Source organism: Trifolium pratense, linkage group LG7 (assembly GCF_020283565.1).
Source record: "Trifolium pratense cultivar HEN17-A07 linkage group LG7, ARS_RC_1.1, whole genome shotgun sequence".
Taxonomy (NCBI): Eukaryota; Viridiplantae; Streptophyta; class Magnoliopsida; order Fabales; family Fabaceae; genus Trifolium; species Trifolium pratense.
In genome coordinates this window covers 5,316,707-5,387,955 of record NC_060065.1, presented here as the reverse complement: position 1 = coordinate 5,387,955, position 71,249 = coordinate 5,316,707, and the positions used below count along the sequence as shown (strand labels likewise).

Genomic DNA, 71,249 nt, shown 5'->3' with positions numbered 1-71,249 from the left:
AATTGGTGTATGGCCTGCCTAAGTTTAAGACTAAGAAGTCCATATGTGAGATATGTGTGAAGAGTAAGCACAGTAGAAAACCTTTTGTAGCTGAAATGCCCAAGAGAGCTAGTGGTGTATTGCAAGTGATTCATAGTGACATCTGTGGTCCATTTGAAGCTGCATCATTAGGGGGAAGCAAGTATTTCATCACATTTGTTGATGAATACAGCAGAATGATCTGGTTATACACTTTGAAGCTAAAGAGTGAAGCTTTAGAAGTATTCAAGAAGTTTAAAGTCTTAATTGAAAAGGAAAGTGAGAAAGCAATTAAGATTCTGAGAACAGATGGTGGTGGAGAGTACACCTCAAGAGAGTTTGAGAACTTCTGTACTAATCAAGGCATTACACATGAAGTTACTGCTCCATACACACCACAGCACAATGGACTAGCTGAAAGAAGAAACAGAACATTGTTAGATATGGCAAGAAGCATGATCAAGCAGAAGAATTTGCCACACAAGTTCTGGGGTGAAGCAGTACTTACTGCAGCCTACATTCTGAACAAATGTCCAACTAAGAAACTGAAAGTTGTGCCAGAGGAAGCTTGGTGTGGGAAGAAGCCAAGTGTGAAACACCTCAAGGTTTTTGGCTCATTATGCTATAAACATGTACCAGATGCTAGAAGAACCAAACTTGAGGATAAAAGTGAAATAATGATACTCATAGGATATCATCCAACTGGTGCCTACAAGCTATACAATCCAGTTACTCAGAAGGTTCACATTAGCAGAGATGTAATTGTGAATGAAGAAGAGAAATGGAAATGGGAGAAGGAACCAGTGTACAATAGTGAATTGCAGTCAACTTTCATCTATCCAAGTTCAAGTGATGAATCTGATGGAGGTGATGAAGGTGAACCTGCTGCTGAAACTATTCAGAATCAAGGTACTGATAGTGATGGTAATATGAATTTATCAAGTGATGATGATGATAGAATTCATATGATTGCAAGGACTCAAAGAACCAAACGTGTACCAGCTAGATTGAATGATTGTGAAGTTACTCAAGACAATGCAGTGAATGATGAGGGTGATCTCATTCACTTTGAATTACTAGCTGATTCCGAACCATTGAACTACAGAGATGCTTTGAAAAGTAATGTGTGGAAGAGGGCAATGGAAGAAGAGCTGAAGTCAATTGAGAAAAATCAGACTTGGAAGCTAGTTGACTTGCCAGACAAGAAAAAGAAAATTGATGTGAAATGGGTGTTCAAAGTGAAATTGAACCCTGATGGCACAATTTCAAAGCATAAAGCAAGGTTAGTTGCTAGAGGATTCTTACAGAAACATGGAATTGACTACAATGAAGTGTTTGCACCAGTTGCTAGAATAGAGACTGTGAGGTTGGTTGTAGCATTGGCCTGTAAGAACAAATGGAGCCTGTACCATCTGGATGTGAAATCAGCATTTCTGAATGGTCCACTTGATGAGGAAGTGTATGTGTCACAGCCTCCAGGTTTTGAAATAAAAGGAAAAGAATCAATGGTGTATAAGCTGTATAAGGCACTATATGGCTTGAAACAGGCTCCTAGAGCATGGAACAAAAGGATTGATGACTTTCTGATTCGGATAGGGTTTAAAAAGTGTGCTGCTGAGTTTGGTGTATATGTACATTGCCCTAAAGATGAAGATATAGTCATAATCTGCTTGTATGTTGATGACTTGCTCATAACTGGAAGTAGAATTGCAGAAATTGCAAAAGTGAAAGATAAGCTCAAAAGTGAATTTGAAATGTCTGATCTTGGTGAACTTTCATTCTTTCTAGGAATGGAATTTATGAGAAGAGGAGATGGTATAGTAATGCACCAGCAGAAGTATATTGGTGAATTGCTTGAAAAATTTGAAATGGAGAGCTGCAATCCATTATCAAATCCATCAGAAACAAATACAAAAATTGATGAGTGCTCAGATGAAGAGAAGGTTGATCCAACTGTGTTCAGACAAATAGTTGGCTCATTAAGGTATGTGTGCAACAGTAGGCCTGATATATGCTATGCTGTGAGTGTTATCAGCAGATTTATGCATGATCCAAGGAAGTCACACATGATAGCTGCTAAGAGAATCCTCAGATATCTCAAAGGTACTTTGGAAATTGGCTTGCTATTCCCTATTGGTACAAACAGTGCAGGGAGTACTTTGATAGGGTATTCTGATAGTGATTGGTGTGGAGACATAACTGATAGGAGGAGCACATCAGGGTATGTTTTCAAGTTCAACAATGCTGCAATCTCTTGGTGTACAAAGAAACAAGCTGTGACTGCTCTCTCATCTTGTGAAGCTGAGTATATAGCAGGCACCTTTGCAGCATGTCAAGCAATTTGGTTGAATTCAGTGATGATAGAAATCAAGTGTGAACCAGTGAAGCCTCTAATCCTAAGGATTGATAACAAGTCTGCTATAAGTCTTGCTAAAAATCCAATTTCACATGGCAGGAGCAAGCACATTGCTACCAGATTTCATTCATTAGGGAACAAGTGACAAATGGAATGATTGAAGTGCAGTATTGTCCAACTGAAGTACAGCTTGCAGATGGTTTTACAAAGGCTGTGAAGCTTGACAGGTTTGAGTTTTTGAGGAGGAGCTTAGGACTGGTTGTTTGCAATTCAAGCATGAATTAAGGAGGAGTGTTAAGAAAGTGGTTAATTCATCTTGAAGTTTGTTTTGTTTGATCCTAGGTAGTTAGTTGGTTAGTCTAACTACCAAAAGTTGTTAGGAATTAGTTTAGGCCTAAGGGATGAGCTGGCTTGTTGCATAAGCCACCCTATATAAAGTGCAACTAGTGCATTATATTGTAATTCAATTTTTTGGCCCATTAAGGATGAATAAAATTTCTATTTTTCTCTAAGCTTTCATATTCAGTTGTTAATCAATTCATCAAGAAACTTGTTCATCTTGTATATAGCAGTTTCTGCAAAACTGCTAGTTTGCCCACAGTCAAGCCTGCGTGCCTGCTGAGCTTGCCTGCAACCATCCTCTGAAGCGCAACAGAGTCAGAGGCAACACAACCTCTGAACCTTGCATCCTCTGAACCAGCCAAACTCTTGCTTCTGCTGCGCCAACATGGACCGTGTGGTTGTGTAACTTGTGTTGGTTTTTAAGAGAGAAAAATCAAGTGTATGAAAGAACATGTGCAAGATTTAAATCCAACGGTTCTCATGGTTTATAGCCCCAACCCACCTGTGAGAGATATGGTTGGGTTGCCCACTCTAGAATCCGCATGTGTCAGAATCCAACTAATAATTATCTTTTCAAAAATGTTCTTACATTATCAAACGCTCTTCTGTCCGTCTATTTTATTCTTTGGTGCCATACTGCCATTGCAAGTGGAATATTGTGGGGTCTATTGAGACTTATTTTAGAGTTTTTATGAGTTATATTATATGGATATTTAATAAATGAGTAGTTGTATTGTTTAAATAATTGCAAAGTGTCAAATAATATAAAAAAATTTAGATGATCGATTTAAACATGGGTGTTATATGGATATTGATGCTCTTACCTTATGCCAGCAATTTGCATGAAATAGTCTTCATGAGCATGTCTCAGTTGGTGCTCAAAATTTTGCCATGCGGTATCAAGCGACTACAAGAAAGACATAGAAAATGATGTATGCATGATTCGTTTATTGGAGCAACCGGATAAAAGCGAACTGAGAGATTGATTATTTGAGAACAAATATGGTACAACAGAACCTTACCTGACCGAAACCATATTTTAATATCCTATAATCTGATGGTGTCACAAAAAATAAAATAGATCCCTGAAAGAAGTATAAAAAGGATTAGTAAAAATAAAAAGTTAAAGAAAATCATGGCATATATAGAACCTCACTTAATAGATAAGACTTTGTATCGATCTTTTGTAATATCATCCGCAGAGCTAGGAAAAAAAATTTAGGTGAGACGCTAAAAAATTATAATATATAAATTAAATACAAAAAATATTTTATATATAAAAATTGGAGTTGTAATAAGTACAAAGTTGATCAATAAAAAATTAAACTCCGTACTTTAAAATAATATTTACATGTACCAAATGAGTTGAAGTTTTCGGTATTTAATTGTGAAACAATACTTGCATAAAAATGTTCATAAAAAATTATCTGTTTTATTATATTCCACATGTATATTAAAAAGAGATCAATGATTATTTTTACTAATTCATAAAAAAAAATATTGTGCTTTATCATTTATGAGAAAGGGGAGGGGAGGGGAGGGGAGGGGAGAGGGATGTACCACTTATTTGAAACATATACGCTTGTAATGATAAATTTATTAGTAAAATTCATTTAAAGATTTAAACATTATGACTCTTATTATCCTATGAATCTCTCTACGAGAGTAAGAAAATATACTCTAATTTATGATATCAATTTCCTTTAATATTCTTGATTCTTTTATGCAATTATTTTCGTCTTTCTGCCATCTATCTTTTTCTTGTATTTTTGTTGATATAAATATATTTTTTTTGGAGAAAGTGAACCGTGGATGTGCTTTTTTCTAATTACATTTATGGTTCACTTTCTCAAAAAAGGACACCTACAAGAATACAACAACAACAAAAAATAGACGGTAGAAAGATAAAAACAATTGCATAAAAGAATCAAGAACATTAAAGGAAATTTATATCATAAATTAGGTATGTTTTCTTACTCTCTTACAGAATTTCATAAGTCGTTAGGTTTGGTTTAGTGGTGAAAGATTTAAGTAGTATGCTAGAGGTTTTGTGTTCAATCCTCAGCTCCATTGTAAACAAAAATAAAATAAAATTTCATAGTATAATAAAGTCATAATATTTAAATCTTTAAATGACTCTTACTAACAAATTTACCATCACAAGCGTATATATTCCGTTTTCAAAATTCTAATTCTAGAGCATTAAAAAATTGGTAATTAACTTACACAAAAAACCCTTAAACGGAAACGGCGACCATCGCGTGCATCTTTGAAATTTCTCAAGTTGTTTGTCATAGCTGCAATGAAGAGAAAGCGAAATGCAGGCAAGAAGTAGTGAGGAAAGAGTAAAATGAGAAATATATGATTTACAATTCTTTTGATGGGTTTGAGGGTTGGACAGATTAATTAACAAAAGGGAAATTTCATAGACACTCTCCATGAATTCATACACCCATTATTTTAAAAACAATATAATATTGAATCAACAAAATATCTTTTTTACTTTTTAAAATTGTTATTTCATTTTATTTATTTATCTTATTAATTACTGTATTTATTATTAATAGTGGTACCAAACACCCTAATTAAGGTCGCCGAACCTTTGCCTTCAGTCGTCCGCCATCAACAACCACAAAAAACCCTTAAACGGAAAAGGCAACCACAAATGGTCAGTCATTTGGCTGTACAAATACTCCATCCAGTCATTTTTATAAGAAACAAAAGTGAAAAAAAATTAGTCCTTCTTATAAAAAACTTTGACCAATGTTTAAGTGTATTAAATATTTAATTTAATTTGTATCCTTATTTATTATGAGAAAATCTTAAAATTAAGTTTGTGGAATTAAGAGTGATTAAATAGGGGTATTCAAGGAATACATCTAAATTTACAGGAATATTAAATAAAGATAACTATTTATAATTTTTTTTTTTAAATTGTTTCTTATAAAAAGTACCGGAGAAAATAGTTCCTTCATTTACTTAATTGGAGAGAAAACAACATCTCCTTTGCAATTCTCATTTCAACACCTTTCACTCTTTTTTTTTCTTCTTTCTATTAGCTTGAAATTGTATTGAAATTTACAATTTAAATAAAGTAGTTTGAGTTTGTGCTTCATTGGTGAAAATATAATAATTTTAAATTATAAAAACTGCATTTTTTTTATTAGGGACCCATTTTTAAAGTGTTTAAGACAACTCTAGATCTTCAAAGTGTTTAAGACAACTCTAGATATACTCATTTAAATGTAAGTATTGATAACAAAAAGACCGGACAACTAATTAGAAAAAGTAATACTGTACTAAAGAGTGTACTGTACTTTCTCTGTCTCAAAATATAAAGGAAAATTGGTCAAATAAAGTTGATGTATTTGGTCCAATTTTTTAACCAAATACTACTTCGTCCCAAAATATAAGCAAAAGGAGATCAACAAAAGTGAATGTATCTGGACTAAATTTTAAACCAAATACATCAACTTTCATTGACCAATTTTTGCTTATATTTTGGGACGGAGGAAGTACATCAACTTTGTTTGACCAATTTTCCCTTATAATTTAGGACGGATGGAGTATTTAGAAAATTGATTTTAAAATCATATAGGAATATTGCTTTGGAAAGTGGTAAATTCAACTTTAATATTTTTCAAAAACATTGTTTTTAGTACCAAATTAACTACTATTTTTTTTAACATCAAAAAATAAGAAAAAAGTATAAGAGATACTTAATTCACTGTAGTAAAATCAGTACAGCTGGTACGTACTCGATCCAAATACACAACCAAAATACAGTTAGAGAAATTAGAAATCAATGATAGTTAAACCGGAAATCTACCCCAAAATACTACCTAAAAATACAATCAAAATGCTCCGCACCCCACTCATATAAATAAGCATGGTGAGTTTTGCTTATTCGCCAACAACCATTTCCACAATGCGTGCGATTTCGATCCTCGCAGCAATTTTGCTTATTGTCATCTCTACTGCTATAGTCATTAACTGTTGGATTGACTTTCTCATTTGGAACCGCTCGATGCACTTGTGTATTTATAAAACGAGTTTATGCCTCAACTCTTGTTCAACGCATAGTCAATTTTTCATTGTAGTAGCTGTTATGCATAATGTATTACATATTATTTTAGTTTAAAATTTATACATAGCATTCAATATTAAATGGATAAATATTTTTTATATATTATTTTTATTAACCCTCCAATTTCTAAAGAAATGGATCTAATAATTTAGGGTTTGACCATATAATAAATAAAATTTTGACGTAAAATAAAATTGGGAGTATCAAAGCTTGATTCCCGATCCTATCATATTATGGGTCTGTTTGACCCGATTTTTTTTTTACGTTTTAACCTATTTTAAGATTAAGCCAATATATAAGAACTTTAAAGTTAAAGTTGTTTAGCAATTTTATATTTTTTCTAACTTAATTATAGTTATGTTTAAATAATTTGCTTTCTTTTCTAATAACGTTTGTTTAATTTTTTTTATTGAAAACATGAAAAAAAATAAAATAAGTGAATGAAATATTTTATACAGAATCTTTTATAAAAGACGACTAATTTTGAGAATTTATTTTTAATAAATTTATAAGAGTAATTATAAGAAAGTGAATTCAATAGTAATACATAAAATATAAAATTATAATTATCTAGTAAAATGTTTTACCACTACTCTTAGTATGATTTTTTTTTTTTTTACTAAACTCTTAGTATGATTTTAATGTTATATTCTCGTGTTCTATATTTTAATTATAATTCGTCAAAAACAAAATTAATTATGATAATAGTATGTTAGAATAGCATTGTACAAAAATAATTACAATAACACTATAAAAGTATATTTGAATTTAGTCGTAACCAAAAAAATCTTTTTTAATTTCCCTATCAACCGAATTATGTTAATTGGGACGTAAAATAAATCTTTTAATTTATCTAACTATACCAACTTTTATTTTTAATATCTGAAAACAAGTTTTTAATCCCTCTAAATAGACCAAAGTTTGAAAGAAAAAATTAGAGAGGTTAAAAAGGAAAGTTAAATATTTAGAGGGATAAAAAGCATAGTTAAATCAAGTAATTCAATTCAATTGGTTAATGTAAAAAATTCCTCATAAGATGAATCATTTGAAGAATTAAAGTTAGAATTTTGAGAATAAGTTTTTATATAATTTTACTTATTGTACGGTCAAACCCTAAATTATCAGATCTATTTCTTTAAAAATTGGTGGATTTAATAAAAAAAAAATATCCATTTAATATTGAATGCTCTGTAAATATTTTAAACTATGTAATACATTATGCACAACATAACAACGTACTATAATGAAAAATTGACTATGCCCCACTGAACAAAGAGTTGAGACATAATTGCATAACTTCGTTTTATTTTTGGTTGATGCATAAACTTCGTTTTATAAATACACAAATGCAGTATCCAAAAAAAAATATACAAATGCATCATGCAGTTGCAAATGAGAAAGTCAATCCAACGGTCAATGACTATAACAGCAAACAAAATTGCTGTCGAGGATCCATATTGTCCCACAATGTCCTCAACTACTATGTGTATGTTTGGTTTCAATTCTGGAGCATTTAGAATTGATTCTGGACGTGTAGAATTGATTCTGACTTGTTTGGTTTCTCAAAAGTAGAATTGATTCTGCCTCCAGAATTGATTCTACTTGAAGCTAGAAATCGTAGCTTCTGATTCTAGAATTGATTTTTACACTCAAATTTTTTGTTCAACTCACTTTGTCATGAATATATCCAAACATAAACCACTTCAGCTTAAAATCAATTTTGGCCAGAATCAATTTTACAGAATCAATTCTGTCAAAATGAATTCTCTCCGCCGCAGAACCAAACACACGCTATTACTCTTAACTTCTTTAACTAGCGTCATTACTCATTAGGGGACATTTACGGTGGCCTTAAAAGAATTGAAGAAAGAGAGAAGGGATAAAAAGTTATATATAGTTACCCCTTGTATAACGTTCAAAAACTCGGTGTGTATCTTTTTTTCTTAAACGATAAGCATATCCTTCCAAGTGACGCATCTGTTATTATAGAATAATAAATACAATAATAATGTCAGATTATAAAATGACAGGTGTAGTGGAATAAGTTGATTTGAATTGACTTATTTTTGAGCTTATGTGATATAATTTATGCAAATAAATAAAAGTAGTGTAGTTTTAAAAAAATTACAAAAAGGTGTAAGTTTTGGTACTTGCAACCTACAACTTGTAATTTTTTAAAAGCAAACTCGACGACTATGACTTTTCTAATAAATGACACGATTGACCATTTTATTTGATCATTAACATATTTAATTGGTATTTATAAAAATTATAAAAATTTGATATTTTAAAAATGTTAATAGAAACAAATCTAACAAGATCTTAGAACATCTCCAATGCATCGTCCCTTATTTTAAATCCTTAAATTTTTTGAGTGGATCCCTCATGACACATCATTTATAACAACACAAATTTATTTCACTCCAACGTAATGGTTCTTAAAAAATGAATCTCCACGTGTCATATTTTAATACTTTAATATTTACATTTAAAGCATTTAAGCCAATTATCTTCTTTTAATATTATTCTATTTGGGATAACGACAAAATAAAATAATATTTTTTTAATTAGACTTTTAGTGAAGGACTTTGTCTTAATTTCACTAGAAGTCAATTTTTTTTTCTTAATTAGCTTTAAAAACATGGTAAACCATTTTTGTAATTTTTTTAAACTACTATACACTGCTTTAGTAATAAATTAAATGGTAAAATATTTTTTCAGTCTCTACCGAAAGCTCAACTTATAGTGAAGGACTTTGTCTTAATTTTACTAGAAGTCAATTTTTTTCTTAATTAGCTTTAAAAACATGGTAAACCATTTTTGTAATTTTTTTAAACTACGATACACTACTTTAGTAATAAATTAAATGGTAAAATATTTTTTCGATTCCTACTTTTATAGTAAGTATTGTTTTTCGTCCCTATAAAATAAAATCACTTGTTTTCATCTCTACAATTTTATTTTTTTTAGTCCCTAATGAGCAAAATTTTTACATGTTAATGCCAATATTTTGACATTTTATGTTCAAAATGATCTATATTATGTTTATATAGCATTTAAACCTATACAAGTTTACAATATATTAAAATGTCAAAATTATGTCCATTAGGGACTTAAAATAAATTGTAGGGATGAAAACAATTGATTTTATTTTACATGGACGAAAACTGAAACTCGTTATAAAAGCAGGGACTGAAAACATAATTGATCCTAAATTAAAAAAAGACAAAATTACACCGCATGTTTTTTATCTTATTTTTTTTGTAACACTTTAGTCCTTTATTTTTTATAAATAAAAAAGATAAGGGACCAAAGTGTTAAAAAAAATAGACTAAAATGTTACAAATAAAAAAAGATAAATTAAAGGGCAAAATGTTAAAAAAATAAATAAAAGACTTGCAATATAATTTTTCCATTTAAAAACTGCACACAATTTTTTCTCTCAATATATATATACATACTCGTATGGATGTACACAAAATATTTTCTCGTAAGTAATGATAATAATATATGAGGAACGATATTTTGAAACACTTTTGTTATACAATACATACATAGGAGAGAAAAACCAAAGGAAAAAGAAGACGGAGAGGTAAAAATATTATCAAGCTGCCCTGTGTATGTATTGGTTTAAGAAAAAGTGTGTCAAAATATCATTTATCATAATATATATACAGTTAGGCTTATTTTATTATGATTAATTTAATATAAAAAAAATACTGCTCACTCTTAATTGTCCAAGACCAAAGATTGTAGCGGACAATATGATGTTCACCACGGGGAGGAAGAAAACAAATAAGTGGATATGTTCCAGAGCTTCAACAGATATTAAAGGAACCATGAACTGAAAAAGCAACAAGACCACATATCGAGAGATAAAAAAGGAAATTTACTAGTCAGTGAGTATATTATATATAGAGTTGGAAATGAAAGAAAATATATGAAATGTTCCATACCTTGCGAGAGCGGAAAGTGGTCATAGGATGGGCGGGGGCTTCTGCTTCGAGATTGGGGCGATCCTCGAGACTACAAGGAAGCATGTAGTCGAACATAGCGGGCGGAATGCATATTTTGGTAAGGAATTTTCGAAAACAAAGCAGAATAATTTGAATAAAAGCCAGGCTCACCGTCTCTGCGGATGACACAGCACGTACACAAACATTTTAGTTTAATTGAATTTAATGATTTTTTAAACAATAAATAAAAGAAAGACAGACAGACCGTCTCTAATCTTTTTTGCAGCTTGTTTGCTAATCGGCTTTCGGACGTGTTGTTTCTTGCCGCTGCTGCGGAATAACGTTGTAAAAAACAGACAAATATTAAACGCGGGTGTAGGAAATGAAGGCAAAGCCGGCGGAAATGACTGCCATTACCCAGGTCGGAGTGAACTCGAGCGTGTTCTCAAATTTATCACCCATTCTCTCTCTCTCTCTCTCTCTCACTCTCTCAAAGTCTTGGTAACAAGAGAAGAATGGTTCATATCATATATAGCCAAGGACCTCTTCGAGGCTTGGTGCAATTTTTTTCTAAAATAAATAAATAAATATTTTATAAATAATTTTAGGTCATTTTGTATATATATTCGTACAAATATTAATGTAAATATTAGTTTAGAGTTTATTATTGATGACTGTAAATCTCTCATACATATATTAGTTTAAGTATTAGTGCAAATATTAGTTTCTAGTCTATTATTCATGATTTCAAGACTTTCATTAAATGTAAAGTATTATTTTAAGCAATAAATAGTTTAATTTTATAACAATTAACTTTAACTTTGTTTGGCAAAAAAATGTGAATAATTAATTGAGTTTGTAGTATTGGGTAAAATTACCAATTCAACTGAAATATAAATATGAAATGACATAATTAATATTTAATTTTTTGAAGTAAGATAATACGAGTAAAATTGAAATAAAAATTAATAAGTTATAAACTATATGATAGTATAATTTTGTGTTCTATATATTTTGGTCCAAGGTAGGATCTTGTGTGGACTCTAACAATAGTGATATGCATGATTTAACAATTATAATCTTTTTCTTATTCGAATAGAAATTTTGTGGGTTTTTTTTTTATGTTTGTTTTTTTAAAAGAAATTTTATAGTTCGTTGATTTGTTGTTCTGTTTTGGAGATACATGTTGTATTAGTAAATCTCTTATATTGTTTATTATTCAACTGAATTATCAATGAATTTTTATTCGAGTAGTGCCTAAAATTTTTAACCCCCACCAATTATTTGTGTCTGGGTCCGCCTTGTATATAGGCATCATACTTCGTGGTCTTTTTTTTATGATTATTTGCTTTTATACAACTTTTTTTTCGTGGTCTTTTTTTATGATTATTTGCTTTCATACAACTTTTTTTTCGTGGTCTTTTTATATGTTAAAGGAAATAATTTCACAACGTGTTTATCCCCCTAATTACTCTCAATTAAGCGCCAAAACCAGCACAAAAGTCATTCCTTTTCCTTCTATACTTTTGTAGTAATGCTATAGTATTATAGTATTAATGTCATATTGTCATTGCTCTATGTAATCATATACTATACTTTTTGGTTGTATAAACTTGACCAAAAATTGTGAGAACTTGTGTGTTGGGGTCTGTTGCGAATAACATGAACTAGAAGAAAATGATGAAGAACATGACGGATGAAGAACATGACGAATATCGCATATAAATTTCAAAGCGTGTATATCATATTAATTTTTAGATATGATTCATTCCCACAAGTTTATACAAATTAGATGTAAATGGGTTAACTAGCGAATCCACTTCAGGATATTTTGAAAATTTTGATATGGATTGCACACTCATATTAAGCATATCGATCAACGATAGTTTATAGAATAAAGTTTTTTCAATGACTCTCGTGCACTGAAAAAATGAATATATGATTTAGAAATATTTTAGACAGAATTCTGACTCATGAAAATATGATTTTTGTTGTTTGTTTTTGTCTCCTAAATGTCTCTATTTATAAAGAAACTTGTGTCAAATAATAAAAAAAATTAAACTAACCATTGCAATCTTCTAAATATATAATAGAAATACTCAAAAAACAAAAAAAAACCTAGCTATTTCATAAACTAAAATAAAGAGACATATGTATTTTGAAATTGAAGTGCATGAATTATGGTAACATTGCAAATTCAATCATCAAAGTTGAATGTGCTTGCATCATGATCATCGTATGAAACGAAAAGGTAGCTCACATGTGCGCTTTATTAAGTTTTACGTACGTGAGAATGATGTGTTTATGAAGAATGAGAATATGAGATGATGAATAATGGGCTTCAAAAAATGTTTTAAGAACCGGACCGGACCGGACCGGCCGGTTCAACCGGTTCAACCGAGAACCGGACACAGTAGCGGTCCGGGCTAGTGCTGAGAACCGGTAGTCTGCAGAACCGGTAAAAAACCGCTTGAAACCGGTACGAACCGTCCGGAACCGTTCGAACCGGTGAACCGGGGGCGGTTTGAAAAAACCGGCCGGTTCGGAATCTTTTGAAAATTAAAAAAAAAAAAAATTCAATTTTTTTTTTCGTTTTCTTTAATTAATATTTGTCTGAAGGAAACAAAGGAGTAGTAAGGAATTAATCCATAGCCTATATTGAAAAACCTATATTAAATACAATTTAATGCCTAGCCTATAATTTGAGTTTATTGGAAAACCTATTAAATACAATTGATACAATTTAATATAATTGATATACTTTTCTGATATGCATTGACCAACATTGTTTACATGTCTACCTTATTGATATGCATTAATATGCATTCATTGATATATTGATATTTGCCTTAATTGTATAATATTGTTTACGTTGGAATTTGGTAAACAACCGCTAGTTTAAGTATTTAAACTCGCGAGATCAACTAGTAAATCTCAGGACAATTTTGTGTTTATTCGTTTCAAGAAAGCTGTTTGAAGGTTCGTTTGAATAAGGAAACGAACACTTAGGAATTAAAATATTTTAAAGCATACAAGAGAAACTAATTCGAATCGCCTCGAAGTAGCAGTTTCTCAAGCAAGTACCTGGATTCAGACTTAGAAAAAATTACTGGAAAACAAATTGCATTGCATTGAATGAAAAACAATTACAAATAAAGATGGTTCACAAAACATACATTTCTCCTTCGAATTCCGTTCGTTCGATCGCTGAGTACTTAGAATTTTTAGAGAGAATGTTTGTATAAATTTTGTGACCCTTGTTCCGAATGAAAAACTACTATAAATACTACTACTAAGTGGTAACTGTTTCTTGATCATCTGGACGCTCCTTCATTTGCCACGTCGACCACGTTCTCCACTTTCATCTTTCATTCCTTCAGCGCGCGCCAAGACCTTTTGGGCCGTTCGTTGTTCCTTCTTTGGGCTTGGCCCAACTCTCCATCGGTTCAATTTCGCGCTTTCGATAGCTTCCTGGCAGAACCAAAATTGGGCGCATTATCCATATCTTTCGAAGCGCTTTTTTGGCTTCGACCTAGCTGGCTTTCGACGCCACTTTTGAAAGTTTCATTTTGACAATATCACCTCCAAATAAATGCTGGACCCACCAATTATATTTAATTGATAAATACCAAATTTATATCCAACAAATTGCCCCCCAAAAATGCCATTTTCGACTGTGTCTATCGAAAGAGGAAGTGGCGTTTTTGAAAGTATTAATGGATATCTTTCTTTTCCATTTATCTCTCCTATCGTTTAGGCTGCCATTCAAAACTTTGGATTGGCTCCAAAACTTTTTTTTTTCTTTCCACCTGTCAAGGGGTTTGGACACTTGTCAACATAGGAAGTTGAAAAAATTTGCTATTTTCCTCAATCTGTGTGCCTCTATAAATAGCCAGATTCTTCCTTTATTGCGTTTTTCTCCAATTTTCGCTCTGTCAACTGTTCATCTTCTTCTTCATCTTCTGCGATTCTTTCTTGAATTCTTGCTTTCAAAAGACTTCTTGTTCTCACCTTTCTGTTTATCACCAAGTTATTACTTTTCTTTTCACTTGAATTCTCCTCAACTATCTCAAACAACCTGTGATTCCCAAATTTAACCCTAATCCGTTCTTTTACACCATCTTTACATCTTCATCAATGGCGTCAGGTTCAAATGTTGGAAAAATCCTTCCTTCCGCCGGTAAGTGGACCGCCGCCACTCTTTCTTCTTACGATACGGATGTGGTTCCAGAACCGTCGTTGCGTCTGGACTTGCAAAAGTTTTGGGAAAATCAATTGATCTTTCCTTATTCTGTTGATAATCTTGTGCATGCGTTTGGGGGATCCAAACCAAGTGATAAAAGTCGGAATTCCAAGGTTTTGTCTATTTTTCCCGTTTATAAACCTTGTGCTCCTAGGGTTTTCATCAGTGAACCCTATAATTTTAGCTATATCAAGGCGCCTAACAGAGTGTTTCGATCGGCTCCTTCTTTGAATGACCAATACCTTGGCTGGTTAGACAGGGTACAACGTGATAAGGCTGATATTTGGCAAGCCTGTGGTATTTATGACCTTATTCAGCTCTCTCGGACAGGCCTTAAATACCAGCAAGAGATGATTATTGCTGCTTTACACTTCTTTGAGTCTTCTACCAACACCTTCCACTTCGAATGTGGCATGATGACTCCTACACTGCTGGATGTTGCTGCCATTACTGGCTTATCGCCTCTTGGCGACACTTATGATCCTTGCAAAGCTTCCGACACCATCAAATTTGATTTTCGAAACAAGTCTTACTCCAAATACATCGTGGAAAATCGAAAGACTAGCGATGAAGTAAGTGACGAGGAACACGTTGCTTTCCTAACCTTATGGCTATCGCAGTATGTCTTCTGCACTCAATCTCTCCAAGTAGCCAAAAAATTCATCCCTATGGCTATTCAACTACATGAATGTCAGCAATTCAACTTCGCTCGACTTATTCTTGGATGTCTTTATGAATCCATGAGGGATGCTTGTGAACACCTTAAGAGAACAGGCGATGGATCTACCTTTTTAGGTGCTGGCCCCTTTTGGCTGCTGCAATTATGGCTAACTGCCACTTTTCACGCTGAACTTGACCTTTTCTTACCTGAGCCATACTATGAGGAATCGAGAACACGTCAAATCGAAGGCACAAGGCTGGCGAGGATGGTGCCTAGGGAAAGAGGCCTTGGTTATGATGTAGCCTTCCAACAGTATTTTAATGCTTTTCTCAGCCTGAAGAAGTTCAAGCCTAGCTTTGCTCCTTTTGTGGATAGGCCACTTGGTCCTCCTTGGTTTACTCACAGATTTCCTTCTCCACCAGAATTTGAGATGGTAACCAACAATATTTGGAATGCTTACTTGATGCCTACAGTCTTGTCTTGTCGAATTGGCTTGACCTCTGGAGATTTTGGGTTAGTTGGCTACTTCCCAAACCTGGTGTCTCGCCAATTTGGCTTAACTCAAATACTCCCTAAGAGCATATACTTGGAAGAGAGGGAGGTTTGTTTAGGCAAGCATGGCATGACAGAACCACAGTTCGATTCATTCTTGAACCACTTCAATCAGCCTTCTTATGAGCTTACCCCATTCGACTTCGCTCCCTCACATGCCTGCACTAGGGAATTTTTTACCTGGTGGTCTCGACACTATGAAGGACGCCTGGTTGACAAGACTGCCTTACTCACTGCTATCTCTAATGGGTTCGACTCATCTATTTTGAACAAGATTAAGTCGAAATTGAACGCCAGAGGTATTCTTTTAGTTTTACTTTTACTTGCATCATTTTTACCTTGCGTGCTTTTCTCTTATGCGCACCTCTTCGATGCAGGGAGTAAGTCGAAGGCAGGTTCCAGCGACTCTAGCAAGCCTCTTCCTCCACCATCTAAGGTTGAACTACAGGTAGGCTTTTATCTTCTTGTGGCTTCTCACACTTCTGTAAGATTTCTATGTTAACTTTGATATGCCCTTCCTAGATTGCTTCACGCAAGAGGCCTCATTCAACTGAAACTCCTTCTGTTTCGAAAAAACAAAAGCCTGTTCCAGCCACTTGTTCGAGTGCTCCAGATAAGGTACTTATCTAGCAAAAGATTTTTCTCTTCTTTTCCTTACCTGCGAACTTACGGAGTTGTGGCTTGCAGGATATTCCTGTTCTCTCGACCATCCCCGAACAGACTACCGTTGTTACTACTCAAGATCTTTTTCCCAGTGCTGAACCCATTACTGATGAGAAAAAGAAAAAGAAGAAGAAGAAGAAAGAACACCAACCCACCCAAGAAAGTACTCCTGAGCGCAAGTCCTCTGAGATTGAGGCACAACATGATACTCTGGCATCACCTGAAGACCCTCCTTTGGAACCATCGGAGAGGAAGATAAAGAAGAAAAAGAAGCAGAAAAAATCTCCTGCTGCAGCTACTGTTGTCGAGGCTTCTGCTACTGCAAAAGAAACAACTTCACAACCTGAAGCTTCTGCTACCCCTCAAACCCAAGTAAGCCATTCTTACTTCTTGTTACTTCTCCAGCTTTTGACTGTGTTACTCATTCTTTCATGGTTTTATTTGTTTCAGCCACAAAACTCTGCTCAAGTTATTCCTCAGGATGAGCCTGCTCCTAGCAAAGCGGCTGAGGGGGTGGTCGAAGGACCAAGCGATGCCCATCCTGAAGATGTTGCAGAAAAAATCCCATCTCCTCAGCCTGTCGAAACGGCCATTCTTATTGAAACCTCATCACCGCCCAAGGCTCCTGGCTCGCCTCACCGCGCTTTCGAAGATGACAACCTTAAGCCTGACAATGAAGAAGACCAACTCGATCAAAGCTTACCACAACAGAATCCTTCGACAAATCCTGCCCAAGTATTGGCTGATAATGATCCTCCAACCAACTTTCAAGCTGACCCCATTGCTAATACTGAACAAAGGCCAACAGTTGATGGCGAGCACTCCACTACCAATCACCCACAACCAAGTGGGTCAAACCATGAGTCTAGTTCACCCAGTGCTGGCACTTTCGACTCTGAAGATGGGAACTCCTATATTGGTGATTCACTTGGTGAAGAGGGAACTTCCGTGTCGAAGCCATTTCCTACTGTTGTCCTGCCGGCTGAACTTGCCAAAAAGTTAAAAGATTTAACTCCAGTAGATGCACTTAACAAGCTTTTATCAAGCTATGGCACCTCTAGCTCCGCTGTTGAGGACACAGAGGGTAAGGAAGATGTACTTGAGCAAGAACAGTTTGAGCATGAAATCAGGTTCAGGAGAGAAATTCTTAATGGGGATATGCTGGGCTTGCTTGAGCGTGACTCTTCTATATATTACAACATCAAAGCCCTTTTTCGCAAGCTGCAGAACCCAAGGACTGACGAAGCCATGTTCCTTCTAGTGACTCAGGCTGAAACCTTTTTAGAACAATTCGTTAGTCAATCTCAGCTCCTAACCAGGACTAGCAGCCTTTTGACATCTCTGCTTGCCACCCAACAACACCATTTCGAGCAAGCTAATAGTTGCAATGCAGAGGTCACAACTATCAAGGCTGCCTCTGATGAAGCTCTTGAGCAACTTGTGGCTTGTGAGAACAATATTGCTCAATGGCAATCTGAAATCGAAGCGCTAAAGGAAAAGGTTCGACAGGAAGAGGCTAAGATGGAAAAGCTAGCTGCAGTAGCTATTGAAGCACAAAAGGTTAAGCTTGATGAGCTAGCACGTGAAGGTATCCAACACTACAGTGATGGTCTAGCTGTCCAGAAGCGAGTTGAGCACCTTGCTAGTGATAAGGAAATGCTACAACGTAAACTGGCGTCCATTCGAACTCAGTATTACCAATTTCAAGCGGCCAATCGAAAGCCTCCTTCAACATCCCAACAACAACCTTGACTTTATAAATTTTCCTTTTAGTCTCAAGTTTTTTTTTTTTTTCTTTTGGATGTCGTAATTGTAAATCTTTTAACACTAGCAACTGTCAAACAATTTCGTACATGCCTTTTGAATGCATGCCCGTTTTGGCTTTTTAATGCTGCATGTTCATATATTGGCTGAGTATTTTATTCCTTTGTTGTTGTTTGCTTTCCTTCTTTTGGGCCACTCTCCCAAGCCTTATTAATGGCACTTTGTAAGGAATGAAGCGAACATGTTTCCAAAGCAGTCAACATAATTAACTACATGGCTTTGAGCATTAATGCAATGGCATTTCCTATGCAAACTGAACGTGGTTAGTTGTAACTGCCTAGCTATTAACGCGTATTAACCCTTCTATAAATACCCACGCCTTGCAACTCTTTTGTTCAGCACTTTGCACCAATTAACGCATCAACACCTCTCCACAAAGAATGGATAACAAGAAAAATCTTCCTTCCTCTACCCCGGGCTCAAGCACACCACGTCCTCTTGGAAGGGGACGAATCAAGATTCCAGCTTCCAAACCTCCACGCACTAGAATCCTTCGCCCCAGGCCGGCACCAGCCAAGGTAGTAGAAACCATCATTCTCTCTTCCGATTCTTCAAGCTCTAGTTCAGATGATGAAGATGAGGATTACCTTGAGTTCCTCAGCACCCTAGAGCCTGACGAAGAATACCCAGGAACTCCGTCTCCTTCTTCTGAGGATGAAGACTCTCAGGTCTCAGAACTTTCCAATGCTGATTCAAAGGATGAGGGAGCTCGGGCTCAGGGTAAACCTTAAATGGTTACCCTTCAACATTCAACCGATTCTTGTACTTTCTTGAACATTCTTGAATGATTGGTTGTATTGTTGATTTTGTATGAATAAAAATTGATTCTTGGCATTTTCTTTTACCATCTTGCAAATTTTATCCTTGCGTTATTCATTTTTTATGGTTATTTCTTGCAACATTGGCTTGTATTTCTTTAAATATTTGCCATTCATATTGACTGAACGTTTCTCAGGGGTTAACTCTTCAATCTCATAAGCTCCATTTGACAAAACTTGAGAAATCTTAAATGGTCCTTCCCAATTGGGTGACCATTTTCCAAAGACTCGATCTCGTCTGTCCATGGGGAGGATGACTTTCCAAACTAAGTCTCCTACGTCAAAGAGTTTGGATTTAACCCTTTTGTTATATGCTCTAGCAATTCGTTCTTTTTGTCGAATCAAAGCATCTAATGCCTGCAACCTTTCCTCATCCACGTCTGTTAACTCATCTAACATTATGTTCTCATAGTGATCAGGAGGTAGTTCCCATTGCCTTTGTACTCGCATCGACTGCATCATTATTTCAACAGGTAACACGGCATCGTGACCATATGTTAGTCGAAAAGGTGTCGAACCTGTTGACTCTTTAGGAGAATTCCTACATGCCCATAGGACTTGGTCCAGGGTCTTATGCCAATTCTTTGGCTTTTGGGCAACGTGCTTTTTAATTAAACTAATTATAACCTTGTTGGCTGCTTCAACTTGGCCATTTGCTTGAGCATAGTAAGGCGTCGAAGTCATTAGCTTAAAACCCAATTGTTCAGCAAAATCTTGCATCTTTCGACCAACAAACACCGTTCCTTGGTCTGTAGTGATCGTCTCAGGAAGCCCAAACCTATAAATAATATGGTCTTGGATAAAATTGATCACTGTCTCCTGATCCACATTTGTTAGGGCAACAGCCTCTATCCATTTGGTAAAATAATCAATCCCAACTAGTATATAACGTTGGTTCTTGGATGACGCAGGCCTTATCTCACCAATTAAATCTAAAGCCCAACCTCTAAAAGGCCAAGGTTTGATAATCGAATGCAACTCATTGGCAGGAACGCGTTGTATCCCTGCGTGTTTTTGACACTCTTGACAGCCTTTCGCATATTCTATGCAGTCCTTAAGCATGGAAGGCCAATACAAGCCTTGTCGAAACAAAAGCCATTTCATTTTATGGCCTGCTTGATGGGCACCACAGGCTCCACTATGGGCGTTTGAAATTGCTACATACGCTTCGTTTTCATTTAGGCATTTCAACAAAACCCCTTCAGGAGTCTTCTTAAATAGTTCATTTCCCATGATTGTGTAATTCAAGGCTCTATACTTAACCTTCCTATCGGCTGTACCTGTTGGATTTTCTATGTATTTAACAATGGGTTGTCTCCAATCCGTGTTAGCCAAATTGTCAATCACGAAGACTTCAGTCATTGCTTCATCAAAGTGTGCATCAGCCCTTTCGGACTCCCTTTCGACCTTTAGTTCATTTGCCCCCAGCTGATGGGGTATTACCTCACATGAGATTAGTTTTTCTTTAATTTCAACTATCTCATCTAATTTTTTCCCCGTTACCTTATAACCAGAAGCAATTTGGGCTAAGTCATTTGCTTCTTGGTTTTCGATTCGAGGCACGTGTTGAATGTCACATGAATCAAATCGTTTTAGTAGCGAGAAGGCAATGACAAAGTATTTCATCAAATGTTCTTGAATGCATTTATATTCCTTTGTCAATTGTCTTATTACTAACTCAGAATCTCCTCTGATTTTAACATGTTTTGCCCCCAAGTCCAAAATAATCTTTAGACCTACAATTAAAGCCTCGCACTCGGCTTCATTATTGGAGCAAGTTCCATTAATCTTGTACTTAAACTTTGTTGGAATCTTTGAAGGAGAAATGATTAAGATTCCAATTCCTGTACCATGTTTGTGCTTCGAGCCATCAAAGTACAATATCCAAGGTTCATGTTCTACGTATGTTATTGGGGTCTCAGCCACCGAGTGGTCAACAAGAAAGTCAGCCACTACTTGACCTTTTACAGCCCTCAGGGGTTGGTACGTCAATGAATATTCAGTTAGAGCTAAAGCCCATTTCCCAATTCGACTATGCAAAATTGGTTTTAATAACATATGCTTAATGATGTCAAAATGGGAATAAACATAAACATGAACTGGTTTGATATATTGCTTAAGTTTGGTACAAGAGAAATACAAACATAGACAAAGCTTTTCAATTGGACTATATCTAGTCTCAGCATCATTCAAGATTCTACTTAGATAGTAAATAGCCTTTTCTACGCCATTTTCATCCTCTTGTGCGAGCATGCTTCCGATAGTCGAATCTGACGCTGCGATGTACAACTTCATTGCTTTGTTTCGAATAGGAGGCATTAAAGTTGGAGGCTTTGACAAGTATGCCTTGATATCATCAAACGCCTTTTGTTGTTCCGTTCCCCATTCAAATACATCACCTTTCTTGAGCCTCAGCAGCGGAGAAAAGGGGTGAGCTCTGCCACTTAGGTTTGATATAAACCTTCTCAAGAAATTGACCTTTCCTAGCAAAGATTGAAGCTGTTTCTTTGTTCCTGGAGGTTCTGTCTCCATGATAGCTTTTGTCTTATTTTGATTAATTTCTATGCCCTTCTTATGCACAACAAAGCCAAGGAAATCTCCTGCATGTACACAGAAAGCACATTTCAGTGGATTCATTTTTAATCCACATTTTCTCATTCTTTCGAACGATTTTTTAAGATGTTCGATATGTTCATCCTGGGAAGAGGATTTCACAACAATATCATCAATGTAAACCTGCATAAATATTTCGATAAAATCATGAAAAATTAAGTTCATGGCTCTTTGGTATGTTGCTCCAGCATTTTTTAATCCAAAAGGCATCACTACCCACTCATAGGTGCCTAAAGCACCAGGGCAACGAAATGCGGTTTTTGGCACATCATCTTCGTCAATAAAGATTTGATTGTAACCTGAATAGCCATCTAACATACTCAAATATTCATGCCCTGCTGCTGAGTCAACTAACATTTCGGCTACAGGCATGGAATATTCATCCTTAGGTGTAGCATTATTCAAATCTCTAAAGTCTATGCAAACCCTAAGTGATCCGTTTTTCTTAATAACAGGAACAATGTTAGCTAACCATTCCACATACCTGGTTGTTCGAATGAACTTGCATTTGAGCAACCTTTCAATTTCTGCTTTGATCTTTGTCATGATTTCCGGTGCAAACCTGCTTGGAAGCTGCTTTACAGGTTTCTTATCTGGTCGAAGGGGTAGCCTATGCTCCACAAGATTTCTGCTTAACCCAGGCATTTCGTTATAGTCCCATGCAAAGCAGTCTCTGTATTTCTTAAGCAACTCGACCATTTTTTCTCTTAAGGTTGGGTCTATATTGGCACTAATGTAAGTTGGCCTTTTAACAGAGCCATCTCCAATATCAACCTCCTGCAAAGGGTCTTGGGCTTGCATTCTCTGAATCGAACTATGTGGATCTTTCTCAAAACCCAAAGGCTCATCATCATAGATGCAATCTAACCTTTGCTTTTTCCCATCATTTACTTCACTAGCCTCCAAGGCCAGTTCGTCCCTTAAGTCATCGTTGGCTTCGACAGCCATATTTTCTTGAACATTAATGGCCTCAAGAGCCATTTTGATTCTATTCTCGGCTGCGTAAGCCGTAATTCGATCCCATGCTGGGGACTCAATCATCAAACTCATCATGGTTGACCCATCCAGACACTGGTGGGTATGCATCCTCACACAAGGGTTTCTCTATGTCTTCCCTTTCCCAACAAAAGCCATGGGTTGGATGCAACTTAACTGAGTGGTATACATTTTTTGATACCACTTCATTTGGATCGAAGGCAGCATCTTGCTCACCACAAGGAGCAATCGAGGCCAGGTTTTTGTCGAAGTTCTGTAAAGTCACAGTGCCTGTCTCTGAAACATATGCACTCTGATCTGCTTCTACGTTCTCGACTAAACCATCTTCTCTCCAGATGATTAATCTTTGGTGCATGGTTGAGGGAACAGCTCCAACACCATGTATCCATTCTCTACCTAATAACAGATTGTAATTAGGTTTGGCAGCTATGACCATAAACAAGGTCTTTCGAACTGTACTACCAACACAAACTTCCAACTGCACTGCCCCCAGGGAATGACCAGTTTTTCCTTCATAGTTGGCCAACACCACATTGTGGGAATGAAGGTCTGTGTCATAGAGACCTAATTTCTTCAACATGAAGTGAGGCATAATATTCACCACGGCTCCTCCATCCACTAAGACTTTATTGATTCCCACATTATTGACTTTTGCCCTAATGAACAAAGCCTTCAAGTGGTTCTGCATTCCCAGATCTGGCTTTTCGAAGACAGCTTTTTGCTCTTCAACACAACCATTTTGCATAACATAATAACACATTGGCTTATGATCAGCCAAATTAAGGGCTTCGAAGTCCTCTTCCAGCTCATTGACTTCAGTAGGTATATCATATTCCAGTGGCAGAATCGACACCACATTGACCATGACATCAAAATCAGACCCCTCATCCAGGAGATCATCATCCTCCATGTCATCCTCATCTTCTGCCCCTCCTTGGGCATTTTCAGCTATTGGCTCTTCCAATATTATGGAAAGCCTCTCCTTTACTGGCCTCTTGGCCATTTCAACCTTTTCAACCTTCTGGGTTGCAACAGCCTTGCCCCCAGCCTCTTTTGCTGTCAACTTTTGTTTCCTCTGGAACCTTCGCCACTGAGTGCGGGTCATAGGATTTTTTCCCTTATAGTTATTCCTATAAGAGTATTTGTTGACTTCAGTGGCAGCATTCACTGTTTCCTTCCCAGCTACCACTTTTGAACCCTTGGGTTCAGCTACAATGTTCACGTTAACATTGCTAGAGCTTCCATTTTCCATCATCCTTCGATTGAAAGTGACGTACTGTCCATTCACCCATTGGTTAACAGGTGCTCTCCCAGATGGTTTGAAAGTGTTTTGGGGGCCTAGCCTTTGCTGGATCGAAAGGCCTTTGGTAATAGGCTTTCCCCAGTTGGCTCCTTTGTAAGGCCAAGCTTTTTGATTTGGCCTAGATTTTGGCCATTTTCTCTTGTTTTCAGCATAAGGTACAACACTTTGAAGGCCTGCAGTAGCCTCTTTGTCGCACACAGCACTGCATCTAGGGCAAAGCATCACTTCAGCATTCTTCAGCTTGCACCTATTTAGGAAGTCCACCAATTCTTCCTCAGCATTGGGGTACACCTCACGTACCCTCTTTTCATACTCCTCTTCAGGCACAGCCTTGATTGGAGCAGTAGCATCTATCACTTCGACCATGTTGCAGTCATAGACTTCGACATAGGTAGCGTCTGCAGGTGGCAAAGGGTCTGAATCTACCTTCATTGGAGGCTTAGCCTTATCAGCATACTTCAGCCTTCCTTCATTCAGCGCTTTTTGCACCAAATCCCTGAAAACAACACATTGATAAGTTTTATGTCCCAAATAATTATGAAACTTACAATAACCTCTTTTCTTTCTTTGTTCTATTGGTGGTATTTTCATATCTTTTGGCACAATAATTTGGCCGTCAGTCACCAATAAATCAAAAATCTCATCACATTTAGTGATGTCGAAAGTATAAGTCTTCGTAATAAACTTATCATTTTTTGGTTCGATAGGATTTTTTCCATTCGACGGCCTCAACAATTTGCAAGTGTAAGGAGGCCCAGGCTTTAATTCAGCCACATTAATATCACTATCGTCGAAATCTAAGTATTCATCACTCATTTCATAATCAATTTCATTATCATAGGAATCAACAAAACCTATTTCTTTCTTTTTCTGAAACTTAGAATTTCTAACTTTTTCAGCTTTTAACCTTTCGATTTGTCTCACTCTGTCAGCCAACTGTGACATGTCTCGAAGGTATTGGGTATCCAATTTCTTTCGAATTGAATAATCTAACCCACCAGCAGCCATTTCCACTAGCTCGTGTTCAGGCACTTGAGTAAAGCACCTGGATTTCAGCAAACGAAACCTATTTAGATAGTCATGAATTGACTCTTGGTTTTTTCTTTTTACACTGGCTAACTCTTTCAGACTTATCTTGGTTTGGCCCATATAAAATTGCTCATGGAAAATCCTTTCCAATTGGGCCCAACTATTGATCGAATTGGGAGGCAAAGTTGTAAACCAAGTAAATGCATTCTTGGTAAGCGAATTAGGAAAATACTTCATTCGCAAATTTTCATTATTCGCCAAATTCCCAGACTCAGCTAGATACCTAGCAATATGTTCTACGGTTGACTCATTAGTGTCCCCAGCAAACTTAGTGTATTTTGGGACTTTCCAACCTCTTGGTAACTCGGTTTGCAGCACATATTCAGTGAAAGCAGAGACAAAGTTTGGCCTTCGACAACCCGTGTTTAGGCCGTTTTGGGCCAAAATTGTTTCGACCATGTTAGCCAAATTGTGTTGGCCAAGCAAATTATTGTTTTGCACCTCTCGCACTACCTCGTCAGGATCCTGGTTCCTCCTAACCATTACCACTGGGGGGTTCTGATGTACCACTTGTGGATTTGGGTTCATAACAGGAGGGTTTTGATTTATTACTTGAGGCATTTGATTAACCTCGTGAGGATAATAGGTTTCTTCTTGTACAACTGGCGTAGGTGTTGGGTTAGGAACTGTTTCAGTAGCCACATAGGTTGGCCTTTGCTGCACTGGGGTCGAAGACATTGCAGGTAATATTACTTGTGGAGTAATGGGATTTACTCTAGGAGGTGGTGGAGGTGTCCCAAAAAAATCTGCAATTCGACTCATTTGAAATGCCAACATTTGATAACTCTCATTGGTATTCTGAATTAATGGATTAAACACAGTACCCATTTGTTGTGTTAAGAGATTAACCATTTCGTGGTTGCTCTCATCCATTTGCTGTCTTAAAGACAATACAGATGCAGTTGTTAAGGGTGTGGGAGTTACCCTTGACGAAGTATACCTATCAGGTTCGAAACTTGGCATTCCTAAGCCAAGTGTGGGGGGAGGCCCATACATAAAGCCCTGACCTGATGGCGGTTTCGAACGTCCAAAACCAGCAGTCACGGACGGAATTGCCATAGTTGGTACTGGCAAGGTTGGAATAACATCATGCACAGTCGAAATGGTTGGACTGGAGAATATTGGAACATTCACCAACTCAGATGTTACCAAACTTTGTGGAGGCGGATCGACTCCACCACTCGAACTTGCTTCACTACTCATCGCACTAGAACTTGGAGTTTTACTAGGATTAGATCTCTGAGTAGTTTTAACCATAACCTAACTTATCATGAGTTATATGCAAGTAACAAGTTTTTTATTCCACAATATAAAAATAAACACAACTTTAACAAACACAAAACCGGTCCCACTGGGCGTGCCAATTTGTTTACGTTGGAATTTGGTAAACAACCGCTAGTTTAAGTATTTAAACTCGCGAGATCAACTAGTAAATCTCAGGACAATTTTGTGTTTATTCGTTTCAAGAAAGCTGTTTGAAGGTTCGTTTGAATAAGGAAACGAACACTTAGGAATTAAAATATTTTAAAGCATACAAGAGAAACTAATTCGAATCGCCTCGAAGTAGCAGTTTCTCAAGCAAGTACCTGGATTCAGACTTAGAAAAAATTACTGGAAAACAAATTGCATTGCATTGAATGAAAAACAATTACAAATAAAGATGGTTCACAAAACATACATTTCTCCTTCGAATTCCGTTCGTTCGATCGCTGAGTACTTAGAATTTTTAGAGAGAATGTTTGTATAAATTTTGTGACCCTTGTTCCGAATGAAAAACTACTATAAATACTACTACTAAGTGGTAACTGTTTCTTGATCATCTGGACGCTCCTTCATTTGCCACGTCGACCACGTTCTCCACTTTCATCTTTCATTCCTTCAGCGCGCGCCAAGACCTTTTGGGCCGTTCGTTGTTCCTTCTTTGGGCTTGGCCCAACTCTCCATCGGTTCAATTTCGCGCTTTCGATAGCTTCCTGGCAGAACCAAAATTGGGCGCATTATCCATATCTTTCGAAGCGCTTTTTTGGCTTCGACCTAGCTGGCTTTCGACGCCACTTTTGAAAGTTTCATTTTGACAATATCACCTCCAAATAAATGCTGGACCCACCAATTATATTTAATTGATAAATACCAAATTTATATCCAACAAATATATTCTTAATTTTTAACAAACAATTTTAAGTTTATATGATTATGTAAAGTTTATATGATTTTGTCCAATTTAAAGTTTAACAATTTATATGAATTATGAATTTTGAATTTATGTATAATTATTTGGTATAAATTATGCATTTTGGATTTATGATTTCTTTATTTTAAGTTTCTAAATTTTCTATTTTGTTAATGTTACTTTATTAATTTGTTTATTAGTTGTGAAATAAGAAAGTTATATAAACGGTTTAATAACGATTGAACCGGTCCGACCGGTTGACCCTTGAACCAGTAGCCACACCGGTTCGACCTCCGGTCCGATTCTTAAAACATTGCTTCAAACCCTAATCTCTTATCATATAATAAATAATATAAATCTTAAATCTATTAAAAGAATATACTATGGAAATGACCATCTTACCCCTCCTTTACCTTTCTCTTATTTTGGCACCTCATTATATTAGGGTCAATTTTGTCTTTTTAAACCAAATTTTAATAAAATAATATTATTATAATCACTATACTCTATTACACATTACTTTTACATTTTATTTATACTATTTATATAGGACTTATATTTTTGCTTATGTATTAATAATGCTGTCTATTTTTTGATAATTTCTACGAGACCTATATATTTATGCCCATATATTAATACGATGATTATGAGACCTATATTTTTACTCATATATGCATAAAAAGTTGTCTATTTTTTGATAATTTCTTTAAGACTTTATATTTATATTCATAGTACATTTATAAAGTATAGTGTGATAAATACTAAGTGAAAGATGTTGAATTGAGAGTTATGACTTATGAAAGTACTGATAATTAGATTTGTACGATTTATCAATTATACGCTTACTTTCAATAACTCCACTTCAAATTTTCCATAAAATTTAATGAAGAGAGGAGGAGTGTATACGCTAAATTTATTTGAAAAGATAATATAATGGTGGATTAAATGAGGGTAAAATTAGAAAAATAAAACAACAATCCACTATTTTTGTTGGAGAGTTTTATACTAAAATGACACTTAAAAATGAACGGAGGTAGTATTATATATACATGACAAGTTTCATCAATAGTTTTTTTAAAACAACTATTATACACATAATAAAATGTTGGTGATAAAAATTAAAGTGAACTATTATATACGGGGAAACAAGTTGCTACTAATGAAAATTTTAAATAACTACTATACACAAGTTTCTGCTAATGAAAAATTTAAATAACTACAATAAACGAGGAACAAGTTTTTGTTGACGAAAATTTTAAATAACTAATATATCAATCTTTTAATTATAAAAAAAAAACTTTTTCATCAAATTTTTCAACTTTAATACTTAGTAATATATATAATTCAAATAAACGCGCAATAAAAAAATACAGGATATATATTTATCAACAATGCCTAAAATAACTGCAAAATACTAATATTCCTTAAAAAAAATAGTAATACTAATATATACTCTTGCCTCTTCAATAATATAATACTAATATACAAATTGTTTGAGCGGTATACGCGTTCTAATGTCTCAAATTCCCAAACGACAACCCTAAGTTCCTTCTCGCCTCTCAGATCTCACAATAGAATATTATACCCTTCTATGCAACAACATTATTCCATGTAATTTTGTTTTCATTCTAGGCATTAGAATACTAGTCAATGCAAAAGCATATGTTTCAATCAAATTTTCACCTCTTCTCAAATGATATGAATTTGTATTTGTTTCAGCTTGTTGTCTTTGATCAGATGAAACGTGAGTCTGTGTTGGAATTTTCAATAGAAGGATATATGAATGCAAAAATTCAGCTCGGTGTAGGTGGAGTTTTTGTATTTAGGCTATGTTTTCTCCTCTGTTTTGAGGATTGTTTTTTTAGTAGTCCTCCTCTTGTAACTTGCTATGGGAATTATTTGTATCTCCCATCTCCTCCTTTGTTGTACTTGAGTCTTGGATTCAATATCAGTAAAGTTAATGTGTTTCAAATATATATATAATTTTTTTTTGGCATACTCAGTGGCAACGGTTTTTAATTGTTCTCAAAAGATATTAATGGCAGCGGTTGTTTTTCAGTACTCCCTCCGGTCCTTATTATAAGGAACACTTTGACAAAATCACACAGACCAAGGAAGGTAAATTTTCTCATTAATGATTCTAACATTTTATGTTATATTCCAAAACTAACCTTTGACTAGCATGAGAAATAAGTCTCTCTAATTAATGCACTAGCATTATAATGAATTATTTGATTGTATTTAATAAGGGTACAAATGGAATTGTGTCAAAGTGTTTCTTATAAAAAGGACCAAATAAAAATTTCAAAGTGTTTCTTATAAAAAGGACCGGAGGGAGTATATAAATAAGCAACACGTAGGCAAGTGTTCCCTAAAGTCTCATGAAAAAACCGCTGCCTATAGGGCCTGGTTAAAAAGCGTTGCAAATTTCAAAGTATAAGCAGCGGGTTTGTGTTACCGTGGCCTAAAACTGAAAAAAACCGTTGCAAAGGAAACGGCCACGCCGTATAAAGTGCACTTTCAAAACCGTTGCCTATTGTTTTGGCCACGGTTTTTCGACTTATAGCAATGGTTTTCGGCTACTGTCGAAAGTCAAAAATGTTATAGTACTATAAAACAAGCTTGATTAAGGTGAGAAAGCAAGTGGAGATGGAACACACCAGACTCGTTCGATGCTAAGGGAGATGACACAAAAAGTAGAAATGGAAAGACAATTGAGAGAAATGTGTTAAAAGAGTCTCGCATTAATCGATAAATTACCTAAAAATATTCTTTATAAATAGAGACAATATCACCTTAATTTAGTTTTGTAAAATTATTAAGTTAAACTTAACCTAAATTCTAAGAAGACAAGAAGTTTGGACAAAATTGGTTTTGATCATTGTTAACAAATATGGTTGGTTTTGTAACCTATATGGTTGGGTTTTAATGGAGTTGAACTAGATGCACCAAAATCCAAAAATGTTGTGAACCCAAATGTCAAATACACATGTCAATGTGGATGCATAGTTGAAAAAGCAATCCCAAGGTACAACAATTAAATACTCCATCGTCTCAAATATAAGCAAAAATTAGTCGATGAAAATGAATCTATTTTATTCAAATCTTTAACTAAATACTTGCCCCGATCCTTTTTATAAAAAGCACTCTAAAAAAATCACACAGACCAATTAACCGCATTAAATATAGTTATTTTCATTTATTACTCTTACAAATTTAAACTTATTCTATGTATACTCGTATTTAATTACTCTTCATTCAACTAATTTACTTATTTTTAATATCCGCTCTCATAATAAATAAGGGTACAAGTGAAATTAAACATTTAAAACATTTAAAAATTTATCAAAATTTCTTATAAAAATGATCAATTTGAGAATCATGTCCCACTTTCATTTACAAAGTTCGCAATGGATATTTGCCATGATCATGAAGTGAAAAAGTTTCTCACATGGGATCAAGAATATACTGTTTCTCCTCTTCTTTTCCATGAACACACCGGCCGGCTGCCATTGCCATAAGCCATATATTAATATTGGATAGGTGCAGAGTGCAGAGCTTGTACTAATTATGTTCCACTAAAGAGATGTTCTTTCCCTTTTCCCTTGTCCCTGGTCTTATTTTATTGTAATCCTAAGTGTGAACAAGCACGTGGAAATTAATCTCATCTAGTGACCGAGCCCGAAACAACGAATAGTGGAGGCAACATTTAAATAAACAAAAATATAATATTAATAATATAACATATCATTTCAATGCATATATATTAAATATATCATAATTATTATTTTTATTTTATTATTCTAAACACTTTAAAAGTCAAAAAGTTTTTTACTCCCTCCGTCCTAATTTGATTGTCACGGTTGACTATTTCACGCATGCCGATGCATATTTTTGACGATTAATATTTTTAATTGTATAATAGTAAAAATTATAAAAATTTGATATTTTGACAATACTCATCGAGACGAATCAAACAACATCTTATATGCTAATATTTATTCTTGTTTATTAGTAGAAAAATAAGGTCAAAACAATATGTGTGAATAGTGCACAACAGTCAACTGTGTCAACTAAATTGAGACGGATGGAGTATTTATAAAAAAAACCCGTATTTCCTTTTTTAATTTCTTAACAAATCTCACTTAGAGCATCTCTAATAGGGGTATCTAAAGAAGTTTTATAGGTTAAAGATTAGTACCTTATCTTTTCTTATCATTAGAGCAACTATGAGTTGCTTAAAACTTGCGTAATTTTGCATTATTTGAGCAAAATATGTATGAGTGCATAAATATTACATTGCATTTTAGGAAATATTTTTTTTATAAGAGGATAAACCACTTGTTGATAATGTATAAATTCAAAATGACGTCGCCATTGGGTAGGCTCTTATCAGTAGAGACCCTTAAAATAACATATTAATTGGGTCAAAAATCAACTTAGATATTAATTAAATATAAAAGGAAAACATATACACGAATTATAGTGAAGACACATCGGGCCATTTGTTGTTGTGGTAATTAAATATATGCATCTTTTTCCAAAAAGAAAAAATTTAAGCTATATATGCAATGCTAGACACATATACATATTATATAGTAATAGCAAATTAAAATTGAAGTGGGCTCCTGCCCACACATTCATACAAAAAATGAATTTTATAGCGCTTTTTATAGTGCTTAAAAGTGCTATAAATGTTGCCGCTATAATAGGTTTGCTACCTATTATAGCGCTTTCAGAAAATGCTATTGTGTAATAAAACGCTATAATATATGTGATTAAGGCGCCTTGGCAACAATATTTAATAGCGGTTTACGGAAAAAGCGCTATTAAAGGTTCCAGCTTTAATAGCATCAATGTATAAAGTGCTATTTTTTTCAAACCTTTTACAACGGTTTATAAAGAAACGCTATTGTAAACTTGGAGTTTTTTTTATTATTATTCAACCTGAAGCTTTGTTTTTTATTATTCAACCTGGAGCTTTTTTTTTTAATATGTAAACTTGGAGTTATTTTTTAATATGTAAACCTGGAGTTAATTTCAAATTTAAAAACTAGTAAATAACATCTACTAATTTATAGAGAATAAAAAGTACTTTTTCAATATAACATGAAAAATATACTAGATTTGGTCTGAAACAATATTTGAGTACATCTCTAACCAACAAAACAAACTTATGTTAATACAAAGGTCCTATCAAGAAGCTAACTGGGTACATAACTCTCACCACCAAAACAAATTAACTTATGCTAAGATATACTAATACAAAGGTCCTATGAGCCTCAACCTTAATCAAATAATAACAACCTACACATTGCACAATAAGCTCCCAGCATACCTTTTCCTGCAACCAGGTGAGTTCAGAACACCAAAGCAATCAAACTAACTTAAGCACTCCTCTGCCATTTTTCAAACCAAGTCAGCAATACCTCTCATGTTTTCAAGTCCCTGAAAAACCACACGAACCAAGACACCTCCAGAACTTCAAACAAAACACCACAGGAAGGCAGCAACGTACAATAGCAGAAAAACCAATCCATCAGAGAATAACATGATTATGCAGCTAAACGGTTTCCAAAACTTAGCTCCAAACTCTACCTGTCAAAACAATTCACAAGGAGCTATCTTTAATTGACAAAATTTTGAAGGTCATCGTAAAGACAACTATCATAAACACATCTATATAAGATCTGCAGAGTTTTCATAAACATATTTTTCAGTTTCATGTATTCTATTAATGAGTTCAACAACTCTGAAAAAGTGCATGAAACACAAATTAATCAAAAAAAAAATTATTGGAGCCAAAAACACATTCATGGCCCAGGAAAGACAACACCTCCTAGGAGCTAAATAACACACACAAACAAAATCAAAGTCCATGTAATTAAAAACATCTATTGGCCCTGCCATATTCTTTTATTCTTTTATAATACAAATAAAAATAAAGTCATATATCATTTATTATCAAAGCTTCATAGATATCTGGTGTAAGAGTACCAAGAAACCCACCCATATTGGTGTACAGGCAACACCAACAACGCACCGCGGTAAGGTAGAAACATAGATATCTGTTGTAAATATATACCCTGCGGCAGGTCACTAACCTGCATTCAGGTAAGCTAGCAACATACACCTATTAAAAGAAATAACTAAACAACTCATACACCTCGGTGCCTAGTGGATTACAACCCTTACACGAAATTTCAAATAAAACTAGATAATCAAGTTAGCAAGTTACTAAACTCTTAAACAACTAAAATAAATGATCTAAAATAAATAAGATTGGTATTATTAATGGAATTGGACCAATTTATCATCCTTTTAACCTTCTGGTTGCAGCAAGAGTGATGCCCCAATAAATCCTTTCTTCTATTCTTCTCTCCCTCCATTGATCAACAATGATGACTAGTTTTGAAATTAATACCGAAAAATAATAAAAGATGAAATGAAAGGAAAACAAAGAAAGTTCTAGTTTCAATAGCTTTAACCGTAGCCTAAAAGAAAAAAGCATAATTTCAACAGCAAGGCATAAGGTAACGCTCACAAGGGCTACCTGGTAATGTTTAAGCAACTGTATCTTCTTAAATGTTGGTGCTATAAGATCGCGTTCCATGTCAAATGTAACTGGATCAATATATATGAACAGCTTTAATAAATTCAAAGTCTTTCAACAGCAAAAAGAACATAGGATAAAACATAAATCTTCGGGGTATGTACCTAAACATACCTTGGATGCAGACACTTTTATTTGCTACAATGTTAATTATGAAAATAGTGTGACGGTGTATAAAATTTCAGATTTATGTGAAATTTTACCAACATGATTCATATGGAATATTAGAGAAATATTATGAGGCATAAAAATAAATAGAACCTTCTTTTCTTTCTCAATCTTTACGAGCTCTCCAAGAATGTATATTTTCGTCCAAGAATCTTCACAGAGAGAACCAAACTCCATCTTCATATCATTTTTTCCTGCCCAAGCTTCAAGTGCTTGCTTGTTTGGGTCAATAACAGCCACAATGAAGTACTCAATTATTTCCATAGACCCATATCTGAAACAAAGGAGGATATAAACACGTCACAAAACATTGTCTGCTCATGAAAAGAAGCTTAAACTAATTCCTTTATTGAAGGGAATATATCGTTTAGTATGGACCAAAACATGTTTTTGTCCATAATGGACAAATGGTTAGAACCATTGGATTAAATAGATTCATTGATTTTGTGACTTACTCTCTACATTAGATAATGTCCTCTTTTGTTTTTCTCTCTCATCTTTAGTGTCTTCATCTCTATCTCTTTCCAGTTTTCGTTCCAGCAACATCAATACCTTGTGTGGCTATGGAAAACTAAACTACCAAACATCATTCAATGAAATAATATAAGGAATTTCAAAAAGATTTTATTTTTTCTATAAAAAGAGAAGAGAAAATTAACTTTTACAAGATAAAGTTTATGAATATTCAATGCATGTCATATTTTATTTTCTATGAATGAAAACCCAATCCAATTGTTCTATGCTCATTTTTTAAACAGATTGTTTCATGCCTGTGTTAATCTGACTCTCAAATCTCATCTTACTTGTTCCCTCTTTCTCACTTCATTTTTTCTTCTTTAAATAAATGATTTTGGTTCTATCCCTTTATGTTCTGCAATATGAATGAAATTTAACAAAATATGATGAACCATAACAAGGATGAGATTATAGTGTTGGACTTTGGGGGTTTGGAGAATGCAGAGAAAAAGTGAAATGAAAGAGAAAGAAGTGAAGCGTTAAATTTAGTGTGTGGATGATGTAATCCAAGGGTGAAGAAAAAATTGGTCCATGATAGACCAATCTTTTTACTGGTTCATTTTATACGGACCCTAAATTCATTATTACAAGATAGATCTTGAAAACTATTCAAAGGCTCCAGAAGAATTACTGATTCAATAACAGAAACTTTAACATAAATTTTCTCCAGCTTTTCAACAGCAACATATTCTCCTTGTGAAAGCTTAAATATATATTCTTCTTCCGATCTATAATTTTCATGCTTCCATTAGGTTTCCACTCTCCAATATCTCCGATCTATAAATTGCAATGCTACTATATCTAAAAAGTAATTTAAATTGTTCGAAACATCACAATATGAAATTAAAAAGCAATTAGCTCAAAATGAGTCAATTATTTCCCTCTCAATCATTACTAAAAAGAGCGACCTCTAGTTAGGTTCATTGCACGAAAGATTAGCAATTTCAAGAATATCAACTATATATTAAATAAATCTCATTCATCTCTACGAATATCTCACATTTTTGTTGCACTTTCATTATAAATATTACTATTTCTCTTTCTCGAGAGAAGACGAAGATTGGTATGAATAAAAATTAGATATTCATCTCTCTTTGAATTGAGCCAATTCATTTTCAATTAATGAGTGAATAATTTCGGCGGCTACTTTGTTATTGTTTTTAGTAGTAGTTGCTACCTTTATATTATAAACAAATAAAAAACCTAAATCTTCCTATAAGAAAAACTAATACAAGAAACTAATCAGTTTTTTTTTGGATTGGTGTACTGCGCGCGTACCAAAAGCGTACCACACGTCATTTCAAAACAAAAAAAAAACTAGGTACGGCGTCAGTGCGTACCGGGGGAGTACCGTACGTGTACTGGTACCCGATACGTATCCGATATCGATACTCAGTCTAAAAAAGAGTACCCATGCAACATAGAAGTAGAGGAACCGTGGAATGATAGATAGATAGAAAGAAGATGGAGATTATTCTTTTTTTACGCAAGATGAAGGTTATTGTTTGTTACAACTGAAGATGTGTTTAATTTATTTTTGTTTTATATTTTCTTTTCTTATTATTTTTTTATTATTAAACTTTAGGGCTCCGTTTCAACTTTTAATAGCGCTTGTTAAAAAAGAGCTATTAAATAGGCGCTATAGTAACCCAAAATTGTAGTAACATTTAAGAAAATATAATCCGTCCCTAATTATAAGATCTTGTTTGACTACTGCACGTATGCCAATGCACAATTTTGATCACTAATATCTTTAATCGTCTATTAATAAAAATTATAAAAATTTAATATTTTGAAAGTACTCATCAAACCAAATTGAACAAGATCTTATATGATAATATTTACATTTATATATTATTAATAAAATACGGTCAAAACAAGGTAAATGAATAGAACATTTTTGTCAAGCAGGGTCTTATAATTAGGGACGGAGGTAATAATAACATAACATATCATTTCAATGCATATATTAAATATATCATAATTATATATTATTTTTATTTTATTATTCTAAACACTTTAAAAGTCAAAAAGTTTTTTATTTTTTTAAAAAAAAAACTCTTATTTCCTTTTTTTAATTTCTTAACAAATCTCACTTATAACATCTCTAGTAGGGGTATCTAAAGGAGTTTTATAGGCAAAAGATTTGTACCTTATTTTTTCTTATCATTAGAGCAAGTGTGATCATGGCAGAGTGAGTATAAAAAAAATATTCAAGTACCTTATTATATCAATTTAATATTGGCTTTTTTCTATTTGTTGCTTAAAAGTTGCATAATTTTGCATTATTGGAGCAAAATATGTATGAGTGCATAAATATTGAATGCATAATTATTTATTTATATAGGAGAAAATGTTGGAACAAATGTTGAAGCACTAGGCATAAACTTGGCCCATGTGCTAACACACACTTTGTGAATTGAAGTGATTTGAGAGAGATGAAGAAGAAGAGAGAAAAGAGTTATTCTTTATTGATCGTGAGAATGAAAGTTATACTAGATGTGAAGTTGTACAAGTTGTGAATTACAATTATTATCTAACACTCCTTATAGAAAATGAAAAACACAAGGTATTTAACTTGTTAGACAAGTAACTAACCAACTAACTACTACAGTAACTAACACAAGTTAGTTACATCTAACTAACTTTGAAAGTAACCAACTACTTAGGAAAGATGCTAGAGCATCACGGTTTGAATAGGTTTGACAATTACAAAACAACATGCTCCCTTAATTACCTATACATCAGTTCTTAAGTTGAAAAACACCAAGTGAATTCCTTATAAGCTCAAAAACTTGTCAGTTTTCAAACTCTTGGTCAATGTATCACTTCCAAGCTATTTGAGAACCAGTTGCACAATGTATCACTTCCAAGCTTCCTTGATTGACTTGCTCCCTTAGAAAGTGAAATCTTGCCTCGATATGCTTGCTTCTTCCATGTAGAATTGGATTTTTAGCAAAGTTTATGGCAGACTTTTTGTCAATCTATAACTTGATTGATCTTTCAACATTTACCTTTAACTCCTTCAATACCGATTCAATCCCTAATGCTTGACAAGCAGCATATGAACCAGCAATATACTCTACTTCACATGATCAATACTAGAAAGTTCGCGTTAAAGAGTCTCATATTGATTAGAAATAATTTAAAAATATATTTATAAGTCAACACATTTCCCATTTAACAAACATATTTTATAAAATTGTGTTTAATCCAAGCTAAATATTAAGAGGACGGGAAGTTTGGACATTGGCCTAGTCCATAACCGTATATATTTGTAGGAAATGCACTGCATCAACGTTGCAAACAATTGAGATGATCATTATTAATAAATATATTATCTCTCCTTTAAATTATAAGTCGTTTTAGCTATTTCACACAAATTAAGAAGTGTAACTAATTTTCTGTTAGCTTACAATTAGTAAGTATAACACACAAACCCATTATTTAATAAAATTTTACCGTGATAAATCTTTTTCAAAATACGCGACGGAAAATCAAAGTTTGTTATTATAAAATCTTAGTTCAGGTATTACATACTTCATAAAAATACTACTAATTTAATTAATTAGTAAGACTACTTGTTTATACAAATCTTAAATCAAATAATGTATTTATTAACTATACAAAACAACCTAGATAAGGAGACTCTATATACATATAAAACCCCTTTTTCCCATGTCACAATCAGAGCGGAGCTTCACCGACGACTCGACATCGATAAACACATAACCTGTTAAATCTGATCTCAAACCAGTCAAATACACAAAACGGAGAGTTAGATAAACATAATCAAATCATACAAGTGTAAGTAAGTAATACTTAAACACTTCATCACAACATCATGCATATTCATAAAATATAAATATACATCATCATTCATACCAATCATAGTATATACCAAAGATTGAAGCCAATTACGTTTATAATCATCGAACAATCAACACCAAAAAGTAAGTCTAACACATATAGACAAATATCACCAATTCCAAAGATTTGTGTCACATAACAATTATCACAAAAATTACACATATCATAATGCAATCTAATGCTTCAAATTCATGCTATGTCACCCTAGACATATCTAATGCATGTGGTACCATCGTATTTATTAGAGTATCTCACCTCTAATATTTGTCTTTATCAGATAAATATAATCCGATATCCGTCTTTATTGGAATATCCAATATACATCAACAATTCATGAATGCATGTATGTAATTCATGAATTCACACTCACACAATTAGCATTTTGCTCGTCATTTATAATGTGGAACACTATCCGACATTTTCGTCTTTATTAAGATAACATTATACCTTAATATACGTCTTTATCAAATAACATAATTCGATATACTTCTTTATTAGAATAACATACTCTAATATCCTTCTTTATTAAGTTGATTAACACCTTAATATACTTCTTTTGACATTTAAACAAACATCATCAACAATCATCAACAACAATTGCATAAGAACACAATTAAATCATACTATCAACATACATCGTTTCTTACATACAATGTATTCACTTGCATTTTAACACAATACCAAAAACATGAGCTAATTTTATTAAGCATGCATTATCTCACAAAACAAACTCCGGAATCGGAATCTACACGAAAAACTGGGTAAAATAGGTTCCGGGTGCAAAAGCTGTCAAAAAGTCAACCCTAAGGTCAATAGTTGACTTTCTAGTCTGCTGACTGCCGCGCATTGCGCAGAAGCCAGGAAGAATTGAAGCAGAGTTGCGCATTGCGCAAGTAGTCTGACAGGAAGTTGCGCATGGCGCAGGGGATCAGTCCAATAGCTGTCAAAACGCGATTTTACACTAAAAATCACTTATTTCGACCCAAAATCACTTATTTGACTTCCAGAAAACATACCAAACATAGATTATGATTATACATGGTCAAAAACACTTAAAAGCAACTTATTAACATCAATAATCACTTATTTCATGGTTTTTGACACATTTAGATCTAAACTCATAAACTATCAAGTTCTTACAAAAACATCTACAAATTCCCATCCAAAACCCCATTAATTTGTTCATACAACTCGTTAATGGTTTATTAAACATGTTATGATCAATGGATTTCATTTTCATTAAGAAAAATCTCACAACCCAAAACGAAAATGAGTGAAAGAGTTTGAGAATGGAGGAATCGACATCCTCCCCTCTTTATGACCACTCACGAATATGCAATCTAACTCTCGTACCTTAGATCCGACGAAATCTCGAGCTTCCTCTTTGAATCTCAAGCTTTTCCTTGCCCTAGCTCTCCTCCTCTTCCTTCTCTCTTCATTCTTCTTGAGCTCACAAGGAAAATGAGTTTCTCTCTCTCCTTTTGAGCTTATAAAGCTCTCCCCTTTATTGTGACATAGGCCCAATGGGCCAAAAGCCCAATAACTCGGCCCAACTAAAGCTCACGGACGCTAACTCTCACAAACGCGACTTAACTCGCTCATTAACTAATACACTCGATAAATAACTATTCGCCACTAACTTAATTAAAAGTCATCGCAACAATTAATTAAACACTTAAATAGCGAATAATAAAAATCGGGTCGTTACAGTAAGAACATCACATTCTATATGCAGGAGTTGGGGTTCGAACTCCAAACGCTCTATTTATTTACCTTGTGAAATTTCTAGCCACTAGGTCATTATTCAAAAAAAAAAGTGTAACTAATTTTGTGTGAAAAATTATGAACAATTAATTTTACAAGATTACCTTTCACTAATTATATAAAAATAATAATTAAAATTGAAATAAGATAGTAATAAATAGTTAAAAATACAAGATAAAAAATAATACTCCCTTCGTCCCACAATGAGTGACCCATTTTGAAAATATGTATTATTCATATATCTTGCTTTGACCATATTTTTCTATTAGTAATAAATAAAAAAGAAATATTAACATATAAGATGTTGGATTGATCTCGATATTAAATTTTTATAATTTTTACCATTATACAATAAAAAATATTAATCGTCAAAGTTATACATTGACATACGTGAAATCAACTTAGTCACTCATTATGGGACGGAGGGAGTATTAAATATTTGACTAATATTATAACATGGTTTATAAGTTAGTAGAATTAGCTTATTGGTCATAAGTTAACCGTCATCAGTTATAAACTATAAGCTTTTAGCCATTAGTCAGGCTTTCAAGATCTCCCATGGTGCTAGAATCAAGAACTAGTGACCTAAAGGCTACGGCATTGACTTCAAGCTTTGTTAGCTTGGAGGATAAGGAACAATTTTGCTTAGATGAGCCGAGATGACATAGACACAGCAGGAACACTCTATGATCAAAGTAACAACCCTGATACAAGCAACAATGGTGATGAGCCACCACCAGTCACCACACTATAGAACGAAGGTGCGATAGAGATATTCAATCGTCTTTCGGTGTTGTTGGAGAAAGATTCATCAACGTATGACCCATGGAAGCAGGGAATGAATCAAATGAATCGTGCCTCATACAATATCAAAGAAGCTTGGATCTATTGCAGAATGGAATTTCTGATTCACATCCATGACAGCACGAGTTGTGGAAGCCTCGTGATATTGCTTTGATACCATATTAGTATTCTAAGGATGTGAGTGATAAAACATTGGCTAGATCCTGTTAGTTTGAGACTTTGAGAGAATTAAAATCCTAAAGACAACATTGTTGATTGATTAAAAGACTAGAAATGAGTTGAGTTGAGTTTGTTATTGTGAAAAGAAAAAAACAGACTAGTATTGGATACAATCAGTGCTCTTTATTTATAGCTCATGTTTATAGTGACTGTAGTACACCGTGTTGCTAACAAACTAACAAATTAACTTATGTAGTACTCTATTAGTATCAATGGATCACATCCTAGTTTTGATGATCGCTGTAATAACCAAACCGATAATTACTATCAAGGCTAACCAAGGCTGGTGAAACATTTTTTTTCCATACAGTTATAAGATTTCTCACATTGCTTCCATCATTATAAACAACTAAAATTTTCAACCAGTTTCATGAGCAGAGTGCTGGTAAGGAAGACGGCGTTCTGGAACTCCCTCCTCAGCACGTCTGTCTTCGAACCACTTAATAACCTTTTTCCGTGGAATGTTTGTAACATGCACGATACTGCTTATCATTGCATTCTGCATTGTCATTTAGACAGATAAGAATATTTGAAGTTAACAAGTTATGCAAAAAGGAGAATTGCAAAATCATTATATTAACTACCGACCCATGTTTTCCCCGATTAATGTAAAATATCATAATACTATGTAGTAATGATTACGTAGTGTTTAATAACTTTCAATAGACTATATATACACACAAAAAAAGGTGACAGTTGACATTGTGAGAGGGGTTAATCTTAAGGTAAATTCTTTGATACCCTTAAGAGTTTGGTTGGGTACCGGTACCCCCACAATCAAAATTCATTCAAAATTTGAATTTATTGTAATATGAATTAATATAAAATATGGCATAAGATTTAATTTTGTCTTTGGGGGTACCCAACTAAAAGGTACCGGAGTGTTCACCTAATCTTAATTACAAAACCATAAACCTAATATTGACCAATTATGTACAAATACATAGTCAAGATCAACACCTCTTACATCCCATGCTCTGAACCAATACTATTAAGTCAAACACTTAGCTTGAGGACTGAGAATGAGAACGGTTGATTAACCTTCATTTTCGGCAGTTGTATTACTAATCTTGGATTTTGCAATATAAAGTATTAGTGCAGCACAACATAAAGTATGAGTACAGCAAATAATCATGAAACACAGTGAAAGACATACATGATATAACTATGCATCTTAATTGTTTTGTTTTGTATAAAACCAGAATACTAATACAAGCATCATTTATTTTAAGATTCTCAAACATAACTTTTCATTTAAGAGGGAATTGCTACTGGACTAGAAAGAAGGAGACGTTAAATCAGAACAAGTAGTTAAATAATAAGCCAATAAAGATTTTTCTAGTTGTGTATGGATGATTTAACAACATAAAACTTGTGATAGTGAATCACGGGAAAATTTACTTACAGTGGGTCGCTTTGATCTCATGTAAACTCTCTCCAGAGTGTCAAGTTGGGCCTTTTTCAATCGCTTTCGAGATGACCAATTCTGTTGCATGGTATGAATAGGTAAGTCAGACTTTGGTTCAGATTCTGCATGATCTGCACTTGTTTCTTTATAAAGAGTCTCCCCGGGTGTAGTTTCAGGTACTATTGCTGATGGTGTGGGTTCATCGGGTATCGATAGGCTCAGCATCAGAAGATTCGGAGGAGGGTTACGGAGCAAATTAAGAACGAGAGATCTATCAAGACAGACATCAGCAGCAAGGGCTTTTACCTGCAACAAATTGGAAAGATGAAAATGAGAAATGAGTCCCAATTCCCAAAGTCAACATTCGGGATTACCTCGCAACTGGCACAAGTCTTTCATGTTGAGTATCTGTGATAATACAAATATCCCTCACTTTCCTTCTTTCTTTTGTCTCATGAACACATAATAACTAGTAACTACCTTCAAACTTGCACCCCTTTCAAGGAAAAATCCGTCTCAGATTCTTAATATAAACATTTTAAAAAAGTATCCAAGTTGAAGTTAAGATGTTTGCATACTAACCGAAGATTCTCTCCACAAATTACTAGAAAAAGTTTGATTTCTAGATTCATTGAAAAGTTAATGTATCTAGATTTACAATGAATCTAAAAAATAAAATTTTTCTTATATATAGGACCGGAGGGAGTATTATATTTGACTCAATTCGGGACCAATCCAAAATCATTCAAAAAATCCAACTTGGCTGATCTATCAAATTTTTCCATCTGCTTAATATATACCGTTAACCGTTGTAAATGTCTGTACAATGTTGATCAATGATAATCGTGATATCATTAACAATGTTTGATTTCAATCATAAGTTCATAACTACTTCTAACATCACACATATGATTGGTTATAATTAGTTGACATTATTAAACTTTTTACCCTAACATTGTATCAAGCTTAAACTCATAACTAACAATGTTTGCATACTAACCGAAGATTTTCTCAACAAATTAGGCTAAAAAATTACTTAATCAAAACACTTACACTTATTTTGCGGCGTCCAGTTTTCAAGGCTCTAGCCAATTTATTCAATTGCCAAGTTCTAAGCTTCAGTGAATTCTCATTTCCATCAGCACTAGTTTTTTCAGCATCATTATCAGCTTCTGTTTCACTGCTATCTGAGTCCGACAATTCATCATCATCATCATCATCTAATTCACCTAACAGACCTTCTAATTCATGTTCAAATAAAGCCATTTCTTCTTCAGTTATATCATCATCGTCGTCGTCATCACCGCCATCGTCGTTTTTGAGATCTTCTTCGAGTTGCTTGAAGAGCAACTCAAAGGCGTCTTCCTCTTCATCGTTCCCTTCGGTAACATGAGATGATTTTTTCTGCAAAAAATAAAAAGTATAGTATAAATTAAGCATTTAGGTAGGAAGTATGAATTGTATTGGATTTGGAATTGGAAGAATATTGTTGAAATTGAGATAACCTTGTTGGTTTTCTTTTTGGAAGAGGCAGTGACAATTGAGGAGTGAGGTTCAGAGAGCGAGAAGAAAGAGTGGCGGAGAAGAGAAGAGGTTTTCGTTGTAGTGGATAGGATCGGTTTCCTCCGACAGTGACGAAACGAGCACATTGAATCGCCACCGCCATTTTTCTCTGATTATTTTATCTTCTTTTTCCAGTTAGTAGTTACCACCGCGGGGATGACGTTGAAGGTTTAGATAATCTATCATCAACTATTATAAATAAATTAAATTTAAATAAACTAAAGTTCGTAAAAAAAATAATTTTAGAAAATTAAAAATAAGATAAATTAAAAGTTTCTTGTAAAAACTTTCATTAAAAAAATCTAAAATAAAATAAATTATAAATTTTTTTCTTGTTTTCAATATAATCATTTAAAAATACAAATTGACTTAGCAACTGAACAACTATTTTCAAAGTCGAATCCACTGCTAAACCTCTTGATAGCTCATCAAAGTCTAAGCTTAAATAAGTGATTCTCATTTTTGACATGTTAAACTTGCACACGTTTCTCCCGAATTCCTTTTGGAATAGATAGGCATTGTTCAGCTTTTTTTTCCCAGAATTGTTAAATTTTCATTTTACAATGTCATTACTATTAATTGAGTCAGCTTGTTGATCCGTAGAAGGTAAAGAAAAGACTTCTTGGCAAAGTTTACAAACAGGCTTCAACTAACTGATAAAAATGGTTATTCGACTCACTGGTTCGGATCATATGTAACTTTTAAACACTATAGAGGGGTTTGTAACTCAAATATATACATCAGAAAATCGTATACAACTTATGTTTCTGTCTTAACACCTTTGCAACTCTCTTCGGTGAGTGTTTTTTGGTGTACAATGATGACAATGAGGTTTTAGACGAGATTAAATGCTAAATGCTTAATGCTTAATCATGATTCCGTGTAAAGTTACTTAATGCTTCAAAATACAGTTTCTAGACAAGCTTTTGATCAGTACCTGATTCCTGGTAACATATAAGTAAATCAAAAGTATGGGAATTGCATACCATTGCACAGCCCTTAGCATACATCTGTATGGTTCATAATGGCATGTAATGTTTAGCTCTTTGAAAGAAACTAGTCAAATACATTCCCCAAAAAGAGAAAATGAAATTGATGAAAGCAAAGTTCTAAGCTTCGAATTTTCATATCCATCACCACTGTTTTTTTCAGCATCATTATCAGCATGTGTTTCACTGCTATCGGAGTTTAACAATTCAGCACCGAAATCACCCAACACACCTTCTAACTTTTCTTCAAACAAAGCAATTTCTTCTTCAGTTATATCATCATCACCGCTATCATCTTTTGGTAAATCATCGTTTTTGAGAGCTTCTTCGAGTTTCTTGAAGAGCATCTCAAATGCATCCTCCTTTTCATCATTCCCCTCGGTAACATGAGACAAATTTTTCTGCAAAAAAAATAATACAAAGCATAACTTCTTCATAGCTCAAATGATACTATTGTTATGTCCGTGCTTCATATCTCAAATGACTATCATACAGGTATTTCAAGTAGGGAAGAAACTAGAGCACATAACCTCTTTAAACTATAATCAAACAATCCCATCATCAAACTCCGCTATGACTCTTATTGAATCAACTCCCGATGCCGGAACCGGTGTACACTTTAGTTATGGTACAAAGAAAACCCGGACATTTTTATTAGCTATAAACTCACAATATATAACTAATTTGTTCCAACTCATATATGCTGTAAATATAAATATTTGACGCAGTCAATCAATGATAATCGTCAAATCCTTCAAAACTTTTGATTTCAATCGTAACTACTTCTAACGTCCTACATATGATTGGCTGTAATTTGTTGACATTGTTAAACTTTTTCACACTAAAAGTAACAGGGTATCAAAATTAAACTCATATCATAACTACTTAACTAAAGAAATGAAATTGGAAAAAAGTGAAAGATAGGTAAAATGTAACATTGCAACAAGTAAAAAAACAAATTAGGCTGAAAATACAGAAACAAAAGCACTTACACTTGTTTTGCCGCGTCTAGTTTTCAAAGCTCTAACCAATTTATTCAATTTCGAAATTCTAAGCTTTGGTGAGTTCTCATTTCCATCACTACTACTTTTTTTGGCATCATTAACAACCTGTGTTTCGTTGGTATCTGAGTTCACAGCATCAAATTCATCCAACGCACCTTCTAATTCACCCAACAAACCTTCAAATTCACCCAACATGCCATCTAATTCACGTCGAAACAGTGAGTTCTCATTTCTATCACCACTGTTTTTTTCTGCATCATTATCAGCTTGTGTTTCACCGGTATCTGAGTTCAACAATTCAGAATCAAATCCACCCAGTACACCTCCTAATTCACCCAACACACCATTTAATTCACGTTCAAACAAAGCAAGATCTTCGTCAGTTACATGATCATCACCGCTATGATCTTTTGAAAAATCATCGGTTTTGAGAACTTTTTCGAGTTTCTTGAAGAGCATCTCCAATGCATCCTCCTCTTTATCATTCCCCTTAGTAACATGAGGTGTTTTTTCCTACAAAATTTAAAAAGCATAATATAAATTAAGCATTTGTGAACTATGAATTGTATTATAATGACTATTTTTACTATATAATTTGTATATATATTCAAGATAACTACACAGACAAACGGGCAATAAGCTGCGCTGCGCCGATAACCTTTTTGGATGATAAAACAAATCCTCTTAAAAACTACTAATGCTAAAGACCTAGGAGACACAACATTGCTTGTATTTCGAATTGGAACAATATTGTTGAAATTGAAATAACCTTGTTGTTGCTGTTGTTGGCAGTGGTGTTATTGTTGGTGTTGTTGTTTTTGTTTTTGGAAGAGGGGGTGAAATGAGAAGAATTTTTCTGCAAAAAATTGAAAAGCTTTAATATAAATTAAGCACTTGTGAAGAATATAATTGAAATTTTGAGATAACCTTTTTGTTTTTGTTTTTGTTTTTGGAAGAGGCGGTGACAATGAGATTCGGAGAGTTTGAAGAAAGAGTGATGGAGAAGGGAAGAGGTTTTGGTTGCAAAGGAAAAGATCGGTTTCCTCCGAAAGTGACGAAACGAGCACATGATAGACTTTGAATCGCTACAGCCATTTTTGTCTGAATATGTATCTTCTTTTACCAGTTACCACCGCGGAGATATGGGGTTTAAGGTTTTTTGTTTTTGACACAAAAGTAAAAGATGGGGTTGAAGGTTAGCTAATCTTTTTTTTTTTTTAAGCAAGAAGGTTAGATAACCATCAATTTTTTTATTTTTTTTTATGAGAACTAGTTTAAAACCCGTGTGATGCATGGGTCCATTGATTTTTATTCGATATTTGAGTTTGTCATCCAAGCTTATTCACTATCTCTGGTTAGTGAAACGGTTTAACTTAGGATGACGAGCACGAACAATTTGTCCCTATATTTGCGTAGAAATCCTGAATGTCATCCATTATGGGTGGATAAACTATGTCATAATAGAGACATTTGGCCTAGCGTCGGAGGCTCTATATAAACCATCCTCATTAGAAGACCGGGTATTCTATTCTTTACCCACACTTTCTAAACCTCTAGTGACTTGAAACGGAACACCTGCAAGTACAACCCCCATTTGTGGATCGCTTAACTACGGATGTGCTTGCTGGCCATCCCACTGTCTGATCCAGGTAAGATCAAATCTAAAATTGATTTTTAGGTAGAATAATTTTTTTATAATTTACTTACTTCGTTTCAAGATATTACTTTTTTCGCAAGTAATTTAGTTGTTAGATTTTTATCTTTTAAGTTCCAACCTCATCACCTTCATTATAAAGATGAAATAAAATAAATAGTTAAGGGCGTGTTTGGTTTAACTTATTTTTGAGTTTATTTAAAACAGCTTATGCAAATAAATGCAAAATAAATAATATTTTATGTTAAATTATAAGTTCACACTAACGAGAACTGTATGTTTATAAGCTATTTTTTTTCTTCATAAACTACCTTGACGAACTTATAATAATACATAAAAACTTATTTATTTGCATAAATCATTTTGCATAAGCTCAAAAATAAGCTAATATATTTTTGGTACTTCATTATAAAGATGAACCTCAACACTCTTGTCTTTACTTTTTGAAATTTAAAAAATTCATAATTATTATTTTTTATTTTAAAAAATTCTAAAGTTTTGTAAAAAAACTTTTTGTTGTATTTTAAAATGTTTGAAAAATAATTATTCAAAAATTAAAAGTTCTACGATAATTAAACAATTTAAAAAAATTTAATAATACCTTAAAATTTTGTAGAGACCAAAACATTTCATTATTTTCTTATAAAGACTAAAAATAAAATTTGATTATTATTTTATAAACACTAAAAATATATTGAACCCCTCCATAAAAAAAATAATATATTTAACCCCAAAATAAACTAAATACAAATTGTCTCGTGAGTTTAATTCAGTTGATAGAAATATCATATAAATTATACATGAGTCGGAGTTCGAAGCACAGACAATTCACTTGTCCACCTTTAAGGTATAATTTCGAGTCACTAAACCTCAGATAAAAAAATAAAAAAATATACAAGTTTATTTATTATAAACAAAACAAAAATGAATAACAAATATTGTATGGGAAAAGGAATAAAAAAATAGAGTGAATCCATCCAAAATAAAGTAGTGAAAATGAGATGGGGACACTCTGTTCCTGTTTGTTGATTGATTCCATCCATCCATCGTCTCAGATCTTCCTTTCTCCATGGCAACACCGGTGGTATCTTCCCGATCACCATCTTCATCCAAATCATGGACCAAAAACATTTCTTCAATTGCTGCTCGCATCTACTTCCTCCTCATCCTCTTCCAAGTCCCTCTTTTCAGGTACTCCTACCAACCTATTAATCATGCACACAATTTTCTAATTGAATATCAAACACTTTTCTTTGCAGTATTTTGCAGTTAAAATCATATACTTTCTTACTAGGATATTGTATAATTGAGCAAATTTGAATTGAAATTTATGATTTTTATGTTACTTTGATTACAGGGTTACATGTAGATCTGGTGTTTGTACAACCCCTTTACATGTTACATCATCACAGTTAGTTGCAAGTGAGGTATTTCCAGTTCCAATTATTAAGGGTCTTTTGTACCCAGGTGCTGCTTTAAATGGCCTTATCAACAACAGGACTGTACCTAGTTGGGATAGTTTGTTTGATTTGTATAACTTGACAACTATAAAGGAAGCTTCTGCAGTAACTGATCTTCAACGCTTGGAGGTTCGAACCATTTAACCGACCATTTGTCACTTTTGAGTTTTGATGATTGAACTTTGAAGTATCTTGTAGTGAAATCCCATTATTTGCATGTATTGAGCGGGCTTCGTATAATCTTCTTGTTATCTGGAGTTGTCATCTATAGTTTGAATCATCCTTTCTAGGGTCTGTTTGAATTGACTTATTTTAACTTATCTACCGACATAAACACTTGTCAGAGTGTTTTGGAGAACCTATAGATATAACTTATGACATGTCTGTAAGTTGTTTTCAACAAATTTCCTTAAGCTCTCCATGATAGCTTATGCAAACAACTTATAGCTTGTATAAAATATTAAAAACAATTTGACTTTATTCTATGCTATAAATGCTTAATTAAGTTGTTTATCCAAACATGGTCTTAGTCTTGTTTGTGATTTTTGTTGGAATTTTTCCCTTTGAAATGGCTGATGCCTCCTATGCTATGTTGAACAATGACATAGCAATTGATTATTGGATTTCAAGTTTTACTTGCTGAGGCAATTTTTTCAAGGAACTTGTGTAAAATGTACTCCCTAATTGACAATACTCTGTTGATAAATTGAAGAGGTGTGATTCCTAAAACTCGTGTAAAATGTACTCCCTAATTGTTCTTGCATGTTTGCATTTTGGTTTACCTTCATCAGCCTTTTAACAAGTCTCTTTGGTTATTTCAGCTGTTTTCATTGTTGCAGATGATTCTATTTTTCATTAGGTCTTTGTTGGTACTTTACATCTAATATGAATATATGTCAATTATTTATCAGGTCCTCGCCGGAAGCTACTTTTCAGTGGCAGGAGCACTTGTTGGTATTCTGAAACCTGGGAGAATGAGCATATTTGGATCACTTCTTGTGATATGGGGACTGGTCAAAGAAGGAATTTTAGGAAAGCCAGTAAATACTGATCCTGCGAGAGCTGTCTACGTCTACCCTACAATGGTGTTTGCCATGATATGTGCTTTCTCGTCTGTAAAATATGATATGAAGAAGGTTGCTGCTAGGTCGGCCCCTGTCCGATCCACTGCTAAACCTCTTAAGAGCTCATCAAAGTCTAAGCTGAAATAAGTGATTCTCATTTTGACATGTTAAACTTGTACGCATTTCCCCAAAATTCCTTTTGGAACAGATAGACATAGTTCAGTTTTTTTTCCCAGAATTGTTAAATTTTCATTTTAGAATATTACTATTAATTGATTGAGCTTGTTGATCCGTAGAAGATAAAGAAAAGACTTGAAATTTTTTACAAACACATGCGTCAAGTAACTGATAAAAATGGTTATTCACTGCATGTTAGTAATTTATATCAGAATACATAATTGGTGAAGTGGTTTTTTAGTTTCTAACTATAAATAGTTTGTTGTTGTAGGTTAGGGAAGCACACATTTAAATTAATAGTTTGTTGTTGTAGGTTAGGGAAACTGATATTCTAAGCTGTTTTTTTATCAGTACAAGATTTTGACTTATAACTTCTATAAATGGGAAAATAAGTGAAGAATTTTAACTCCATAAAGTGAGCATACTATACCACTTAACCAAAATAACAATTCAAATATTCATAGATAAAGCAAATTATATGGCACTCTACAGCAAGTTGCACCACCATAATGAAGAGACCAGATAAAAACTAAAAATACTCTTGTTTGCCTATTCTAAAACAAATATAAATAAAGACTCAAAATTACCAAGTTTCTTCACTACTATTATTTTTTAATAAATAAAATAACTAAAGTCACCCTCAACCATATTAAATTGAGATGCTATTAGGAATCCCCATGCCGGTTAGTCCACCTTCACTAGTAGGTTTAAGCAAAGTGTATGGCACCTTCACTGGACCAAACCTGTTTCTTAGTTTCTCATCATTGTTCCTCATCACAATCCTATTCTCAATTTCAGCAAGTTTATTGCCAAACTTCTCAAAAGCCTCCAATGCCTTTATATCAGAAGTCCAATGTTGGGTGTCTCTCTGTCCAAGGTAGACCTCATCACTAGAATGTCTAGACAAGATTTCCACAAGTGAAAGGCCAAGAACAGCTTGAAATTGTGAAGTAATTGTTTTCAAAAAAGCCGTGTCAGGATTTTCCGCAAGTTCATTGTATTCTTGAGTTCCTTTTTCAGGCATGAGTCGTCGACTCATAGAAGGGCGGCTTGGTGGATAGCCTCCATATGGATACTGTCCAAAGTTGACAGCAGCATGGAGAGCCGAAGCAATCCATATAATAATAGTGCAACTTTCAACCAGCTCTTCAAGAGTATGCATCTTTGGCCACCAAGTCTCATCTTTTTTGTCGCCGTGACCGTTTTCCATTATTTCCTTCCACCATGAATGGAGTTCCGAGTCTTTCTTAATTGAGTCATCATCTTTGTAGTAGATGGAGCAGTAGTCCTCAACCCATGTCTTGATGGCAAACCAAATCTCTAGTCCGTCAACTGCATATGGGTAATCCTCGATTAACAATCGAAGACCGTGTGGGAAAGTTGAGTCCTTAACAGCCATTCCCCTGAAAGATGCAGCAACATCAAAATTCATTTCACTTCTAATTTAACATAATACAATCCAAGTTATTGACAGCAAAAAAATCATATAGTTATTAGCAATGATATTTTGCTTGAATGGTTTTACCTCTTAACAAGATCGACAGGCAGTGATTGCTCGGGGAAAGTCCAATCCTTATAAAGAAAGGATGAAAACTCCATAGAATACTTCGATGGAAAAACAGTTGACTCTAGAGCACCACCTGCATTGATGAGGATCTGCCTCGCAAGTCCATTTATATTCATGGTGTCACGAAAGTGAGGATGCAATAACTTATGAATAGGGTGAAGTACACTAAGTCGTCTGTTTGAAGCTATGATAAATGGCTCAACGACGGCATGAGTATGCAACCTGTCATACATAAGAATAAAACAAATTAATTGCAATCATATAAGATTGTGTTTAGTTAGACTTAAGAGTCATATTATACCAGTGGCTGATAAGTTGATGATAGCCTGAGTCAACTACTGCAACATAAGCTTTGGCTAATTGCCAAATAGAATTTTCAACACCGTTCTCCGCAGGCAAGTAAACCTTACTAATGGCACCATATTGATCTCCTTCAGAATGTGGCAAACTCAACTCAATGGCTAGTGGCTTTAAAGTCCCATTCTTTTGCAAGAACAGAATAGTCCTGCTAGCATATATCTTTGTCGACGTGGAGTTTATCCTTCTTAAGTATGGCATCATCGTGTCATGGTAATCTAATACGAACAACTTCCTTTCTCTTATTGCCTATTCAACCAAAAACAAATAAATATCATGCATTTTAACATTGAGTAGAGGAAAAAAAACACTAACTATGAAGCTTCATAAAATTACATCTTCCATAGTGAGCCCATCCAGATTGATTTCAATATGTTCTTTGGCTATTTTACTTGTTTGATCACCATAGACTTTTTTATCCAACCTGCTTTGTAGTGGAAACTCCTGCAGTTATTTAGGAGATTGTGAGGAAAAAGAAGTCATAATCAATTCTTCATTAAGATCATATGATATTGAAACTAAAATATTTCAGAAAGTTTAATTCAACAATTAAAAGAGATGTCTTATTTCTTTTGATTAATCCAATCATTAGCAACAAAATGAAAATACTCAAACTTACTTGAAGACTAGAGATCATGACGGGGTTTACACCGGCCAACATCTCCCTAGCAAATTCTTCGTCCGTTCTCCATGCAGATTTATCAGCTGCTCCAAAATCCAATGCACATCATTAAGAACATTACTAGTTTTACAAAATGCATGAACATCATGTTCTATTTTGTAAAATGCATGAATATTTTATTTTCTTTGTTCTACCGTACCTGCAATCACTTGAGGCATGGGAAATTTGAGGAGCTTTTCCCCATCAGTTCGCAAGATTTCCTTAAGCATCTCCCCATGGATGTTTTCCCTAACTTCCTTAAGTAAACCCTCAGGCACATCAATTCCACTCTCATAGAGTTTGATGACATCTTCAAAGCTATCAAACTCATTGGGGGTGCTATCGAATAGAGATTCTAGTTCAGGCTTGAGAACTTGAACTATGGATTTCAGCGCATAAGCAAGAAAATCCGACATTTTAAGGTGGCCAAATCTTTCATCCCTCGGAACATAGATCTTTAAGCTCATCTCAAGATCCAGTCTACTCTCATAATTAGGATCTGCAAGATAACAACAATATCAACTAATAGCTCCAAATAACAAAAGAGTGGTTTAAGCCTAATGAGTTAAAATGCATTTCTTAAGCTCAAAAGTTCAAATTAATCTACTGAGTAAAGTCTAGTGGAGTGACATTCAAAAAATTAAAAAACAAACTTAATGAAAGACAAAACAACAAATATAGAAGCCTAACCTGATTTTGCAGGTTGTCTGCCGGTTCTTCCTCTACGAGGGTAAGGGTATTTGGTAGAACCTCCAAGAATAGGACGCGCATGTTCGGGACCCTTATCAGGATTTGCCAAATCATTGTAGAATGCATAATCATAAACCCTATCCCACTTTTCAAGCTGGCCTTTTCCTTCACCTCTTAAAGTCTCCAATTCTTCTTCTCTATACTTAAGTAGTGGCATTGGTGTTTCACTTGGAAGATATGTCTACATATAAAATACAAAACAAATTAACTCGTAGCATACATTGCAAAGGCATGAATATAATACAGTTACTATTACTTAAAGCGCGCGCACACACACACAGTTGTGTATTTGTAGTTAGTTATACCTTGTTGGAGAAGAAAATGCGAACATTTTCATATTTTTTAGCAGGGTAAATCCAAGAGTTGCAGACAAAGTGGATAACATCTTGACCAGGAACACCATTAAGTGTCAAGCTTTTGAGGTAGAACTCATTGTCATGATTATTCCTTATTAAAAATGCTCCCGGTGTTCCTATATCTTCATCCCAATCAAATGTAACCATGAATGCTGATTCTCCTGTTTGTAGAGGTGTGGATGTGGATTTGGTAATCCAATCTAAATTAGCAGGCTTCCCAAGTTTCCCCTTCAATCCATTCTCTGCAAATATTAAGTTTGTTAAGAATATCATTCACATTTGAAATGCCAAAAACCAAAGTTGAAGTTTCCCCGTACCCCTAATAATATTTATTTTAATTAACATCATAGATTATAGATAATGAAAAACAAAATATATATTTGAAAAGAATTATCTGTAGTGTTTTGGAATTATTTTCCAAAGCACATGTCATGATTAATGAAAACAAAATATAGCCAACTAATCAAAACACTAGCAATTTATAATCAAGTCAAAACAAAAAGTATTCATAACTAGTAGTGTTCCGTTCCATCCTCAAGTGCGCCACACCACATTCAGAGATATTGTCCGCTTTAGGCCGTGTATGAGCCCTCACGGTTTTGTCCTTTGTAAAAGATGTCTCTTTGGGTTGAGAAGTGTGAGTGTTATATATAAACTACCCTTAGTCACTCAAGTGATACAAGACTTTTTAGGTGTACCATAATAGTTGCACTCGAGTGGAGACTAAGGGGCTAAAAGGAATGTAGCGTATGCCCCCTCCTTCTAGCATCAATGGTCCGTTTCATCCTCCAATCGCCACACCATGTTCTGAGGTATTTTCTGCTTTGGACCGTGTGTGAGCCCTCACAATTTTGTTTTTGTAAAAGATGTCTCGATGGGTTGAAGAATGAAGAGTGTGAGTATTGTATACTTAACCTTGGCTCCCAAGTGATGTGTCCCACAAGTAGTATGTTTGGATAATATTTTCATATTATTATTATAATTAAATAAAATAACAACATAGTGAGGAGCATAATATCTCTTTCAGTCAGCATCATAAGTACATCAAAGTTCAGTTCACAACAACTTCTGAATTTATTTCACCGTGTTTCATTTTTTCTTTGTTTTTGTTTTTTTCTTGATAAAGGTTGGACGGTTTAATTTGAGGATGACAACTATTTTTTTTATCAACGCCACAAAATAAGTAATATACATTACACCAGTATATAAATATATAATATTAAGAATTATAGTATTAAATAAGATTCTACCAAAAAAAAAACATTATAATAAGAAAATATTATTTATCAAAACTGTCAAAAATATAAAATTTGATATTTTCTTAATTTTATTCCTAATAATCGTCAATATTGAATTTTTTTAAGAATTTAATTTATATGCACCGTCGGTGTAAAGTTATTTTACACATGCGTCCAATAATATACCGACACATCATGTATGATATTTAAAAACATATGATATGTCACATTGATTAAATGATGGCAACACATCATTGGAGGTATGTGTAAAAAAAATTTACACTGGCAGTGCACAACAATTAAACTCTTTTTTTAATGAAAAAATGTTAAAAAAATCAGTATAATACATATAAACAATGAAATTGTGTTTTTTCTTATAATATTATTATCTCTAAAATACAATAATCGGCTAATAAATTTTTAATCCCTAAAAATAATTACTAATTTATCAATTTAACGAATTAATATACCGGTACATTCAACCCACTTGGGTTGGTGCATTGGTATTGGCTTGGGACCTGGGAGTGTGCTCCTCTTGAGGTCTGAGGTTCGATTCTCTCTGGCGCCAATTTGGGTGGGCTAATTTAGCTTCTTCAAAAAAAAAAAAATATACCAGTACATTCAAATTATTCGAATACACCGTACAAGATCCCATTAAATAAATGTATTATCACCAATTTGAGTAGAATTCGACAACATTGATTAGTGAAGAATGTCTTTTATGGTTACTTTTTATTTTTCTTTCAATCACTTTCTCTTATACCATGTGAGAGCTTACCATTTTTGTTCTTTAATGTCAGTTGTATTTTGATTACTTTCTAACACGGTTTGCTATATGTGCATGCTAGTGTGAAACCATCTATTCTAGACACTCTTGTAGGACCATTCTTACAGAAAGATAAGAGTCTTGTGAAACAAACTAACAAAACTTTTATCACTACATTACATGGAGTTAAAAACTATTGAGAATAAGATTATATAAATTAATTTATACAAAAATTGCTTAAGAACAAAAATTAACTTAAAGTAGAGATCAGGATTTACTTTTAATATGTTTATACTTTTCTTGGGCACAAAGAAATGAAAGCATATTCCACCAAAAAGAAAAAGAAAAGATAGCATATATTATAATAAAAAACAGATAGTAAGAACTAAGAACCATGTAAAAAAAAACGACATATTAGAAGTAGCTGACTCATAGGTAAATTTTTTCTTTCGATAAATAGAGGGATGGAGCACAAAGAAAACGAAATTATACTTTAACTAATTGCGGAGTAGAAACTCCAACAACATCAATAAAAATTAAATGTCTAATATGAGTCGGGAAATGCTAAAAGAAAAATCACATCGGGACAATCTTCACATCCCAACGAAGTTAAAATATATGAACACTTATTTGTTTTGCGATTTGAGTAACACACTTTCACTTATTTGCTCTTCTATAAACATTTTACAAAATTTAAACGAGTGATATAATATGACCGTAAGTGTAATTTGATTTATATATTTTTTTTTTAGTTTTTTACCGTTTCATTTCATTCACGCGATGTGCAAGTCTAGCCTTTTCCGCTAAACTCAACCTGGTTGATAAGTGTAATATTTTTTTTTCATAAAAAACAAAATCTTTAGTTGAAATATAAAGAATAAAGCTATTCAAATTTATAAATAAAATGAAAAAACTAAACTAAACTAGAGGTCATGATTTACTTATTTTCTTGGACAGAAAGATTCTAGTTTTTTTTTTCCATCAAGAACAATATAGTGCAGTAGTACTCCATCCGGACACAATTATAAGAAAAAAACATTTTTTAGATTCATTGAAAAAATAATGTATCCCGTCTATATTATTGACCAGATACATTACTTTTTCAATAAACCTAAAAAATGATTTTTTGCTTATAATTATGTTCGGAGGAAGTATACTAAAACGGAGCAAGAATCATGAAAAAAATACAAAGAACAAAGGAAGAACATAAACTAACCTTGGTCAGTGTTAACAGCACTAATGAGTTGAAGAGAAACTCCTTTACCAACGAGCTCATGAAAACCATCAAGCATTGAGGCAGTGAAGTTGTTGAAATCCAACACACTCTTCTTCATCAACACAACCGTCCCTATAACTTGGCGGTTGCTTTCCTTTCCTGGGGTGAAACAATTTTGAAACATTGTTTGCAAGAAACAATTGGCCATGTTTGGAACTATTGAGTAACAAATAAGCAAAGATTTTACTAGAACCGTATCTCTTTTTTCACAGAATGCTTTTATGTGTAGAATGTTGTGAATGATGTGGAAAGACAAGTGGTCTTCCTTTTATAGACAAAAAGAATATATTTTGGAAGTGTTTAGTGGATATGATTTGTGAGCTAATTATATATTGCCATCAAATAGAAATCAAGCATGATAAAATTAATTAAAGTGAACCAATACAGTGTGACACAAATGATAGATATTTGAGTCATTTAATTATTTGGTCTTGAGTTCGTTCTCGGCCGGTGTGTATGGAGAAGCATTAGTTGGGAGAGACCAACCCTTTAAATGAATCTCAGTTACCTCGAGAGAATTAGTCTCTGATATCTTAGAATTTAGTTGGGTATTAGACAAAAATCAATGTCATATTGTAATTTATATTGAAATAAATTTAAATTTTAAATGTATTTTGCATGTCATTATGTAGTGACGTGAGCTATTGGTGTTTGAGCTTCATGTGATCTGTACAGACAAGTGACGTGAGCTATGTGTGCTTCAACTCTACATGTTATGTACTGATGAGCTGTATATTAATATCCAAGCTATAACTTATTGGGTCTGTGGATATCCAAATCTCGGGAAAAACTTTTTTTGCCTTCTTCCATTCAAAAATCTTGAAAAAAATTCATTAGGTTAAGGAATGATGGACTATAAAATGAAGCATTTAGGAGGTAAAAATGCAAAATCTTTTTAGAACAAACAATGTATTCAACCTTAGCCATTTTTCAGAATGCTCTTAGAATCTTTTATCAGACATTTTAAAGGACAACTCACCTAATTGATTTATCTTATGTTTACGTACGTGAACATTGTAACGTTAAAAAAATAGATCTTTTGTTCCATTTGTAAAAAAAAATTAAAAATTTACCAACCAACATTATTGTAAGATATCTATAAATAATAATGAGATTTTTTATGAAAAGAGACTAATAATTCAAACCAATTACACCGATTCAGGATACCATTAGGATGATCAAGTGAATGCTTTTTTTCACCATGATAGTCTAGTTAGCAATAATCATTAAACATTTTTCACCAAATATTTAAAATGGATCCCAGCAAATGCCACGATATTTCTCCCATTTATATCTTACATTATACTCCAACCACTTTTTACTATAAGCCAACGACTTTTAACTGTTTTAGTTCCAGCGAAGCACATAATAAGACGCGTTAGAACGTTGCAAGATTTATGATTCTTGGGTCAAGTTGACGAGTTGACTCTTGGGTCAACAACCTAAACACTCAACAAGAAGCTTCGCCACAAGTGCAGGTGTGTAACGGTTTATAAGCAAAAATTATCAATTCACACACAATTTAAGAAATATGGCCAGTTTTATTTATTGTGGGGATATACATACTAATAATTAGTCTCTCTTGTTGCTTAATTATATTTGATTCCTTACATTTATTTTAGATTTTAATTTAGTTTCTTATATTTAAAAAGTTTTAAGTTGGTTCCTTATGTTATTGATCTCAACATAAATCGGTCATTTTCGTTAAATTTTGAAGTTTTTTTTTTTTTAAACTTTTTATTAAATTTTGATTTAATTTCTTCTAAAACTTTCACAAAGTACTCTGGTCTACATAAACAAATTCATTAGACAAGTCGAAGATTTAAACAAAATTTTTACGAAAAAAACCAACTTAAAACGTTTTAAACACAAAAGACCAAATTAAAATCTAAAATAAACGTAAAAGAACAAATATTCAATTAGGCATACTTGTGACGACTTGACAATTTATGATTCTTGGGTCAACAACCTAAACACTCAACTCAACAAGAAGCTTCGTCACAGTAAGTAGTACTACAGTAGTAAGTAAAATGCTTGAAAATTAATTAGACAAAACAGTTTCTTAATTTTCTCACCGAGTCTTGTTCTTCTTCTTCTTCTTCTCAGTTCTCAACATAGTAACAAACAATCATGAACATGGACGACATGGTGAATAATATTAACACAATTCTCAACAATGCACAACCACCTGTAACCGTTGATTGTTGCATCTACAAAGTCCCTTTTTCTATTCGCACCCTCAACGACAACGCATACACCCCCAAACTCATTTCCATCGGCCCTTTCCACCACCGCCACCACCGCCTCCAAAACATGGAACGCCACAAACACATTTACTTCAAAGCATTCCTTCAAAGAACCGATGCAAATTTACACACCTTCATTCCCTACATACAATCTATCATACCTAATTTCAATCGTTCTTATTCCGAAACCCTAGATTTCACCGATCAAGAACTTGTTCAATTAATCTTAATCGATTCTGGTTTCATAATTGAGCTTTTTTGGAGATTTTTTTATGATGATTGGTCTCAAGCTGATGCTCTTGTATTAAAACCTTGGTTAGCTTCTAATATAAGATTAGATTTATTGTTACTTGAAAATCAGCTTCCTTTTTTTGTTATTGAAAAAATCTTCAATCTTAGTAATTCTTCACATGCTAGTGTTAACACTAAGATTCCTTCTTTTATTGAACTTACTTTTGATTATTTTGCATATTACAATACATCAAATTTGGGTTGTTCTGGTATTAGTATTAGCCATTTTTTCGGTCCTAAGGCCGGATACCAAGTTTTCAAAAAAAAAAGTATTAGCCATTTTACTGATCTCATTAGGATATTTCATTTGCAACATCCATTGGATAGACGGCCACGTAGGATCGATGAACCGATGAAACATCTTCCGAGTGTAACTGAGTTGTTAGAAGCGGGGGTTAGGTTTAAAGTGAATACTGAAAGTCAGTGTTTACTTGACTTGAGGTTTTCGGGACGAGTTCTTGAAATACCTCAGTTGAAAGTTGAGGATTGGACTGAGATTTTGTTTCGGAATATGGTTGCTTTGGAGCAGTGTCATTACCCTTATGAGTCTTATATTACTGATTATGTTGCTGTTTTGGATTTTCTTGTTAATACTGGTAAGGATGTGGATATACTTGTTGGGAAGAAAATACTTGTTAATTGGCTTGGCGATAGTGATTCTGTGGCTAACTTGTTTAATAGTCTTTGGAAAAATGTTACGCATTCGAATTTCAGTTCTGATTATTCTGTTCTATGTGAAGACTTGAATGGTTTTTGTAGTGATCCTTGGCATAAATTGAAGGCTACTCTCAGGCGCGATTATTGCAATACTCCTTGGCAAATGGCTGCTTCCATTGCTGCAATTTTAATCCTTGTTCTCACTTTACTTCAATCGGTTTGTTCTGTCTTGCAAGTTGTACAGCATTGAATCGACTCCTAGTAAGTTCCTTCATTGTTGAATCGATAATTATTGTAATTATTATTACCATACTGGAATGGTTTCTTAATTTTGTGTGTCTTATGATGTATCGGATCAAAATTGCAATTGCATATAAATAGATTTGCATGAATTAGTTATGAAACCACAGTAGTTAGTCTGTGGATGGTTACCAATTACCATACACAGAGATAAGTGAAAAAAGTTTAACCAATCAAATGGTTATGATTTACGCGGCAACAATGCTTGCTGGAATAATTCCATGATAACTACCATTGCAAGTTTGCAACTATATATTTTTCTTATACTTTCGTTTTAATGAACGTTTCTTTGCATCTCTGAATTAATATTCATATACCAAGTTTTTTTTTTCCCGAATTTATTTAATCTTATATATATTATAATTATAATAATTACATATGAACAAAAGGTAGACGGGCAACAAGTTGCGCCGCTAAACCTTTTTGGATAGCAAAGCCCAATCTTTGAAAAACTACATTCATCGACCTAGGCGGCACAACATTACTATACTAAGTTGGTAGGAGGTACAAATTACTGATGATCTGCTTCTTTTACTTGAGTTTGATTTTGGCTTGGAAAGTGATTTACAATTCATTACAAGGTGCCCACTTGAACGCCTTTGTTTTTTCGCTGATTTTGGTTGTTACTTTTTATATTGTATTTGGTTGAGCATCGAAGAATTATGTGGCAAGATTGTTGAAAACAATACCACTTAATATGGTATGATGTATCAACCATGAGAATACTTGCATTGCAGCTAACTGCTACAGGGAATCGAACACTTCTGCACGACACAGCGATTCCTCCATCTATTTGGAGGGCAGATGAGAAATCCCAGGTTGAGGCAAAACAGCAGAATTTTAATAAAACTGGGTAGGGAATTCTGTCAAAAAAAAAAACTGGGTAGGGAAAGAAATTTTCGTAATGAATACTCTCAAAATAATAAGAGAATGTGTGAAAAAACTTGGAAATATATGAGAATGGGGGAAATTGCGCTCTATAATTAGAAAACTATTTTACCAAAAAATAAATGATTTTAAGAAATTGTGGAACAAAACGGGTGTAAAGGTGTAGTAGACAAAAGTTAGGGGTGGAAGTAGCAACTCCCAATTAATGTCATTAATTATTTTTTGTCTAACAAACGGGGCTACAAGCCCAAAATAAAGGTAGAAATTCACACATGCGATCCTAGGTGAAGAAGATTTCTCTACCCCGTTTTTCTATTTTTTATTTTTTACCATTGAATAAATATTTCGGAATGTGTTTTCTGAATTTTTTTGCCTTAAAAAAAACTTCGGAATGTTTTTCCCAAATTTTTCCAGAATTTGAACTAGAAAAACTTCGGAAAATACATTCAGAAGATTTTATACAACGGCAAAAATAGAAAAATGGGGTAGAAAAGAACAAGGGGTGTGAGAAGAGAAAAATTCCTAGGAGAAAACCTTTATGGGCCAATTTGGTCCAAAGAAATACTTGTGGGTTGATAACTAGAAGAAGATGTTTTCTCTTCGGGCCCCCCGTGTTTCTTTTATACCCCCCAATATTCCAATTTTGCCCTTGTGAAAAATTCGGTTCGCAGAAACCGAATTTTTTCTAGTGCAAATTCAGAGTAAATTTCGGTTTTTAGAAACCGAAATTTGTTTTCAAGGCAAAAAAAAACTTCGATTTCTACGAACCGAAGTTTTTTCAAGGGCAAAATTGGAAACTCAGGGGGGATAAAAGATTCATGGGGGGTGGGGAGAGAAAACATCCTAGAAGAATTTACCCCATAGTCCTACAGTTATCCCTCTACCCCTACAAACTATAAAAAATGTCAATCTTTCCCCTTCCAAAATCACCTCAATTGTCCTCACAGTACTTTCCCTCCCGGTATGTAAAAGTTTCCCGGAGTTGTAAATTTATGAACCGGTAAACTTGACTTAAGTTTTCCAATGCATCAACCTCAAACTTATTTTTGTCTAGCATAAATAATGAGCATTTCGTAAAGATTTTTGTCTGAGAAACTTGAGAGAAATGTGAGGAAAAATGAAGAAAATGATAATTTTTTGTGTATATATGATGACAAAATAGCAAGTTCACTCAAAATGTAGGAGTAAAGTAGAAGGATAAATGTAGAGAGGTATGCGGTAATTTTTTTTTATAACTACGGTCTGCATATTTTGATCCAAACCCTGCGTTTGTTTATGTTTTTTCAGTGTACTTGGATATTTACACTATTTTTTTAATTTTGAACATATTTTTGAGTTAAAAATAATACCTTACAGAAAGAAAGCAAAAAAAGTGATCTCCAACTTTCATTATAATTCAGATTGAGATAAGAAGTCAGGATAAGGGTGATTTTCCAATAGTGATTTCCTTGAGGCTAAGTTGGAACATAATCCTAACTATGTCTAGGGTAGTATTTGGAGTGCTTGTTTTCTTGCTAGGAGTGGTAGCAAGTGGAGTATAGGCACCACTGCGAGGGATACGAACCTCGGATACTTGATGTTGATGGTGAGGTTCTTTTCCCTCGTGATATTCATGCGAGGAATGCAAATAAGCCTAAGACTTGATTATCCTAAAGACAAACAGTTGTAATTTTAATCTGTTCTTCCATATCTTTACAGTTCGAAGTACATATCGTTTTTGTATAGACAATGTTCCTGGAAAATTAAAGCTCCTCTAAAGTAAAAGTGAAAAATCATGTTGGCACATTTGTAGGAACGTTTTGCCAACGCGTATTAGACTTTGTGATTGAGGTATGGGGTGTATTTGAGGTATGGAGTGACTTATGGGATAAATTGCAGAATTTTTTGCTGCTGCCTACCACAACAGTCTAGAAGAATGTTTGACCGATTTATCAGTTTTGTACCTACTGATGCTGCGGCTCTGTTTGTTGTCGTGCTTTGCAGCATCTGGCAGTATCGCAATAAGTGTATTCGTGATAACTTTCAGGAGCCTTAAAACCAGATTGTGGCACGCGGTAGACAATTTTATTTTTATCGAATTGGCAACTTGCAAATCAACCAGTCGCGGGCATGCAGGAGAGCAAGAGTCTGCACAGTATGCAGTCAATTGTTAGGTGGCTTAAACCTTCATCAAAACGTTCCAAATACAATTTTGATGCCTTTTTGTTGTTGCACACAGTTGATTTGGAATTGCTATTTGTGTTTGGGAAGATATCGATAGTTATGTGCTTGCCAAGACGGAACGGTTATCTCTCCAATTTGTTCGGTAGATAAATGGCTAGATGACCTTCACTCAGGTGCAATTGATTTTGAACTTGACTCTAAACAATTTTGTTGATAATTTTCATGGCTCTTCGGAAGATGTCTCACATTTCTTCTCTTTATATTTTACTAACTCTAAGATTGAGTTTGTTCGGAGACAAGAAAATGGAATAACTCATATTTTAACAAGGGCAGTCACATCTCTGGGTATTGTCGACCTTTTTTTTGAAGCGCCTTCTTGTATTGATAAGATTATTATTCACCATATGAGCTAAGTTTACCCCTAAAATAAGTTAGGATAAGGGTATACTCATGATAGTTGCTAAATAACTTGAGCTGTAAGCTCTAAACCCTCTTTTAGTTGGCCCTACAATGTAGTTTTCAGTCCAATAATAGAACTAAGCTTAGGTTCTTACCTCATTATCTTTGAGTCTTAATTTGAACCCTCACCAGTGTCACCAATAAAAACAAAATTTATAAATAAGAACATTTCTTACAAGTGACCTCTGCATGAACAGCCTTCAATAGTGATACACGTAAGGATTGGTTACACACAAAAATCGCTTTCCAAAAAGTACTTTATCACTAAATTTGTCTCAATCTAAGAGTAGAGCAGAAGTTGAAGTGGTTTGAATTAGTTTTCTAATTTGAAAGATTTATAACTAACCATGTTTCCCATTTTTATTTGAAATTACAAAGCATTCAAACTATATAAATATAAGCTATTGTTGAATTAGTTTCCAAAATCTACATTTATAAAAATCAAATGCATTAGTTATTAAAAATTATCTTATGTTCTAGCTAAAAGTACATGCTTCACTTGAGTAGCTAAAGTTAATATATATGAAAATAATAAAGAAAAGTTTATTAATATATGTACTTTTTTCCTTTTATTTATTGAGTTTGGGTACATGATGTTCCCTACTTTATCCCACGTAGCACATAATATGAATCTCAATTATAAATGTATTACTTTGAGAGAGATAGTGAGCTTGACCTGTAAACCAAAGCTATAACCATTTATTTTAAAGGAAGAAAAAAGAAGCCTTTAAACATGCTTACTTGGGTTAAAAAGAAAAGAAAAAGGAAACTAAAGCTTTTGAAAGTGTATCTCATATTTTTAGTGCATAGAATTGGATAAAAAGTCCTCTTATTTTTGCTAACCTTGACTACCACAGTATATATAGGATTTTCAATCTCATCTAGTTTAGTTTTAATGGCATTTAGGGACCCATGTGACATTACAAAATCCTCATGATTAAAGATGTTTTTTTTATGCTTTCATGAACAAAGAAAGGTCTTTGGTAGGTCTTGTCTTTGTTAGATTGGCATGTAAGAGACAAATTCACATATAAACACTCACAAAAGAAACAGCACTCAATTAAAAAGAGTATATTTGCATGCACACTATTTCTAGTTAAGAATATTTATACTCGAAAACTTAACTTATAAGTACCCGAGTTTGAATCTTGGTGGGAACAATTATTTGTCGGATTTTACTTACCTCACGGCCGAATTCTGAATTATTGGGGTCCTTTCCCCCGAGAACTAGAGAGTTAATACCAAAAATAAAAAAACTTAACTTGTAAGTTGAAGAAAAAAAATAAATTTTTCCAACACTTATGTTTTACCCCAATTAGAATCCAAATGGGAAGTAGTTGGAACTCCACTTAGTTTTACCCATTAAACGATCTTAGTCATTAATTTTATCTCGGATGACTCAGATGCTATAGTTTTAAATGACGTTCGTTTATTAAGATTGGACGATTGATATCAGTAATTGCGTGACACAGATGCTACACTAAATCTAAATCCCCGTATCACATACTCCCTCCGGTCCTTAATATAAGAGAGACTTCAGTTTTTAGATTCATTGAGAATTTAATGTATCTAGTCCATATTATGATCTAGATACATTACATTTTCAATGAATGTAAAAAGTGAAGTCTCTCTTATATTAAGGACCGGGGGAGTAGATTTCAAGGATCAATCCTTAGCATATGATTCTTGATTTAAGCTTTCATGTAAATATGTAATGAGTGCATGCAACTCCCACAACCAAATATAATGATGAGGAATGTAATGAGCATTTGGAACCCCAAAGCACATGATTGAGCAAGCTAGCTAGCACAGAAGAGTACTTCACTAAAGCACATGATTGAACAAAGCATATGAAGTAACATAAAGCTTAGACTAAAGTGAATTTAGAGAATCTTGTTAAAAGCTATATAATGGAGTGTAGTAGCAGACACTAATGAAGTTGTGGTTACTTTTGACCAATGAATGTTGCTATTAAACGTAATCCAACATGTCAATGGGGAAACCCAGGGAATATTATCATAAGCTTGTAAAGTTATGGAATCCTATGTTACTTAATCATTTTTTAATTATCTTCTTGATTGGAACCAGGAAGCTTAATTGATTTTGATTAAGCATCATGATTAAACCCTCTCCGTTGATTAATAAGAAATTAGTACTACTAGTTGATAAGCATTATTACTTGTCGACTCCTTATCTACAAGGGCTTGGAAAAGAACTTTAAGCTATTTTTTTTTGTATGATGAATTTGTTGGAAAAATTTGAGAGTACTAAGGGTACTCGAACCACTGCAAAAGGATTAACATCTCAAAAAAATGCAAACAAAGGGAGAAACCTACAAAAGGAAGAACGAACAAAGACGTCTAGAAAATACAACTAACAGACAAACACGCATCACCGGACACAAACTCCACAAAGCCAACCGAGGAACATAAACAAAACCAAAATTCAAATAGAAGCAACACTTTACAACCATCATAAACCATTTTCAAGAAGAGAGTTTGATTTTATCGATCAATTTCTCAACCATCATAGTTGCAGCTAAGAATATGAAACTATTACGGAATTTTCAAATTGACCAAACTATTACGGAAGGAAAAACTATAGGTAACGAACAAATGACAATCTGTTTCAAAACAGCAACCGAAAAAAAAAACACACAAGACATCGTTCAAATCCACTATAAGGCTATATGTCTAAAAAGATTGTGATGAGTGAGAAGTGAGAACTCAATTAAGGTACAAACTCTTCCGGTTAAGCTTAATTTGTGACTTTCATTGAATAATTACCAATTTAATCCGAGAATTTATCTCCTAGACTATTTGTTATATATGCTATATATATTGACTCATGGGCTCATGGCCTTTGTAAGCTAAGTAACTTCAAGCCATTCCTTTAGGCCTTAACTCTCATTTCCCACTCAACTTATTTAAAAGTGATTGTGGATTGGGGCTATCCTATAATTATCGCCATAAATATTCTTGTTTTGCTTTTCATACATTCTATTTGCCGAAGATAATCTTATTTGAGACGTATCAAATGTGAGTACTAAATTTGTCATATAGAACCAAAACTATATAGTGTATTTGTTTTTTCTTGCTTTGGACTAAGGTAACAATGTAGTGTATATATAGTACCCTCTCAGTCTCAAGATAAATAACTCATGTCCAAAAAAAGTCAAATTATTTAAATTGTACTTCTATTTAATAATTTCTTCACTTTTAATTTAACATATTTCACTTTTAAAGTGAATTTTCTAGCCACTAGACTATTTAACAAAAAAAATTTAACATATTTCACTTTACATTTATGATAAATGTACAGAGATATATGATAAAAATACTTTAGTAAAAACAATTTTTTTTATTTTTAAATGTGAATTGGTGTAGTATATATATATATATAATCAATCATTGGAAGCCGGCTCCACTAAAAACAAAAGTACATAGCTGAGAGTAAAAAAAAGAAGAGAGCATCTTTTATTTATTCTTTTGATAACACATCTAATCTAAGGAGAGAATTAGATAAACAACACCTTTGCATGAACCAAATTAATTATCATCATAGTACTGAAGCATAGAAACTCCCTCTCAAAACGAACAACACTAATACTAATTAAATAAATTGTTGGTGCTGAAAAAAAGTACATGGGCAAGCTAGCTAGATAGCTAACTAACTTCCGAAATACACTGATCAGTGCCAACCATTCATACTCAAAATCAAACCTAAACAAAGATTCCTAACTAGCTGAATAGTACAAGAAAATCATAAGAACCAAAAATAAACGCCCCATTGAAGAAAGTAACATTTGATTGATTGAGACCAAAAATAAGTAAAACTATCTCTAGGAAATATAAATAGCCTCTCTCAATTCTCTTTTCTTCTACACCAAACCTGAAATTTCAAACAAGACCACATTATTAATGCATGTAATGTAGTAACTACAATATATGTACTCTTATAAGTTATATAATTGATTAAACTTAATTGGATAATCAATTATATGATAATATCAAAATGAATTACCAGATGATGGAGACATGAAGTTCAAGATAAATAGGAAGATCTTCCGGTACTAGAGTCCCTCGGGCCATTGCATCGGTAACACTCCATTCTATTTGCGAAGTTATGCTCGTTACACCCGGACCTGTCCCATTATAAATGTCACATCAATTATTTTTTAAAATTGTGTAAAATATTCTAAGATACTCATTGCGTATATATTTGCTTCTTGGCCCGTATACCGAATTTTCAAAAAAATAAAAAAAGTAAAGAAATGATATTGAGATAACCTGGTACATATCCAATCGCCGGATTTCCAGCCAGGGCGGGTAGAGGTGCCGCTACTACCACCTCCAAAACCGTATGGTGACCTCAATAACCGTGGCATGTCGGAGGAGTCAGAGGAGAAAGTGTCAATATCCTTAGGTGCACCACATTTGAAGCAACTTGACCGGCTAGCGAAATTGTGAGCTCCACAATTTCCAACCGTACAATACCAATCACCAGGGCGGACATCAGGACCGGTGGTAAAAGGAAAAGGCGAAGTAGAGCCTCTTCCACCAATAAAGGCGGCGCCAAAATCAGCACCGCCAGAAATCAATCTTGATTCTCCACATCGCTGGCAAGATTCTCTTCTCTGGAAGTTGAGATGGTTGCATGTCCTGCAGTTCCAATCACCTGGTCTGCTCATTTTTTCTCTGCAATAAATATGATCCAAAATATAATTAGAATTCAGTTATTCTGTTATTATAACAGAATTCAGTTATATGTTAGTTTGTAACAATATTTACTTACCACAGTGAGTTTTGAGTAGAGTGAGTTGAAGGTGATGATGAGAAGAGTAAAATGAGATTGTGGTGGTTTATATACTGCCAAAATGATTCCAAGTACCTCGAAATTCGGACAAATCTGTAGCCCACCCTTTAACTCTAACCAGCCAGTGCGCACCAGGTAGGGTAGGGTAACCCTCTTTCTTCTTTTTGGCTTCCTTCAAATATTAGTATTTGTAATTATTTGTTATTTAATTTCATCAAAAACTATATTTGGTAAAAGGGTTCAAGAATTTTCAACTGCCACTCCATTCTCCCCCATATATACATATTTCCTCCGATACTTTTTATAAGAGACATATAAATTAATGCATTGATGTATTTGGTCGGGTTTTATTAGTTTAATTAGACTGTTGTCATGATTTTTAAAAATCTCAATGTATGACTTCTATAGTTTTTGGTATATATTTTTCACGGTAATTTTAGGGTTTTCTAAACAAACATTTATAATATATTATTTAGCACGTAATAAAAGAAAGTGTAGATATGATTTATTCTTTTGAATGACAAAGGTAGATTATGAACGCTGATCAGTATAAAGAGTATAAGTTGTACTTGGGTTCAAACTTCAAACTATAAAGCGGAAAAATACAACAAAGAGAAAGACGCGGTAAAAATAAAGAACACCAATACCGCCTACCAGACACGCACTCGAGTCAATCAAGGAAACAAAAGAGGATTTCACCGTGAAAACCGAAAAGTAACATGAAAAATGGCTCACCAATTGACTAAGTATCATCTGGTCCATCCGTATCAACCCCACAAATTAGCCCCTTCAACCCCAACACATAATAGGTTCTGCCTTCCACTCGTAATAGCTACAAGGATAATTAGATAAAAATTTAAATTCCTTAATGTACAGTCACCGTCTCTTTAAAGAAAATAAGATAAGATTTCCAAATAAATCACACAACCAAATATTGTTAAGAGATTTTCAAATAGACCACACAACCTAATAATATAGATGAACTATTGAAACACATTTGTTCAACTTTGTCAAGCTGCACTTTTTTGTTCCACAAAGCAAAATTAGAATGCATTGTAACCTCTAGACACCACATTGCCCATGCCCTATATTTTAAATCTTGTAGTCCATAAATCATAGCAAAAGACCTTTTTGACTGAATTAATTGGACCCTCATTCACAGTAAATTGGCGGGGAAAGAATCACAATAAAATGTTCCTAATACTACAGGGTCATTTGTCTCCTAGCTGTTTTTTTTTTTTTTTTGCTTCTTTTTTTGATGCTATTGATCAATGAGAAGTTTTTGGATAAGAAGAAACGAAATTCATTTGTTTTATCACCAGACAAAATGAATATTCCTCACACTTCAAGGAAAAACAAACCTTAAGATTGTTGACCCAGTGATTATACTATAGTATGGCCCATGCAGCTTATATATTCAAAAATAATTGCCAAGGAGGTGTCATATCTCACTTTGAATAATATACTTTCAAAACCATGAGAGGGTCAATTTTGA

The 71,249-nt window shown here is 33.8% G+C and overlaps 6 protein-coding genes, 2 long non-coding RNA genes and 1 pseudogene across 11 annotated transcripts in view; 3 read left to right on the top strand and 6 right to left on the bottom strand.

The window, feature by feature from the left end:
* The window catches only part of LOC123898837 (MLO-like protein 1), a 21,117-nt gene extending 9,855 nt beyond the window's left edge, over positions 1-11,262 (bottom strand). Inside the window, exons 1-7 of one of the 2 annotated variants that reach the window (XM_045949857.1) lie at positions 11,025-11,262; positions 10,760-10,935; positions 10,531-10,647; positions 8,705-8,780; positions 4,943-5,013; positions 3,739-3,801; positions 3,541-3,623 (exon numbers count right to left, since the gene is read on the bottom strand). In XM_045949857.1, coding sequence (XP_045805813.1) covers positions 3,541-3,623; positions 3,739-3,801; positions 4,943-5,013; positions 8,705-8,780; positions 10,531-10,647; positions 10,760-10,855 — 506 coding nt within the window. In that variant the 5' untranslated portion in view covers positions 10,856-10,935; positions 11,025-11,262. The remainder of the gene's footprint in view (positions 1-3,540; positions 3,624-3,738; positions 3,802-4,942; positions 5,014-8,704; positions 8,781-10,530; positions 10,648-10,759; positions 10,936-11,024) is intronic. The other variant, XM_045949858.1, reaches the window with a different exon arrangement.
* A 5,053-nt stretch (positions 11,263-16,315) lies between these two features.
* LOC123898675 lies at positions 16,316-17,074 on the top strand. The gene is made up of 4 exons (XR_006805400.1): positions 16,316-16,514; positions 16,593-16,663; positions 16,738-16,833; positions 16,903-17,074. It is a non-coding gene; the product is annotated as an uncharacterized LOC123898675 (long non-coding RNA).
* A 15,697-nt stretch (positions 17,075-32,771) lies between these two features.
* Positions 32,772-33,981, bottom strand: LOC123898638. Its single transcript, XR_006805379.1, has 2 exons — positions 33,701-33,981; positions 32,772-33,289 (listed from the first exon to the last, which is right to left on the bottom strand). It is a non-coding gene; the product is annotated as an uncharacterized LOC123898638 (long non-coding RNA).
* Positions 33,982-34,447: 466 nt separating this feature from the next.
* On the bottom strand, positions 34,448-41,586 carry LOC123895726 (annotated as a pseudogene).
* Positions 41,587-41,748: 162 nt separating this feature from the next.
* Positions 41,749-47,880, bottom strand: LOC123899080 (protein OVEREXPRESSOR OF CATIONIC PEROXIDASE 3-like). Of its 3 annotated transcripts, XM_045950137.1 has the most exons (5): positions 47,537-47,796; positions 47,379-47,388; positions 44,107-44,432; positions 43,051-43,359; positions 41,749-42,144 (listed from the first exon to the last, which is right to left on the bottom strand). In XM_045950137.1, the coding sequence occupies exons 1-5, from the start codon at positions 47,702-47,704 to the stop codon at positions 42,004-42,006; spliced, it is 954 nt and encodes a 317-aa protein (XP_045806093.1). In that variant the 5' UTR covers positions 47,705-47,796; the 3' UTR covers positions 41,749-42,003. The 3 variants fall into 3 exon arrangements, with proteins under 3 accessions (XP_045806093.1, XP_045806092.1, XP_045806091.1); XM_045950136.1 differs by lacking the exons at positions 47,379-47,388; positions 47,537-47,796 and adding an exon at positions 44,559-44,796 and having other exon boundaries at positions 44,107-44,457; XM_045950135.1 differs by lacking the exons at positions 41,749-42,144; positions 43,051-43,359; positions 44,107-44,432 and adding exons at positions 45,541-46,006; positions 46,598-47,122 and having other exon boundaries at positions 47,379-47,465; positions 47,537-47,880.
* Positions 47,881-49,205: 1,325 nt separating this feature from the next.
* On the top strand, positions 49,206-51,059 carry LOC123894878. Its single transcript, XM_045944972.1, has 3 exons — positions 49,206-49,454; positions 49,621-49,852; positions 50,635-51,059. Exons 1-3 carry the CDS (start codon positions 49,333-49,335, stop codon positions 50,932-50,934), a joined length of 654 nt encoding a protein of 217 aa, XP_045800928.1. The 5' UTR covers positions 49,206-49,332; the 3' UTR covers positions 50,935-51,059.
* A 338-nt stretch (positions 51,060-51,397) lies between these two features.
* LOC123894877 (probable linoleate 9S-lipoxygenase 5) lies at positions 51,398-58,533 on the bottom strand. The gene is made up of 9 exons (XM_045944971.1): positions 57,876-58,533; positions 54,605-54,897; positions 54,240-54,480; positions 53,710-54,048; positions 53,508-53,593; positions 53,225-53,332; positions 52,833-53,137; positions 52,490-52,753; positions 51,398-52,367 (listed from the first exon to the last, which is right to left on the bottom strand). The coding sequence occupies exons 1-9, from the start codon at positions 58,081-58,083 to the stop codon at positions 51,614-51,616; spliced, it is 2,598 nt and encodes an 865-aa protein (XP_045800927.1). The 5' UTR covers positions 58,084-58,533; the 3' UTR covers positions 51,398-51,613.
* A 1,302-nt stretch (positions 58,534-59,835) lies between these two features.
* Positions 59,836-61,521, top strand: LOC123899338 (UPF0481 protein At3g47200-like). Its single transcript, XM_045950450.1, has 2 exons — positions 59,836-60,687; positions 60,742-61,521. The coding sequence occupies exons 1-2, from the start codon at positions 60,066-60,068 to the stop codon at positions 61,377-61,379; spliced, it is 1,260 nt and encodes a 419-aa protein (XP_045806406.1). The 5' UTR covers positions 59,836-60,065; the 3' UTR covers positions 61,380-61,521.
* Positions 61,522-68,526: 7,005 nt separating this feature from the next.
* On the bottom strand, positions 68,527-69,803 carry LOC123897980 (zinc finger Ran-binding domain-containing protein 2-like). The gene is made up of 4 exons (XM_045948819.1): positions 69,734-69,803; positions 69,229-69,636; positions 68,963-69,083; positions 68,527-68,830 (listed from the first exon to the last, which is right to left on the bottom strand). The coding sequence occupies exons 2-3, from the start codon at positions 69,627-69,629 to the stop codon at positions 68,984-68,986; spliced, it is 501 nt and encodes a 166-aa protein (XP_045804775.1). The 5' UTR covers positions 69,630-69,636; positions 69,734-69,803; the 3' UTR covers positions 68,527-68,830; positions 68,963-68,983.
* Between the last annotated feature and the right edge of the window lie 1,446 nt (positions 69,804-71,249).

Bases quoted from the DNA above. Each gene is read 5' to 3' on its own strand.
- LOC123897980 (XM_045948819.1), bottom strand. From the start codon at position 69,629: ATGAGCAGACCAGGTGATTGGAACTGCAGGACATGCAACCATCTCAAC. The intron at 69,084-69,228 runs GTTATCTCAATA...ATAATGGGACAG, and splicing joins GGCGATTGGATATGTACCAG to GTCCGGGTGTAACGAGCATA.
- LOC123894878 (XM_045944972.1), top strand. From the start codon at position 49,333: ATGGCAACACCGGTGGTATCTTCCCGATCACCATCTTCATCCAAATCA. The intron at 49,455-49,620 runs GTACTCCTACCA...CTTTGATTACAG, and splicing joins TTCCAAGTCCCTCTTTTCAG to GGTTACATGTAGATCTGGTG. The intron at 49,853-50,634 runs GTTCGAACCATT...ATTATTTATCAG, and splicing joins CTGATCTTCAACGCTTGGAG to GTCCTCGCCGGAAGCTACTT.
- LOC123899080 (XM_045950135.1), bottom strand. From the start codon at position 47,704: ATGGCTGTAGCGATTCAAAGTCTATCATGTGCTCGTTTCGTCACTTTC. The intron at 47,466-47,536 runs GTTATCTCAAAA...AATTTTTTGCAG, and splicing joins ACAAAAACAAAAACAAAAAG to AAAAATTCTTCTCATTTCAC. The intron at 46,007-46,597 runs GTAAGTGCTTTT...TTTTTTTTGCAG, and splicing joins CTAGACGCGGCAAAACAAGT to AAAAATTTGTCTCATGTTAC.
- LOC123899338 (XM_045950450.1), top strand. From the start codon at position 60,066: ATGAACATGGACGACATGGTGAATAATATTAACACAATTCTCAACAAT. The intron at 60,688-60,741 runs GTATTAGCCATT...TCAAAAAAAAAA, and splicing joins TTTGGGTTGTTCTGGTATTA to GTATTAGCCATTTTACTGAT.
- LOC123894877 (XM_045944971.1), bottom strand. From the start codon at position 58,083: ATGGCCAATTGTTTCTTGCAAACAATGTTTCAAAATTGTTTCACCCCA. The intron at 54,898-57,875 runs GTTAGTTTATGT...TAATATTTGCAG, and splicing joins TGCTGTTAACACTGACCAAG to AGAATGGATTGAAGGGGAAA. The intron at 53,594-53,709 runs GTACGGTAGAAC...ATTTTGGAGCAG, and splicing joins CATGCCTCAAGTGATTGCAG to CTGATAAATCTGCATGGAGA.